Source organism: Corylus avellana, chromosome 1 (assembly GCF_965113065.1).
Source record: "Corylus avellana chromosome 1, dhCorAvel1.hap1.2, whole genome shotgun sequence".
NCBI lineage: Eukaryota > Viridiplantae > Streptophyta > Magnoliopsida > Fagales > Betulaceae > Corylus > Corylus avellana.
Window position 1 is genome coordinate 36,448,022 of NC_142490.1, and position 72,089 is coordinate 36,520,110.

Below are 72,089 nucleotides of genomic sequence, written 5' to 3' on the forward strand. Positions count from 1 at the left end.
ACCCAATACAATTCAAAAACTTCTCAATTCACAAACATAGAACCACAAGTCTTAGTCCCACACACAATGTTTTTGCAAGAAATAGGGGAAACCAAATCCAAAACAAATGAAGAGTTTTCAACCATTTTCAACAAGTTAAAGAAGAGTGATTGTAATTCAAATTAGGCGACAATACCTAAACAATCTCTATTTCGATAAGAACTAAAATCACTATTTCGAGAACCACAACCAACTCAGTCATAAGACACAATTAATCCAAAATCAATCTCATGAAATAAAAGTGAAGTGAGAGGCATACCTTGAGTTGATGAAGAGACTAAAGAGATATGGCCGAAATTGCTTGTAGAGGAGCAAAACTCAGAGAGAAATGGAGAAAGTTAAAAAAATGAAGCACAATGAACTAAAAATCATGCGTGGAGATTTATAGATCTAGTTTCCGTCCTAACGGGAGTACTTCTCGTAAAGACGGGAAGGCAGAATAGAACATGCATTTAAGTTCCTGTCTTAACGCAATACCTTTCCCGTTAAGACAGTAGGAACAACATTTAACATCATGAAGGAGAAGAATTCCGTTAAGACGAAAAGTACACAACAAATCTTGTTAAGAAGTGATATTCTCCATTAAGACGGCATCAACAAAAAATCCTCTGTTTTTTTGTTTTTTTGAAAACAATCAACAAAGAAAATGCAAAAAACAATTCTTCTTCAAGAGATAAAAGAGAGATTCAAGAATCAATTAATCCTCTGATCACACAAGTTAGAACATGACACATTTATTGATTTAATCCTTTCATGTAAGAATTTAAGGAAACAATCCAATCAAGGCATAATTAATGAAGTGAGTGATCATTTCAAAAATAAAGGATACATAATTCAAACTTCAGATGTCAAGAAATCACAAAGGAAAATGCTTATCACTTAAGACAAAAGTCAAACCCTTCTTTTCTGATTCTTGAACAAAAAGTCACACACCCATTCCTCCTCAATTGTCCAAGTCATTTATTAAGATGTGGAATCAATCCCTTGGGTGTTTCACATTTTACTGCAATGCATAGACACTGGCTTTTTTCTACAAGGATCAAAAATAAAGTCACCTTTTTGAAATTCACAATTTAGAAGGTACACATGATCTTTGATCAATTGCTTGTCATTGTAGGAGGTGATGCCATGAACATTTGAGAAAACAGATATTGGGGTTAGTTTGTAAAAGATCAAAAAAAAAGTTTCAAATTAAGAAGTCATGAAATACTTCATAAAAAGAATATCCTTGTTTTGAAACCTGTGTTTTAAGTGAAATGCCTTGACAAATTGACAAAAAAAAAAAAAAAACTTACACACAGGATCATCTCAAATGTAAGAAATCCATTCAATAGTGTTCACATAGACAAAAGAAGCATCTCACTCCATCAATTTTGGACAATCAACACAAAATAAAATATGAAGGAGGGATGCTATCTTGACTCAAATAGCACATCTTCAAAATTTTCACAAGTGAGAACAACAGGAAACAACAAGAAACAGGATAAACACAGGAATGAAGTCACTACAACATACAATACATGAGCTGTAACACATAATGTCCCAATAAGCAAGGACAACTAGCCATGTAACCCCCAACTCAATCTAGATAGACCCTGATTACCTTCAAGTTTGTCCAATGTAAAGGTAATGTCCTTCATAAAGGAAATGATTTGGTTAAGGGAATAATTGTGTGTCTCAATCTCATAATCATTAGACTTCTCCCTAATTGGAGATCAATAAGAGAGATGATTGCAGTGAGGTTGGATATGACCTATTTTGCACAAAAATGACAAGTTGGAACATTCGTCTGAAAATGTGTTCTTCTCACAGGAGCATGAGAAATTTGTCCATTGGACCTCTCATTTCCAGAGAATTTGGAGGCTTATTAGTAATTCTACCTTTTGCCTTTGTCATTTTTCTCAAGACCATTTAACACAACATGTGAAGCATGTGAGGTAGGAACAAAATTTATCAAATTTTTCAAAGCTACCACATTTCTTGAAGTAGAAGCATTTTGATCATATCTAATTCCATGTTTATCACCAAAAGACTTTTGCATGCTTAGAATGGTATTTAGTTTAGATGAAGGGGATTCATTGATAGATTCCTCTTTCTGGGCATCTTCCGATCCCTTGATTCCATCCATTTTGTTCATCAAAAATTGATTTTCATCCTACAAACTCGCACAAACTTTGTTAGCATCAAACAATTTGGCAGTCAAAGAATTATTTTTTACCTTTAGGGATTTTTCAGTCTTGTCGACTGAGTCCAACAGATTTTGAAGAGAAATGTTTTCCTCTTCAACTGCAGTCAGTTGCTTCAAGAACTCCTTACACTTCTTCCTAGCATCTGTGTAATTTCTGACAAGGGTGTCATGAGACACAAGATGACCGTTGTTTTTCACTAATCCTTCATCCAAGTCTTCCTCATATGACTCACTGTCAATACCTGGAGATCCATGATCACTGGAACCTTGAATGGTGGCTGGAAATGCCATGTAAACAACCTTCTTTCCTTTTTGGTCATTGAAGTCATTTGACTTTGATTCATCACTCAATGATGCATTCATGACGTTTTCCCTAGCATTCTTTAGGTTTCCACAGTCAGCCCTGATGTGAACAAATCCCTAACATTCATAGTATTGAGGAAAACAAGTTTTCATGTCTCTGTAGGATTTATCTTGTGAATCCTTCTAAGATTCTCCTTTGGATGGCAACTCACATGATCTTCTTCTAGTCTATTTAGCATGCTTCAGATACTTGTGGAAGTCCCTGGTTAGCATAGCTATTGGTTCAGAATCAGATGACTTGTCATCACTAGATTCTTCATAGACCACTTCCTTTTCCTTCTTGGAAGTTTTCAAAGCAATGCTCTTTACTTTGGGAGAGAATCTACAACTCTCATAGGTAATGAGAGAATTCATTGACATCCAGCAACTCTACATCCTTGCTTTCTTCAACAGCAATTATCTTGGGGTCAAAATGTGGAGGAAGTGATTGAATAATTTTTTCAACCACTCAAACTTCAGGGACTCTCTCACCAAGCCCTCGCATAGAGTTCATAATCTTACTTAGTTTGGTGTAAAAATCATCAAATGTTTCAACCTCCTTCATGTTCACAGTCTCAAACCGAGACTTCAACATTTGAAGTTTGGCCTTCCTCACCCCCTTAGAACCTTTATGAGTTTTCTCGAGAATGTCTCAAGCTTCCTTTGAGGTCTCACAAAGAGTAATTCGTTGAAACTCATCTGGAGACACACAATTGAAGATGCAGCTTAACCCTAGGTTATTCCAGTTGCTTTTCACCATGCCTTCTTTACTCCACTTGTCAAAATCACCATCTGGTTTAAGAAACCATTTTTCAACAGTAATCCATATATTGTCATTAAGCCCCTTCAAGTAGGCTTTCATATGGACCTTCCAGTGAGCATAATCATTTCAATTAAAAATTGGAGGGGCACTAGAAAAAGAAGTATTTGGTTCCATAACAAAGAGGTCAACAAACACGCTCAAGACGTTAGTAAAAAATCGAGCCAACCCGCTCTAATACCAAATGAAAGATTACTAGGATCGTGTTCTACCTCTAATCACCAAATAATCAAAAACATGGAACTAAGTCATTTAACAATATAAATCAAGCACAACGGAATTTAAACAACATCACAAACACAACACAAGACTTGTTTATAAAGTGTAAAACCATTCAAACACATCAAAAGTAAAACCCACTCCAGGGTAGCCAAACCCGAGAAATCACCAAATGAAGATTCAGAGTTATAGACTAGACGATACTCACAACCCTTGAGGATCTCTAAACTTAGTAAGAACAACAAGCTTCCCAGCTTGGCTCCATCCTGACCATCTTCATGGGGTGCATTTCCTTACCGGCCCTTCGGTAGACTTCTTTCTTCAAACAACCAAACCAATAATCTTGTGTAGATAAACGAACAAGGCAACACGCTAAAACAATAGTAAAGCACAACCCGAAGCTTTATCACATCCTCTTTTGAACAAACACTCCCGAGACATAGCGCCCGAAGAGAAACTTTGACACTATACAGAGAAAAATCCTCCCAAAAAGTCTACAGTGAACAGTGACAACAAAATCCTTTTATAGGAGAACCATTCTATTCTTCCCGTACTAACAGGGCTCATTTCTCATTAAGACGGGATGCACAAAATAATAGATTTGAAAAATCTGCGTCTTAACGAGAAAGGAGTTTCGTCATAACGAGAAGGACAAAATCTCATCCATATCATATGTCCCGTTCTAACGCTCTATCTGACTAGAAAACAGGAAGTCCAACATTGGTCACGTTACATGTCCCATCTTGACGAGTAAACAGTGGCTTCAGCTTCAATTCTATTACATCCCCATCCTGACGCAACTCCTGACGAGGAAATAATAACTTCTCGTTGCATATCCCGTCCTAACGGAACTCTTGACGAGGAAATAGTAGGTTCTTAGCTCAGTCCTGTTCTGACGGGGTTCGTGACAAGAAAACATAAAGCTCTTCCAAAACCCTTGAAACCCTAAGTGCTATTTTCCAAAGTTTTAAACAACAAACCGTTACAATAAATATCATTGAATTTGGCCAATCTAAAACCTAACTGTAGTTTTATTTTTAGATTGATTTGGATTCAAAGAGAAAGTCCATTCAAGATTGCGACAATTACTGTGATATGCTCTATTTATTGCCCTACTCCACCTTCGTTAGCATTCCATAAGGTTGCAGTTCTCTCACTACCATCATCTAATTGTAATTTTATCTGGAAATTGGAAAGATTTCATTTCATTTCTTATAATTTTTTTCCCTTTTGAACTTGCAAATGATAGACAAGCCAGTAGTGAGACATCAACGATTTCTAGTGAACTTGAACAAGTTTCCCAAGCTAAAGGGCATCACAAGACAGAGGTGACATTACTAGACCTTTACTCAGGCTGTGGTGCTATCTCAACTGGATTGTGTCTTAGAGCAAATTTGTCCAGTTTAAATCTTGTTACGGTTAGTTCTATTATTCTTTTAAGTCACTTAAAGATATTGAGTTGGCTAGATTTTTCAACTTTTTGCTTTTTTATTTTGGTTATTTTTTCCTTACTTAGTAGGTTGATCGTTATGTTTGTTTTTTGTAGAAATGGGCAGTTGACTTGAATGAGCATGCTTGTAAAAGTCTCAAACAAAACCATCCGGAGACGGAGGTATACTATTACAATCCATTTTCTTATATTGATCTAGGCGCCTTTAATGTTTAGATGCAAAGTTCTTAATTACATTGGTCCGCCCATTGCAAATCAGGTTAGAAATGAACCCGCCGAAAATTTTTTGTTGCTTTCAAAGGAGTGGGAAAAATTATGTGTTTATTTTTCCTTGGGTGGAACTTTCCACTAGAGTATTCGAATCTCTTTGCAAATGAAGATGATGATGTCAATGATGATGATGATGATGATGATGAAGAAGAATAAGAAGTTGGTGGTGAGGTGTTTGAAGTTGATAAGATATTGGCAATATGTTATGGTGATCCCAAAGAGACAAAAAAAACGTGAATTATATCTTAAGGTATATGAATTTCAAATTAAGTTGGAAAGTGATGTGTCCCAAATGTTTATTTTGGTATAGCATTTCATTTTTCAGTAGGGTTGTATGAATTGCATTCTTGGTTAATAATTCTCAGTCTTCATATTGATTAATCAGCTAGACTCCTTTTAGTTGATTATAAACCAGTCTTTTGTGAAGAGAAAATGGAATGATAATGAACTCATTCCATCAATAAACTTAGAGGAATAAATTATGCATTTTTTCTTATATCAAATGGTATAGCTAGTTTGAAGTGGGTAGGCCTGCAAGGATGCCCTCCTCAACTGAGGGTTTTGCAGTGGTCCTCTTTGTCAAGGAATAAATGGCAAGACAATGGGTTAGAAAAGGTGTTACTTGCCTGTCCTTCAAGTTTCATAAGTGGTTTTGGTGAATCATTTGATAATAAAATTGATGATTTACGGTCTGAATCTCTTGTTCTTGTTTAGAATTTCATAAATGCAATTATCTTACTATAAAAAATTTATAAGTAATGTCATTAATTGGTTTCCTCCCCAAATTATAAAGTATAGTTATAGTTGTTTTCGAGAAGATCCAAAAGATCCTGGCTACTAAACTTCCTGCATTGAGCGTACAAACCTGATATGATCACATATATAGGATTCTTTAATTCTTGACTTGTTCGCTAATTTTACACCCATTCTTCAAACTGCTAATGAATTTCTACAACTATTGTGCTGAGTCCTGAACTAGTACATGTTCCTTAATTTATTTTTTCATTAATTGTACTCATTTTTTTTCATTAATATCAGAGCAGGGGAGTCCATTCATTCCTATATTATCATAAACCACATGGGATTGGATGTTGCTTTAGGGACAGCTCTCCTTGAATTGTATTCCAAGTTTTCAATTCAATGGACAATCATCATATCTGGTCTTGCAGATCATGGTCGTGGGGAAGATGGAACCAGACAGCATGGCATTTGCTGGGATCTTGTCAGCTTGTAGCCGCCACTTGGATCTTGTTGATGTGGGTGAAAAAGTATTTTTATCAAATGGAAATTAAGAATTTTATGATATCAAGCCAAAGATGGATGCATATATGGTGGATTTGTTTGGAAGAGCTGGATTGACTGACGAAGCTTATGAGATTATCAACAACATGCCAATGGAGCCAAACACTGTTATAATCAGGTGCTTACTGGGTGCATGTAGAACCCATGGCCAGAGCTTTAATTTTGTTTTGATGATAACCTGATCAGGAAACTCTTGCTTAAATTAGAGCCGGAACTTGGAGCAAACTATATATGTACTTGCTGCTAATTAATGTATCTGCTTTATCTGGTATATAGCTGGAATGATGCAGCTAGCTGACCTGAGAATAGCCATGAAACAGAAGCGATATATTGACGAAGGTTCCTGGGTTCAGTTGTGTAGAAGTAAATGATGACTTTTGATCTGGGGCCAATTAAACTTTTTAGATTATGCTGAAAAAGCAGGAGGTGAAGGAGACAATTTTGTAAGTTAAAGGGGCAAAGTATTGATTGTAAGGACAGATGAAATCATGGTCAAATGTGCAAGAACATCATAGTAATGGATTGGTGTTGCATCTTCTGCTCCATTGCAAAGTAGCTAGAGACTTGTGGAAATAGCTATTCCACGAGAATAATTATTTCATTTCAGGAGTTTATTCCGCATACCAAATGGAGCCTTATTGTTGCTGATATACTAGCTAAAATTAGGTTGACATATTAATTCCACGTAAGAAATTTTTCATTTTTGACACCCATAATCGTAACGCCTGAAACACATCAACACTGACCCGTCAAGAGGATTTTCTGACGTGTCAGACAACCTGACACGTCAGAAATCGTGAGTCAGCAAAAAATTAATTTTTTGTAGTGATACTACTTTATAAACTCATTAATGAGAAACAATACTTGTATGATTTTTTAATTAATAAAACCATCAAATTAAAGACATTGAAAGAAAAAAAAAAAAAACCTATCACGCACACAAAGAAACAAATTTATCCCTTAATTAATTAGTAGATAATAAGTCCATTAAAAGGAAATCATATATATTCAATTATGTTGGTGATATGCCAAAATGACACGAAGTCGGTCACCACGTTCTTCCTGAAACCGGAGGCCCTTTTGAAGAGTCATTGTCAAACTGCAGAAGGCATCAATGAAAATTGTTGATTAATTAATTAATTAATTAATATATCCATAATATTGCAAACTCAAAAACAATTACATTGCATGAAATGGACAATATTTCAAAAGCTTAAGTTCATAAAAAAAAGTAAATTTAATAATTTAATTAATATTCTAACGCTCTCCCTAAATAAGTCATGAGACTCAATACATGAAATATTTAATTGAAATTAGAGGTGAACCGATGAAAACAATATTCGAACTCAAGACCTTTGGTTCTGATACCATGTTAAATTAACGTTTATCATAAAAACTTAAAATGAATCGGACTGTATACATAACATCATCCTTCATGGCACTTCTTAACCTTAGTACTTTGTCAAAATTAAGATTAATTTTCATGTTGTATCACTAATACGGTAATACCTCTAAAGAATGCTCCAATTTTTTTTTGTATATGCTACTTTAAACTAATAGTTTCTATACCCTACAATTCCACCACCAATTCCAATTGTGTGTGTATATATATATATATACTGTTTTTTTATCTTTTACCAGAAAAACAAAGAAAGTAAAAAAGGCAAGAATTTTCAGAAAAACTCAATGAAAATTAATTTTTAAACTAAATTTCATACTACCTAATTCTCAGGGACGATTAGGGTGATGGAGATTCATGAAATCTTGAAGGTTGGGCTGAGCAGGCAGGAGATGGTATGGGTTAAAAACTGAAGGCAACCTGGTCGCCAGCTGAAGAACACCACTGGGTTGCTCTTCCCCAGAGAATGGGAATTGTTCAAGCACATGTCTATGTTCCTCAGTGTTTGGAACCATACCCATTCGATGATGCTCCATTAATGCTGCCTGCTTCTCCTTGATCTACTTGTACAATAAATATACTAACACAATTTAGTTTTTCTTTAAAAGACAAAATGAGGAATTATATATATATATATATATATATATAAGCTCATTTAAGCATTGTACTCACCAGATGGTATATTTGATCATTTTCGTCTTGAAGCATTTTCTCCTAAATTTGGACAATGAGGATTATCAATGATTTAATTAGAATAATATAACTTTGTATATGTGTGTGTGTGTGTGAGAGAGAGAGAGAGAGAGAGAGAGAGAGAGATGTTTAACAGATTTCACAGTTTACCTTCATCTGAAGATTATCCATCTGCTGTTGTAAGAGTTCAAACTGTGTATATATATATGTATATACAAAAGGTTGAGAAACACAAACACTCATATAAGTTAGCCACATTTCTCAAACTCATATTATGCAACTTTTTCATGCATATATAGATTAATATATAACACTAATTAAGATACCAATGCAAGCAATATTATAATACAAATAGAACTTAAGAAATTGTATATGATGAATTTTAAGCAATAACAAGATGAGATTTATGATGAATTTTATCCGCGGCAAACTTCACTTACCGCTCTTGATATTTTGGCACTACTATTGTAATCGTACCCTCTTAAAGTGAAAAATAGAACATTCAGGTGACCCACAGCCATGTAGGACGGACCCACAACCATCGTTTTTTTTTTTTTTTCCCTCTTGTTTTACCTTTTTTTAATTTTTTTAATTAAGAGAGTTCTATATTTTTACTAGTTTTACAGGGGTATTCGAAACATTTCATATGTTTACCATCTGATTTAATCCTAAACTTTAATGGTAGGGCGGTATTGCAAAATTTTAAAACATGAGAACACGACGACATTACAACTTTTAAGGTATAATTCCAAAAGTGCTAAAAATCAAGGTCGGTAAATAAAATAATCTACTGTTTTCTAATTAAGCTTATTAATGAGAACAATATTACAAATCAAATGACTACCTTCTTTGCTCGAACCATATTGACTGAGCATTGGAGCTGCTGCTCAAGTTGATCTAAATCCTCAAATCTTATGGAACTTAAGTCCTCACAAGTGAAACGTTTCAAACTCCATTGAAGATTCAGGATTTCTTTTTGCATCATTCTCAATTCGCCATGCATGGCTTCCTCCTACAAATAGTAATTAAAGACATTAATCTTAATTACCCAGAAATTAACCCTACTTTAAATCTATATATATACTAAATGAGGTGATCAGCTGTACCAGCTGGGGATCATTGTTTTCTGGATTTTGAGTCCCTGTTGAATTCTGATACCTTTCTATGATGTGCTCCATGCTGTAGCAATGTAAAAGAGATTAATAAATATTATTCTCGTAAAATTCCATCATGAATATTATTAATTATAGTTTGGATTGGCTGGAAAATATGTCATTAATGAACATATATAGAAATTAAAGAATCAGAATCTGAAAATTTTGACTTTCTTTGAAAACAAATTCCCACCAGAATTATTCTGAGAGACTAGATGTTTTAATAGAGATGAATGAATATAATTAAAAAGAATACGAATTTAACCCCAAGGGGTTGCTTAAATCTTAGTCCAGTACTCAAGATTATATATATATATATATATATGTGTGTGTAGTCCAGTACTCAAGATTATATATATATATATGTGTGTGTGTGTGTGTGTGTGTATGTATGTATATACTTTAGAAACGTTTGATCAAGACCTTATATATATATATATATATATATATATGTATGATAAATAACAATCATTAAAAATATACGTATAAACAATTTATATGCCCAATATTCATTAAATAAATGAATGAATAAATTAACGATTTTATCCAAATGAAACTAAAATTTCATACAAGAAAAATGAATTTTAGGGCACAATAAACAGAAAGAACATATTTCCAAATACAGTTAATTTATAGAAACCCAAATTATATATGATGTAATTAAACACTTGTAGGCCTGCAACAAGTACGTACTATATACCAAACACTCTCTTAAACTCTGCCATGTTTTACAGAAATTGATTGACATTCTTATCCAAATACAATTGACTCTATTATAATTATAATAGTAAATTAAGTATAAATAAATATAAGGATATTATTGTTTTTCCAATTAACATGGTGCATATTTACCCAGTTGTACTGCATGGTACAACATTAACAGAGTCTACCGTACGTTTTTAAGATTCAATGGAACAACAAGAAATCTTATCGTGTCACAATCATCAGGAAACTGTAATAATATATATATATATATATATAGTGTTCACAAGTCTAGCTGGAGCAGCAGGTCAAGACGTTGATGATCAGTCGTCGGCCAAAATATATTAGAACTGACAAAATAATTATGGCATAATAGTAATACATTACTGTGGAGACAGAGACCCAAAATCAGACCACCTCATTTGTTCATAGAAAAATGTTTGCTTCACAAACAAATTTTATAAAAAAAAAAATAATAAAAAAAAAAATTAGATAAATTTAATTATAGTGTGTCATATCATATCATATAGTATTTTTCTTGTTCATAACATCCCAAGGGAAAAGTAAACCCTAGCCATATATATAAGATCTAGGTAAAACTATATATTAAAACGACCAAAAACCAAAACATAGAAACGGTTTCACACATGCATGATAGAAAATCATCATGGAGAATCTTCAAAGCAAGATCATACAAAATGGAGAATCTTCAAAGCAAGATCATACAAAAAGAACTCATTTTGATCAAGATTAAAAAAATAATAATAATAAAAAACCCTAGACAGAAAAGAAAAGAAAATGGAGAGAAAGTTTGTTATATATACCCGGAAGGCTCACTCTCACTGCAGTAGTGGAACAACTTTCCAGAGGTAGAGAAGATGATGAGGGCGATCTGGGCATCACAAAGCACAGAAAGTTCATGTGTCTTCTTGAACAGCCCTTGTCGGCGTTTCACAAAGGTTGTATGCCTTGCTGCTGGGTTTTCTATCCTTGAGAGTGGCAACTTTCTCCGCCCCATTTTCTCAGAAAAAAAATGGAAACCAAACCCTACCCTTTTGGTGCTGAATATAAGCTTCCTATTTCACAGAAACATAAAAACTGTTGAATAAAATATGCTATACTATATATATAAACAGCAATACTTTTTTCTCTTTTTTCCTTGATGAAAATTAGTGAAGGACTAGAAGAATCAAAGAACGTAGACATATACATATATATCTATATATATAGCATGTTTGTATATAGTCTGTAAGAGAGAGTTGAAGAAATTAAAGGAAGAAATGGAAGAAATATTAGATCGAGTTAGAACCTTTTCTTTCTTCTCTAGCTTGTTTGATTTGAAGTTGGCATGAAGTATATATGTGTCTTAAAGCTGTTGAAGCCTACAATATACATATATAGCCCATCGTTTTCCATAATATTACAGCAAGATCTCCCGGCATGAAGCCAATAATGTTGTAGAGAGAGAGAGAGAGAGAGAGAGAGAGATGGTTGTACTTGAATGTTCACGTGTGATGTTTGTCTTACTGCGTTGAAGGATTACGTGTGTGGAAGAAAATTGATGTGGGCCACAGGAACTCAAATGCCATGCATTGACCAAATACATGTCATATCATGCATTGTTATATATATATATATATATATACATGTCATATCATGCATTGTTATATATATATATATATATCTTGCAATTAGCCAAATCATGGTCCTTTTTTAATAATTAGTAAGAATTTATACAAGAAAAAATCATGGTGTTGCACAATAATTCATTGTAAATGAACTATATATATATATATATAAAAAAAAACATTAATTTGAAAGCCTTTGATCAGAAGGCTGGTAAAATATATATTAGTATATATGTCGACAAACATATATGATGCACGAAGGATATATATCTTCCTCACAGTTGCAAGTATATACGTACTGGAACATCAGAACATTGACAGAGGGGATGAATAAAACAAACATCAATTAACAACAACTTGTCTGCTTCTTAACAACTGGAATCAGTTTTCCGTCCACTTCACCCCCGATCACCGTCAGATTTCACATGCTCGCTTCAGACCTATAAAAAGCATACATGGAACTACATATAATGTTCCCCAATACAGATATATCTGTATATATATATATATATATGGTAATTAAGAAATGGGAAGCCATGAGAGAGAAAGAGATATATGAAACATCTAAACAAATATATATATACCGTCTAATTATATGACATGATCATATCATGATCATACCATGCATGTTAACAATATTTTATGTGGCTAATTCTTTTGTGCTAATATATATAAAAAGTTATGAACTTAATTTGCTAGAATTCTATACATCTGCAGTTCCTAAATGATTAGATATTATTAAATGGAGGGGTGCTCAAAGTGGGCGCACCACCCTTCATGTTTGCCGAAAGCCATAAAATATTACTCGTCTCCGGTCAGGGGCGAACCCATGCAGGGCATGTTTTGGGGGCCACAAAATTTTAACACTCACGCTAATATATATATATATATATATATATATATATATATATATATATATATATATTAAATACACCTTTAAAAATGTTTTTTTTTTTTTTGCCCTCCAATTTTTTATTATTTTTTAATGTTATATATATATATTTGCCCCCCAAACCTAAAAGTCTAGTTTCGCCCTGGCTTCAGGAACTGGTAACTAATCACAAGTTAGGCATAACGCCTAGCAGTTACACAAGTCATGTGAACACGTGGCAAATCCGGCAACATTATAAAAAATCTACCATTAGCGACAACAAAAGTCGTCACTAATGAGCATCATGATCAGCGGCAACTTAGACGTTGCTAAAGTCGTCGAGGATACTCATTAGTGACGACCGACGTTAGAAAACTTCATTTATCACTACTGATCTTTCATCATTTTTGTAATCATACCCTTAATTAAACCTTAAAAAGTCTCAACTTAATGTATTAATCTTTCAATTATTTCAACTTCATCCCTCCATTAAGAGAACTAGGGCATATATAAATAGTATCAGATTCGAATCAATTATGATCGGATTTGAATATAATCAAATATCTGAAATCAAGTCTCTTAAATCTTAATATTTGTTCTTTTGCTGTGCTTTTTTTTAGCTGAATTTTAGCTAATAAGGTGTACAATTGACTATTGCAAAAAACAAAACAAAAAAACACTAATGTATATATAGAATTAAAGCTTTAATTTGTACAATTAAGTTCGAAGACTAGAACAGTATAGTAGAGAAAAAATGCCAACCTCTACAAACACTACTGAATAATATTGTAGCACCAATATTGTACATCTTAAAACATCTTTACACACAAATCTATCCAAGTATTTTAATACAAATCTTAGGTATAATTCATCATCCAAACGGGTTTGCAAAGAGATGGTGCATGCCCGAGAGTTTACATCCACATAATTAAGATTAATTAGATTACTATTTGTTGACAACATTGCTATCTTCTCATCACATTCGTTGTCTCTCCCTCAGAAGTCCCTATTTCCATTCTCTTTCTCTTCCTCAATATAGCTGGAGGCTTCCTTCAATGGCCTCGATCCCACTCTATCTCTTGGGTTGTCCTTCCATTCCAAGAACCACACACTTTCCCTTCATTCTCTCTCTCTCACTCTCTCTCTCTCTCTCTATCTCTTTTGAGCTCTCATTTGTATGGATTGATCCCCTAGAATTCTCTTTAAATTTGAGATTCTCAAATTTATAAATCTCAGCCATTCATTTTATCTAAACGTCTAAAATAAGCCATATTTCAGCATTTAATGAAGAAACATGGCTTATTAAATTTCTTGAGTGTATAAATTTTCTCATTAAATGCTGAAACATCACTTATTTTAGACACTTAGATAAAATGAACGGCTGAGATTTATGAATTTGAGAATCTCAAATTTAAAAGAAATTCTAGGGAATCTCAATCCCCCTAAAGGGTCGGGATCTGGATTCCCTCAAATTCCCTTGCCTCAAATTAGTAATCTGAGCCGTTGGTTTTCATCCAACGGTCTAGCTAGATTACTCAACTAATAAATAATTATTAAAAAAGTTATTTATATTTTAAAAAATAAATCAAAATTAAAATAATAAAAAAATTTAAAAAGATTTTAAATTTTTTTTGTGGTGGCCGGCCACCACTGTTAGAGGCTAGGGGTTGCCGAATGGCAAGCCAACTATTTTTTTATTATTATTTATTTAGGCCCACCGCAAAAAATTTTAAAATCTTTTTAAATTTTTTTGTTATTTTGATTTTGATTTATTTTTTAAATACAAGTAATAGTTTATTATTATTTTTTTAGTGAATTGTTCTGGACTGTTGGATCAACATCCAACGGTCTAAATGCATCATTTGAGGGCGCGGGGATCCCTGTCCCTGAGAAGGTAGCTCGATCTCCTAGCTAGAGTCGAGCTTAAAACCCAACTATTACGTGATTCAATACGTGTCCACCAAGGAGCCAGCAGTTTGACACCCCCTTAGTTGACCCCCATCTATCAACAACACATTTTGTCTCTTCCATCTACGCTTCTTGTCGGTGGTTAATTTGCAGTCTCACTTGCTAGCATGCTTTCTTTGACAAATTCTATATTTTGTAGCTACAATCTCATCATTTTTAAGGAAAAATGTAGCTATAAAAATTCAAGGTATACCTTTAAATAATTAAAAATAGTCGCCCAATTATGTGATTATTAACTCATTTAAATAATTTAATAAATTTCAAGTTCTTTAATTATTTGACATATTGACATTTTAGGCTTGAAAAAATCATAACTCTTTCGATTCAACTTTGAATGACAAGAAGTTTGTCTTGAAATTTTTATCATTCAAAAGCTTATAAAATATCCAAAAATCATTACAATTCAAAACTTTTCGATACCTTAAAAGTCTCACGCAATCTCTATATATGTTTATGTTTGACCAAAATTTATGTTTTGACATTTGCGCCTTATAAAACTCATAACGCCCTTCATTGGTGTCCTAAAATTATGAAACCACTTTAAAAATTTTCGTTTCTCGTCATTTTATTATACCTTAAAATAATTTCATTTATTGTCACCTATTGAGTTATCAGCGTTCAAAACAGTGCAGCTTCTCTTCCTTTGGCTTGCTATATCTTTAACTAATTATTCTCATCACCTTCCAAGTTAAGTCCATCTTACCCAATTTAACTTAAACCTCAAAAAAAAAAAAAAATGCAAATTCTCGTTATCTTTGATATTAAAATCACATTTACTCTAGGGAGTAAATTTTAGAATATTACAGAAATGTCGGTCACTTTGATGCATTTAGAAGTGAGATCTTGCATAGTTAACACCTCAATACATTGGGTGATCGTAAGGCTGGCAATTTCTTACACTACCCTCGAACTCAACGTAAACTTAACACGAAATTACTGGATTATGATTAACTTATGTAGTAACCCAACATACAATATTTAGGGTTAGCAATTTTTTACACAATCCGCGAAACCAACACGAAATTAACAATTTAGGGTTGAGGGATATGACCCGATTAATTAAATGAGTTTGACTATGATTAACCTACATAATTTTATATGTATGCCTTAACACAACCTAAACTTAATATACAAACATGAATGATCGCCCCAGAAAGGGACAGAGCCAGAGCTTAGGATGGATAGAGGCCAAGGGGCAAAACTTTTAGTAGCTAGGGGTCAATAGGCAAAATAAATAAATAAATAAATTACCTTATAAAATTTTTACTTTTACCTTTAAAATTTTTTTTCTTTGGTTTGGGAGCCATGGCCTACGCTGCCCACCCCCGCTCTGTCCCTGCCCCTAGGTGATCACATATACATTGGTTAAACATTACTCTATACATATAATGGAGTCCATAATTTTTTAATAAAAATTGAATAGTTAAGCAATATTCTATTGAAATAGATTTAATAACAATTAATTATTTTGAAGTATTAGGCATGACTGTTTTAAATTAATAATCCTCCCTTATCCCTAGGCTAAACACATGCTATCTAAACTAAAGTCCAAACGAGCATGCGCCTGCAAGAATGCAAACAAAATTAGGAGCTCTATACCATCTCACATGCCCAAATCTTGGCGTGAAAAAAAAAAAAAGGATAAAGTATTTTTAAAAAAAAAAAAAAAAAAAAAATTAATTGGAAAAATTATTTTATTTTAATATGTCAAATTAACGATTTCAATATATATATATATATATATATATATATATATACATTTTATTTCAGAAAAGAAATATTATACGGATTTTTAAGTGTACACTCAAGGTCAAGGTCAATGAACACTATTTAACCCATTCAAAATTTTATAATAATTTTTACCGTTAAGTGAGAAGGTGTGCGGTACATATATCATTTCTCTTCTTAAAATATATTATTCTTACTTATAAATTTTATGTATATTGTCGTGAGTTTTAAAGTTACTTGTAAGTATACGAGTCGTTTGCACTATAAATTTTGCAAGTACGAAGTCGAATCCATAGAGAATTGTGTCGTAAAAATAAACTTCTATATAAACTAATTGTATTTTAACTTAGTTCCAAAAGTGGTGTGATTTTTCTTACAAAAAGACAAACTAAATGAAACCTAATGCTAAATCAAATGATAAAATCACTAAGGTCTTTAGAATTCATCTCACCAAATCAAAGCAATATATTCTCATATTTTGCTCATACAACCGACAAACAAATAAGCCTTATGCAGTATTCTATGTTTCATAAGAAGACATATTGAAACAATCAATGAATCCAACCATTAAACAAATCACAAACAATACCCAATTGAAATCAAATTATCCAATGTATCCGTTTGGTTTACGAATCACAATGGATATCCAATTTCAATCGAATGATTCGATGTATCCGTCGGATAAAACACATCGAATATCCAATTTTTCACAAATAATAATCACAACATTCAATTAAAAGAGATTAATCAAATAACTGAATTGGAATAAAACAACACTTTTATTAAAAGTCGGAATTGTACGAACACAATAACGGGAATGTAATTGCTTATTAATGGCAAGGCTTCATCTTCAACCTTAGTTGAAGGTTTTAGCATCTCATGACTACAAACAATATCATCAATTGAATTGAAAACATTAAAATGAACAAACTTACAAAGAGAAACAAATTCAAAGCTACAAAAGCGAAGAAACTTGAAAATATAGATTGAACGGCGCCCCCTTTGTGCATTTACAATGAAAAATATAATATAAATACTAAATAATTAGGGCTTCGGCGCTGCCAGGTTAGCCTGAGTGCCTTCAGGTCTTCTGTGGCGTAACACTTGGGCGCTACTTGCTAGGGCTTAGGTGAGGGTGCGCTCGAGCGCATCCTTGTTGGGCTCAAGTGCAGTTGCACTCGAGCGTACTAATTGGCACTCGATCCCACTTCCCAAAAATGCACTTCTTCCAATTTCTTTACATCTTGCGTAATAATATCGCAGTTTTTCCTTAACAACTTACAAAATACTAAAACACTAAAACTAGCAAAAACATCATAAAATAATAAAGCTAAAGGCTTAGTAAATACAAATTAAGGGGTCCAAATATACAATATTTGGTACTCATCAAATACCCTCAAACTTACATTTTGTTAGTCTCTTAGCAAAACAAAATGAAAAACAAAATCAAAGCATGAAATATAAGTCCGCTGTCGTGGGAGAGACGATTGCATTTAGCATATACAACAAGCCTTTTAAACCCCTAGGCATCCCTAAAGGACGAGTGAAGTCTCGTGAGGGTTTAACAGCAATAATACCCACAAACATTTTCAGAACTATGTTATTGACATACATCAATTTCCACACAAACACATGGTTCTTACTCTTGAGCATGCTTAACAAAATAAACACCACAATCACATCAGGACATCCAAAATCAATTCACTCATAGATGAAAATTTGAAACAACACATGCTCCATTAAGTGCAAAGTGAGATTAACATAGAATCATGAGGCTTCAATCTACTCAAAGTTTATGTATACCTCAAAATTCATAGGAATTCTATCAGATGAAAACAACCAAGGCTTAGGTCAAGATGTGCATTTTTTTTTTTTTTTTTTTTTTTTTTTTTTGTGTAGGTTGTGCAATGCTCAGCTCCCTTAAGCTTTCTAGTTGACCTATATACCGAGTGTTGGGCCAGGGACTCCCAAATCAGATGGTTTTAGGGCACTAGATGTAAAAACATCCTTAAGGGCTTAATAACTCAAGTCAAAAAGGCTACGAAACAAAATCAGCCATACAATCAACCATATTGAATTTCACATATTTTTACGCGAACACTCAATACTTAATGAGGCAATAGGTCCGATTATTCAATAAGAAATTCAAACTGATTTTTTTTTTTTTTTAATCTATTTTCAAGCCAAGGTTTCATTAACAATTCATTCTACAAATCTCAAAATACACACTATCCAATTCATACCTCACAAATTCTATGCTAATGTACTTGTAATGATCAATTCAAACATGTGATGTCTCTCTAAACCAAAAATGAGTCAAAAGACTCATATTTCTAATGACATGATGTGTTCAGGATGTTAAACAAGTCAATGAAATGCAAACCACAGTCACAGTGTAACTCATGCATAATCAACAACATAACAAATTTTTTTTTACACACAACACAACAAAAAATAACAAGAAATGGACAATGATGTCTTTCCCACCCCCAAACTAAAATGACACAGTGTCCCCAATGTGGCCAGAAATACAATATCGAGTGGGAAGAAAACATCGAGAATAACGTAGAGAACGTCCCCCAAACTTGAATGTAAGAAACTTATTCTAAAAAAACACAACAAAAACAAAACAAACAAACATAATCAAATGACAAGAAATAAAAGAATGATGGTTGTCTCCCACAAGCGCTAAGTTTACAGTCTTCAGCCAGACTCTCCACAGCAGATGACAATCACTCCTGATAACTAGGATTCTCCAGTAGTGTTATCTCAATCTCCGAACTCTTCAATTCTAAGAATGGTTTCAGCCGCTGTTCATTTACTTTGAAAGTATTACCATTCTTTGGATCATCAATTTCAATGGCCTCATGAGTAAAAACTGACCGAATAATGAATGAGCTTTTTTATTGAGATTTAGGCTTGCCTGGGAAAAGATGCAGACATGAATTGTAAATAATGACTTTTTGACCAGGTTCAAAGGATCGTCTCAAGATGTTCTGGTCATGGGCCTTCTTCATTTGTGCCTTGTAAAACCTTACACAATCATATGCATCATTCCTTAGCTCCTCTAACTCATTGAGTTGGAGTTTCCTTTGTGAGCCAGCCTTTATTAGATTGAAATTCAGCTGCTTGATGGCCCAGTATGCTCTATGCTCCAACTCCACCGGAAGGTTACATGCTTTTCTGTAACAAGACAATAAGGAGACATGCCAATCAGAGTCTTGAATTATGTACAGTATGCCCACAGTGCATCATTTAATCGCAGAGACCAATCTTTTCTTGTGGGATTCACAGTCTTCTCCAAAATGTGTTTGATTTCTCGATTTGAAATTTTCACTTGTCCACTTGTTTGTGGGTGATACAGGGTGGCAACCTTGTGTGTGATAAAATACTACTTCATCAATTGCTCAAAAATCCTGTTGCAAAAATGATTGCCTCTATCACTTATGATAGCTCGAGGAGTATCAAAACAAGCAAAGATATTATCCTTCAAAAACTGGACCAGGACTATGTGGTCATTGGTCTTGCACGCAACAGCCTCCACTTATTTGGACACGTAGTCCACAGCAACAAGAATATAGAGGTAGCCAAAGGAGTTTGGGAATGCTCTCATAAAGTCAATGCCTTATACATAAAAAATCTCAACAATCAAAATGGGGTTGAGGGGTATCATATTCCATCTAGAAATACTCTCTAGCTTCTGGCAACGCTCACAAGCGGTGCAATATGTATGAGAGTCTTGAAAAAGGGTATGCCAATAAAATCCACATTACAAAATCTTTCCAACAGTCTTTTCAAGCACTGAAATGGCCTCCACATGCATGATCATGGCAAAAGGAGATGACATTGGATTGGTCATGCTCAGGAATACACCACCTAATGATCTGATCGGGACAATACTTGAACAGATAAGGATCGACCCAAAAAAAGTACTTCACCATGGCCAAGAACTTAGACTTATCTTGTCACCCCAATGCAAAGGCATTTGGCCGGTGACAAGATAGTTCACTATATCAGCAAACCATGGTGCAGAATTGTGAGCAATATGCATCAATTGCTCATCAGAAAGGGTCTCAGAAATGGGAATGGCTTCTTCAGTGAAATTCACAATCAACCTAGACAAATGATCCGCCACCACATTTTCGAAACCCTTCTTATCTCGAATCTCTATGTCGAACTCTTGCAATAGCAAAATCCACCAGATAAGACGAGATTTAGCATATTTTTTGGAGAAAAGATACTTCAATGCCACATGATCCAAGTAGATAATGACTTTAGATCCTAACAAGTAGGATCTAAATTTATCCAAAGTAAAAACGACAGCAAGCAACTCCTTTTCAGTAGTGGAGTAGTTGAGTTGTGCATCGTTTAATGTTCTGCTCGTATAGTAGATGACATGGGGGAGTTTATCAACACGCAGCCTCAAAACAGCTCTGACTGTATAATCAGAAGCATCGCACATGATCTCAAAAGGTACACCCCAGTTAGGTGGTTGAATAATGAGTGTGGACATCAGAATTTTCTTCAAAGCCCCGAATGCTTGCTTACAGCCCTCATCAAATATAAACGGGTTCTCTTTTACTAACAACTTGCACAGGGGCCTGGCGATCTTGCTGAAATCCTGGATGAATCACCTGTAGAATCCTGCATGGCCTAGAACAGAACGGATTTCCTTCACTGTACGTGTAGGTGGAAGGTTAGAAATCGAATCCACCTTTGCTTTGTTAACCTCAATCCCACGATGAGAAATGACGTGCACCAGTACTATCCCCTGCTTTACCATAAAATGGCATTTCTCCCAATTTAGCACTAGGTTCTTTTCCTTGCACCGCACTAAGACAAGAGTGAGATGGTGCAAACTCTCCTCAAAAGATGAACTGAAGATTGAGAAGTCGTCCATAAAGATCTTTAGGAAATGTTCTACCATGTCAGAAAAGATGCTGATCATGCACCGTTGAAAAGTAGCGGGAGCATTGCATAACTCAAACGGCATGCGACAGTAGGCGAACGTCCCAAAAGGATAGGTGAATGTAGAATTCTCCTGATCTTCGGGGTCCAGAGGGACCTGGTTATATCCAGAATAACCATCCAAAAAACAATAGTACTCATGCTCAACTAAGCGCTAGGCCTGGGTATCGGTCAAAATGGTCCAGTTAAGGACCTTATCGGTTATTAACCGATAATTTTCGGTTAAAAGGTTTATTAACCGATACCGAACCAATAAGAATTTTAACCGATAATTTCGGTTAAAACGGTACACGGTTAAACGGTTCGGTTAAACCGGTTAACCGATTTAACCGAAAGCTTTATATTGATTTATTTTGTTAGGCCAAAAATCAAAAATGAGTTTTTTTGACTTTTGAGAGCCCAAATACTTTTTGTTGGGCTAAAATAACTTATTAAAAATGAGTTGTTTTAGGGCCCAAATACTTTTTGTTGGGACCCAAATATTTGTTTTTTGGGCTAAAAATTGAAGCTTTTTTATATTGATCTACTTCAACTTTTTTTTTTTATATATATTATAAAATACATTTTTCCAAAGCAAATGGACTAATTAACATAATGAATGCTAATTAGACTAGCAAAACTAGTTAATGAAAAATGCTTTTACCAAAGGCAAATAAATCCCATCAAATGCCATCACTTAAAAAAAAGACATCAAACCTACCCAAACCCAAATTAAAATAAAATCCATTAATAAATAATAAACAAAGTATTAACTAATTAAAGTCACTTAGCAAAAGGAAAATAAGTCATGGGCAACACCATTACACAAATATAAAAGTGAGAAAACATAAAGATAGTGATCAATATGGATAAACATCAACATCAACACGGTTACACAATAATTTCCTTGAGCCACCTCAAACATAGATCATCTTCAATTCCTTAAATTTGCTTCCTTCAATAATCCAACAAATCAAAACATAAATAAAGTGAATCGCTATTAGTAATTAATATTAAAGAGTAAGAAATAAATATCAAATAAGAAAAAAATAAGATGCAAAAAACTTACCAAATACTTTAAACAAAACATTACCCTGCAAAGTTCATCCATTAAGCCTTAATTCGCGTCAAATGTGAGGGAATTAGACAAAATTTCTACCACAATGAAATTTTTAAAGGATTAGTAAAAATAATTTAATCAAATAATTAGAATAATGAATAAATTTGAAATTAACAAATATTACCCGACTCAAGCTTGTAGCTTTCTTCATCTTCAATATCAGGCAAGAGTGACTCAACATACTGAAAATTGGGAGAAGATCTCAACCAATTTTGACAACAAATAAGAGCTTCCACTGTTTTCAGAGCCAAAGAACTCTGAAAAGGATCTATGATGCGACCTCCAGTGCTAAAGGCCGACTCAGAAGCAACAGAAGTAAGTGGAATTGTCAAGACATCTCGTGCTATCTCGGCGAGAACCGGAAACTTTACCTTATTTACCCTCCACCACATTAAAATATCAAAGTTGTCACTTGGTGTCTCCACCTCTTCCGTATAATATTGCTCTATCTCTGTCCGACACATCATCACATTTTTGGACGCCCGAAATGAATGGTAAATAGCTAAAGCATCTTTCTTACTAGTACCCACACCCACACTTTCGGAACTTGTGCAACTACGCTCTTCATTTCCAAACCTAGCCCCACTTTCATTCTTAGCATATTGCTCATATAACCGGCTCAAGACATCCTTTAATTTGGTAACAATTTCTTTTGCTTTTACTAGACCCACATTCGTCTGGAACCAAAATTTCAAGACATTTATCTTGTAACGTGGATCAAGCACCGAAGCAACAAACAACAAGGGGTTAATAGCCAAAAAATTTCCCCAATACTTATCATATTTCTCTTTCATTTGCATTGCCATGGTACTCAATGAATAATCATTACTTTCACAATACTCATCCAAACAATGATAAACATTTTAAAGAATACCAAAAAACAAGTTAGAAGTTGAGTATAAGGAACCCGACATCTGAATTGTTTCGTCATAAAACACATGCAAGAATTTAACAATGTGTCGAACCTTATTCCAATCATCTTCATTTGGAGCCCCCAACACATCCCTCCCTCCACAATCATCATTCAAATAATGTACAAAATTCGAATCTTCATCTAACATAAGATTAAATGCCCTTTCATACTTTTGTGCCGCCTCCAACATGGTATAAGTAGAGTTCCATCTAGTGGAAACATCAGGAGTCAAGGAAGACCGACACCCAAGATTCTTCATTTCTACACAAGACTTAAAGAGGGCTAATCTTTGGGGGGATCCCTTCACATATTTCACCATATTTCGGACCCTTTCAATTGAATCATGTGCACCATTCATACCCTCCTTCACAATTAAATTTAGAACATAGGCACAACACCTCACATGAACAAACTCATGGCGACAAATAACATCATCATTGGACATATTTCTTTTACTAAACTCACTAATTGCTTTATCATTAACACTTGCATTGTCAAGTGTTATCGCCAACACACGGGTAATCCCCCATTCCACCAAACATTGCTCTATTTCCTTAGTAATCGTTATTGCCTTATGATCCGACACTTGGCGAAATGCCAATATTCTTTTATGATATTTCCAAGTAGAGTCAATGAAATGTCCCGTTACAACCATGTAATTCATATTCTGAATCGAAGTCCAAGTGTCAGTTGTCAAACAAACCCTTTGACCAACCATCAACAACTTCTTTTTGATTATTTCTTTTTTGGTCATAAACAACTTAACACAATCCTTCATCACTGTATAGCGAGAAGGAAGCTCAAAACGAGGCTCAAGAACCTTAAACATTTTCTTAACACCCATCTTCTCCCCAATTGAAAAGGGAAATTCATCAACAATGATCATTTCACAAAGAGTCTCCCTAATAAGTTTTTCAGAATACTTCCCAACAATTAGGTTATTACCAATACTACCATCACTCTGACTCTGCCCAGCCATAAAGGTGAATTTAGATTGAGAGTCATATGTTTTTGCTTTTAAGCTCTTATACTTTTGGCATTTTCTGAAATGGTACAACATGTTAGAGGTGCCATTGTTTGTCCCATGACATTTATACTGCGCCCCACAATAGTTACAACTTGCAATAGGAGCCTCTTCAGAACTATTTGCATCTTTAGTAAAATGGTCCCATACTGAAGATTTTTTTGTTCTTAATCTTTTTTTACAAGGGATTGGGGATCGTCGACCACGAGTACGACCATGAGATGCTCCCCTAGAACCCCTAGAACCACCACATCTAATCCCTTGGGTATCAAACTCATCAGATTCATCAATATCATCAAAGGTTTCTTCATCAAATGTGTCTTCATCAAAGGTTTCATTATCATCTATGCCTATGGGACAAGAAGCACTAGTTGACGTCGAATGTCAAGGTGCAGCCATATGAACTTCTGAAGTAAAAAGTAATATTTGATTTTAATTAGCTAATGTGACAATGTTTGACCTATGGGCTATGACTAAAACTCAAACTAATGGTTGGTTTTAATTAGCAAAATTAATTTGCTGATTTATGGTGTTCATAAAACTGAGTTTTTCACCTAATGGTGCAAAATGCAAATCAAGATGCATGTGTAATGTGTTATCCAGTGAACCTGTGGCCGTGGGTACCATAAAATAAGCAAAGAAAAGTTTTCCCATTCTCAATTGCCAACAAATCAACAATGAAATAATATCAAAACACAACACTGAAATACCCATTCTAAATCTCAACCAACAACCAAAGATTTTCCAAACTATTAAGCATAATTCATAAACGATTTCGTTACCTGAAGCAAGGGCTGAGACTGAGAGCTTGAGATTGAGAATCAGAGCTTGATTTGGTAGGAAGCCGGAAATTGGAAGTGAACTGAAATAATTCACACACGATGCACTGCCTGAGGGTCAGAGACGCCAGATAAGAAAACAACAAAAGAAAAAATAAAAAAATAAAAAAAATTCCAGAGTTTACGGTTTACCTGTAACAGAGAGGCGAGGAATCAAGAGTTTCTGATCGTACTAGGACTTTGGGAGTCTGGGACGAGTGGATTTGGGTGAATAGGCTAGGCAATCGGAGATTCAGAGCAAGTGAGCAACGGCCGTGCACAGTGCACTTACAGAGTTACAATGGGTTCACTGGGTTCAACCGTTCGAGTCTCGCGAGAGACGCGAGAGAGGGGAGGGACCGAGAGACTCAGTCAGCGACTCAGCGGCTTAGAGTCTTGCGAGTTGCGAGAGAGGCGAGAGAGGGGACTGCCGGACTGGACTGGGGACTGGGGAGAGAGCGGCGCAGCAGTGGGTGACGGTCAGTGGGTAGGGAGACAGGGGAGACTGGGAGTTAGGGTTCGAGTCATTCAACACTTCGACTTTAAGTCTTTAACAAAAGGAAAAACCGAGTGAACCCACTGTAAGTCTGATCGTACTGGGACTTTAAGTCTTTAACAAAAACGGCGTCGTTTTCTACTTAGTGAGGTGAACAGTATACTGGTTCTTATCGGTTAAACCGGTTAACCAATAAGAACCACTTAACCGGACCAGACCAGACCGTTAAGGATTCCGGTATAAATTTTCTAACCGATAAGGATATCGGCATATCGGTTATAGTTAATATCGGTTCGGTCGAAACCGGTAGACGCCCGGTAATCGGTAACCGATTAATCTGCCCACCCCTACTAAGCGCTCCAACATTTGATCAATGAATGGGAGTAGAAAATGGTCCTTCCCCGTGGTGGCATTTAGCTTGTGGTAGTCTATGCTTACTCTCCATCCTGACTAAATACGAGTTTGGATGAACTCGTTATCCTTGTTCTTAATTACTGTCAATCCAACCCGCTTAGGCACAACATGAATCGGGCTCACCCACTTATTGTCGAAAATCGGGTATATAATGCCTGCATCCAGTAGCTTGATCACTTCAGCTCTCACAACTTCCTGCATAACTGGGTTCAACCTCCTTTGTGGCTCCCTCGATGGCTTGGCATTCTCTTCCAAATGTATCTTATGCATAACTACCGAGGGGCTGATTCCTTTAATGTCTTCAATGGTCCAGCAGATAACTTCCTTGTCCTCTTTCAAAACATCCAATAACTTCTCTTCTTGAGCATCAACCAAATCGGAAGCTATAATTACAGGTAGAGAGCCTACTAGACTGAGGAACTTATTCTTAAGAGTGTCCGGAAAAGGATTAAGTTCCTTCTTGGGGTCTCTATACTGTTGTCTCCCCATTCTCACTGCACATCACTGGAGCAGACTCCAAAAGTGCATCTGCTTGTTCAAGTAACTTGTCCAAGTCCAAATAATTGCCAAATTGAGCAAAGCATGCTTCCAAGGGATCCTTTATGCTTGATTCACTAATTGTCTCCTCAATAATCTCCTCAATCAAGCATACATGTCTGACCTCATCATATTCCAGTGGCTGGTTGCTGATGTCAAAGATATTCAGCTCCACTATCATGTTTCCAAAAGAGATCTTCATCACCCCCGTCCTACAATTTATCAAGGCATTAGCTGTAGCTAAGAAAGGTCACCCTAAAATCATCGGTATTTGAATCCCAACATTTTGAACCGATTTTGTGTCTAGCACAATAAAGTCCACATGGAAATAGAACTTGTCCACCTTGATCAATACATCCTCAACTATTCCCCTTGGAATATTCACCGATCTGTCAGCCAATTGGAGTGTCATGGATGTGGGCTTCAATTCCCCTAAACCCAATTATAAGTAGACTGAATAGGGTAGGAGATTCACACTTGCTCCAAGATCCAATAGAGCCTTTTCAATCCGGCTGACTCCTATCATGCAAGAAATGATAGGACACTCAGGGTCCTTATACTTGATGGGCAGCTTGCATTGAATGATTGAGCTGACTTGCTCGGTCAAAAACGCCTTCTTCGGGACATTTGTCCTTCTCTTGACGATAATCAAGTCCTTTAAGAACTTGGCATATGATGGCACTTGTTGGATGGCATCCAAAAAGGGATGTTGATTTGGATTTGCTTGAACACCTCCAAAATGTCCTCAAATTTCTCTCCTTTCTTAGGAGCTTGCAGTCTTTCTAGGTAGGGAGCTTTAGGAACAAACGTCCTTGGGGGATCCTCAACAATGGGTATGGCTCTAGAATGCTCAGTATCTCTCTCCTCATTGTTGCTAATATCTTGCCCTTGTGGGCACAATAGGGTTCTCTTCTTGTTAAACCACTTGATTGTCCACTTGTCTCCCTGATCAAAGTGTGACAATTGTTTACACATGTTCCTGCCCATGCGCAGGATTTGAAGAATTTCCAATCGCAAATTGTCCCTTAGGATTGGGCACGGGCTGACTTGGGAACTTTCCCTTCTCTCTTTCACCCAAGTGGTTTTGCTATCTGTCCAATCTGACTCTCTAGTTTAGCAATTGCTTGGGTGTTTACCATGGTCGCATTCTTCACTTCACTTATGCATTGGCCTGTGAGCTGCATGAATTCCTTAAGAGTCTGTGGAGTATGAGATTTGAATTCCTTAAGAGTGTCTTCCAAAGACGACTATGAAGCAGACACTGGCACTTGATTTGGAGCTTGGAATGCAGGAGGTGGCACTGAATGAGCCGAGCGACCTTGATTCTGAACCGGTGGAAGAAATCCGGGAGGTTATTGATTCTACGCATGATGAGGGGCTACTCCTTGATTCATCGATTGGTTCTGCTTCTATGAGAAATTGGGGTAGTTCCTCCACCTTGGATTATAGGTCTCCAAGTATGGTCCACTTGATTGCTTCCTATAATCATTGAATGCATTCACTTGTTTCATCGGGCACTTGGCAAAAGCCGATGAGGATGGACAATTCTATGCTAAGTGCAAAGGACTAGCACAGATGAAACAACTATCAACATTGAATGCATTGACATCATTAATGGACTGGCTCACTATGAGAGCATCAACCTTTCGGGTGAGAGCATCTATCGTCAACCTCAAATTTGTGTCTTCTTTCACTTCATAGATGCCTCCTTTTTTGGGAATACAAGCAGATTTGTCCCGATAACTTGAAAAATTCTACTGCTGCGAATTGTCGGACAACTTATCCAAAGATTTGTAGGCTTCATCTCTCGTCAAACTTAAAAATGCTCCCCCATTCATAGACTCGATCATACTACGGTTGGATTGAGTCAATCCTTGATAGAAGAACTGAACAAGCCTCCATCTCTCATATCCATGTGGAGGGCATTTTATCAGTAACTCTTTGAACCACTCCCAACTCTCGAAAAATTCCTCATCCTCCTTCTGAGTAAAAGAACTAATTTCCTTTCGGCACTCATTGACTCTAGACATCGGGAAAAACTTGTTGTAGAACTTGTTCAACAAGATTTCCCATGATGTGATGGATCCAGGCATGTTAGAATCCAACCATGCTTTGGCTCTATCGTGAAGAGAGAAGGGGAAAAGTTTCAAATGAACAGACTCCTCAGAAAAGTTCTGAAACTTGAATGTGACACATATGTCACAGAATTTCTTCACATGACTATATGGATTTTCAAGCTCTAAACCATGGAATGACGGTAAGACTTGGATGACATGAGGTTTAAGATCAAAATGCGTAGCATTGGTTGGAGGCAATGCTATGGACGAAGAAGAGTTTGTCGCAACAGGTGCAAATAAATCCCTAAGAGATCTAGTATGGTCCACATTTTCGGGTATATTACCAGGTTGGTCTTCCATCTCAACAGTCTCTAACTTAGTAAGGGTTCTAAGATTTCTCCTAGCAGTTCTTTCTATTTCAGGATCTAAAGGTGGAATCTCTAGGTTCAAAGATCTCCGACTAAGCATGCACTACACAAGAAGCACTAAAAGAAACTAACAAACACAAAAATAAAAGAAGTAAAACATAAAAATAAATGCAAAATCAGAAAATAAAATACTAACAAAAAGGACAAACAAAAAAAATTGGCAAAATTTTTTTTACTCAACTGCTGCCAGTCTGCTGATGCTGTCTGCGGAGATGCGCTCAAGCGCAGGTTAAGTGTGATCGAGCACAAGCGCACGATGGTCCTTAGATGTGCTGCTGCTGGTGCGCTCGAGCGTAAATGTGCAGTGCACTTGGATGCAAGTGGGTCAAGCGCAGATGTGGTTCGCCTTGCTGCCTTGTGCTCGAGTGCGCTCAAGCGTGCTGAAGTGTGCTCGAGCGTACTACCCCTGGTGAGTTCGTTCGAGATTGCAACAGAAACTAAAAAACAACTTTTTTTCTTTTTATTAGATAATAAAACATAAACAAACTAACTAAAAATAAAATTGCAAAAAAAATAAAATAAAACAAAATTCTAACTAAACTAGTAGAAAAATAAAATCAATTGAGACAAAAATTAATTTTCACAAACAAAAACAACTCCCTAGCAACGACACGAAAAACTTGTTGTGAGTTTTAAAGTTACTCGTAAGTACACGAGTCGTTTGCAATATAGATTTTGCAAGCACGAGGTCGAATCCACAAGAAATTGTACCGTGAAAGTAAACTTCTATCTAAATTAATTGTATTTTAACCTAGTTCCAAAAGTGATGTGATTTTTCTTGCAAAAAGATAAACTAAATGAAACCTGATATTAAATCAAATGATAAAAGTACTAAGGTTTTCATAATTCACATCACCAAATCAAAGCAATACATTCTCATATTTTGCTCATACAACTGACAAACAAATAAGCCCTATGCGTTGTTCTATGTTTCATAAAAAGACATATTAAAACATTCAATGAATCCAACCATTAAACAAATCACAAAGAATACCCAATTGAAATCAAATCATCCAATGTATCTGTTTGATTTACGAATCACAATGGATATTTAATTTCAATTGAATGATTCGATGTATCCGTCGGATGAAACACATCGAATATCCAATTTTTCAGAAATAATAATCACAAGATTCAGTTAAAAGAGGTTAATCAAATAACTGAATTGGAATAAAACAACATTTTTATTAAAAGTCGGAATTGTACGAACACAATAACGAGAATATAATTGCTAATCAAATGGCGAAGCTTCATCTTCAACCTTAGTTGAAGATTTTAGCCTCTCATGACTACAAACAACATCATAAATTGAATTGAAAACATTAAAATAATCAAACTTACAAAGAGAAACGAATTCAAAGCAACAAAAGCGAAGAAACCCGAAAATATAGATTGAACGACGCCCCCTTTGTGCGTTTACAATGACAAATATGATATAAATACTAAACAATTAGGGCTTCGGCGCTGCCAGGTCAACTTGAGTGCGTTCGATCGCACACTAGGTGCGCTCGAGCATACTTGGGCGTGCTTCAGGTCTTCTGTAGCGCTGCGTGCTTGGGCTTAGGCGAGGGTGCGCTTGAGCGCATCCTTGCTAGGCTCAAGCGTACTAATTGGCACTCGATCCCACTTCCCAAAAATGAACTTTTTAAAATTTCTTTGCATCTTTCACAATAATACTGCAGTTTCAAAAGCGAAGAAACCCGAAAATATAGATTGAACGACGCCCCCTTTGTGCGTTTACAATGACAAATATGATATAAATACTAAACAATTAGGGCTTCGGCGCTGCCAGGTCAACTTGAGTGCGTTCGATCGCACACTAGGTGCGCTCGAGCATACTTGGGGGTGCTTCAGGTCTTTTGTAGCGCTGCGTGCTTGGGCTTAGGCGAGGGTGCGCTTGAGCGCATCCTTGCTAGGCTCAAGCGTACTAATTGGCACTCGATCCCACTTCCCAAAAATGAACTTTTTAAAATTTCTTTGCATCTTTCACAATAATACTGCAGTTTTCTCCTAACAATTTGCAAAACACTAAAACACCAAAACTAGCAAAAAATCAGAAAATAATAAAGTTAAAGGCTTAGCAAATACAAATTAAAGAGTCGAAATATGTAATATTTGGTATTCATCATGTATATTTTAAGATAAAAAATGTTACAAGCAGCTTTATTTCTTTTTAATATTGCTTTAAAAATTATTATTAAATTTTGAATGAATTGTTATTAAATTTTAGAGTTTAATAATAATTTTTATTGGCAGGTGAAAAAGTGTACACTTAAACAATGTAGAGGTAGATGTATGTAACGATCATATTGTCTGACATTGGGTTTAATTAATATTTTTTGATGTGATTTTTATACATTTTTAATAGTAGAGTGTTGTAATTCTGACCTTCAAAGTGGATGCGAAAATCTTTGTCAGTAGTTTTAACAGGGAGGGTGGGATTAGTGGAAAACCTCTTCCATGCAAAAAAGGTGCTCCAAATATCACAAATGCCATTACTGCACATCATCATCTCTCGCCATCAACAACCTTTCTCCTCCCTCATCTTCTCCATATCCCCTTTCTCTCTGAACTTTCTACAAACACTTGATCTCCCTCTCTTCCTTACCAATTTGTACGGTCGATTCTCAGATCTGTAGCCTGAAATCCACAAGCCCATGGATCTAGCCCCGGAAGAGCTCCAATTCCTGACGATCCCAGACCTCCTGAGAGAAGCAACCTCCATCCCAAAGCTGTCGCCGAAGACCTTCTACCTCATCACCCTGACCCTCATCTTCCCTCTCTCCTTCGCCATCCTAGCCCACTCCCTCTTCACCCACCCGATCTTATCCCAGCTCCAGACATACCCACAAGCTGACCCTACCCAGGTCAGTCACGAATGGACCGTCCTCCTCCTCTTCCAGTTCTTCTACCTCATCTTCCTCTTCGCCTTCTCCCTTCTCTCCACCGCTGCCACCGTCTTCACCGTCGCCTCCATCTACACCTCCAAGCCCGTCTCTTTCTCCTCCACCATGTCCGCCATTCCCAAGGTCTTCAAGCGCTTGTTCGTAACGTTTTTGTGGGTCTCTCTCTTGATGATGATCTACAACTTCGTGTTCCTTGCTTTCTTGGTTTTATTGATCATAGCCATTGACACCCAGAACGTCTTTTTGCTGTTCTTTTCCGTCGTGGTCATATTCTTGCTCTTCCTTGTTGTTCATGTCTATATAACCGCGCTGTGGCACTTGGCCAGCGTGGTTTCGGTGCTGGAACCGGTATACGGGTTCGCCGCCATGAAAAAGAGCTACGAGTTGCTCAAGGGAAAGATCCGTTACGCAGGGGTGCTTGTTTTCATGTATTTGGCGATTTGTGTGATCATTGGGGGCGTGTTTAGCTCGGTGGTGGTGCACGGAGGGGGCAAGTACGGGGTTTTTGTGAGGATTGTAGTGGGTGGGTTCTTGGTGGGGGTGTTGGTGATCGTTAATTTGGTGGGGTTGTTGGCGCAGAGCGTGTTTTACTATGTTTGCAAGAGCTATCATCATGAGGGGATTGATAAGTCTGCTTTGCATGATCATCTGGGTGGGTATCTTGGAGAGTACGTGCCGCTGAAGAGCAGCATTCAGATGGAGAATTTGGAAATCTGAGATGGGAGAGCTAAGCTGACATAGATGATAATTTATGTGTAAGTTTATGGAATATATGAAATTATGTGTAATTTTTTTTTCTCTTCTTTTTTTTTTTCTTGTATGGAGCGTGTAAAAAAAAAAAAAAAAAAATCCTTTTGAGATGGGCATGTGGAAATTTACAATTTAGATAGTACCTTTATTTTTTTCCAACAATTATTTGAGCAAGTCCTAGCATTTAATTCTTGTGGATTGCTTGGATTTTTACTATGTTGTGATGGATCTTGGAAATATTTTCTGATGTGATAGATCTTGGAAATATGTTCTGATGGATTTAGTACGTGAGTACTACTTTTGCATCTGTTGTCATAGGCAGGAAAACTCTAATTAGATGCTTATTTTCTGTTCTATATGTTATCTAAATAAAGTTTGCTCTAGTGATGAAGAGAGAAGGATTTGGTTATTGCATTACTGTGACCGCCTCTGGCATTGCTCAAAACAAAGTGGATGGTTATAACTGTGGTTTTGTCCATTTTTTTCTGTTCCTCTGGTTAATAAATTGTTTTTGATGTTTATTACTTCCTTCTGCTGTTCTTTTCATGTAGTTAACTTTATTGTGGTTGTCATGTTCTGTTGCATATTTAAAGTTTCTATGAGCTGGTTTTCTGATAGGTTTTATTCTTATCAGATCATACATTGATAGCTGGGATCTTTCAAATTCTGTTTATCGCATTTCTCTTGGTCTACCAAATTCTGTTGCAGGAAGTGCCTTTATTTTTTTTATGGTGATATCTTGACTTAGCTGATGCTTATCTAGTTATATGCAGTCGGATGCATTTTCAGCCTTTGTGTTTACTTTGTTGCTGTTGGCATCTCGTCAAAGGATGATCCTTTCTACTATTGTTAATTTTTATTTTTCTTTCTACTGTTCAGGTGTACCAATGGAAGTAAACGATTTGTTGATTTTATGGAAACAGTTAGTCACAAGTGTATATTATATTAATTTTGTGTTGTGCTTGCGGAATATATTATTGTGTTAAGGTATGTGTCTCCTTTGATGATTAGTTTTAGTGATTTTCTTGTTTGTTTTGCACCTGCTAGTTAGGTAGTTCCTTTTGTATACTTCCAGTGTACATAGGGGCGCCTTATGCTTTTAATGAGATTGGTTTATTATTTATCAAAAAAATAAAAAATTATGCTAAATGATCTACTGATTTTATGGATACAGTTATTCACAGGTGTATATTATGTTAATTTTGTGTTGTGCTTGCAGAATATGTTTATGCTTTTCATTTGGGTTAGTTAATCTGGATATGGAGAAAGTCAATTTTGAAAACCATTAAGAGCATCTCCAGCAGTGTTTCTAAACTAGCTTTTTAGTTAAATTTAGCTATTTTGTTAACTTTTCTTGCTCCAACTGATACTGTAAAATAGAAGGTTTTCCTATTACTGCTATAGTAAACTTTCATATTTACAAGTCACTGTAACAACTTGTAAGTAATATTTTATTATATTTTCTCTTTTTTTTAATCTTTTCTCTTTCCTCTCTTTTTCTCTTTTTATGGGGAAGACAAGGAAATTATAAAAAACTAATAAAATAATACTAAAAAACAATATTTAATTAGAGTAAATAGTTAAAATAGATGTTCTTGTTGGAGTGTGTAGTGAAAAAGTAGTAGCTAAAATGAAAAAAGTTGTATTTTGAGTAGTAAAATGAAAACTCTTGCTGAAAATGCTCTAAGATTCAGGTCATTCACTAAGTGATAATATCCAAGACTGAGGTCAATCCAAGTGAAAACGTCATTGTGCCAAATAAACCCTTGTGAAGGTTTCATATCATCTCTTTCACTTCTGTTTTCCCCTTTTTCATAGATACATACTAGTGACTGGTGTTAGTTCCTATTAATGCTGATCGACTTGTGTACAGATTGAAGAGGCTATTTTTTCTGAAGTGGCTAGATTCACACATTTGAAAGCAATATATCTGGTGTTTGTGGAGTTGTTATTTTTATTTGATATTTTAAGACACCAGATGGATAAGCTTTCCTCTATTTATTGGTTTTTTCTGCTATGTTGTGTGTCGATCGGGCAGTGAAACTTTTGGGTTTGTGAAAATTTTCTGTGTATGAATTGTTGGTTGTGTTAGAGCCTAATTATGTTATTTTCCTTTTGGGAATATTTAAAGAGATGGCAAGTTTGGGTCTATGCATGTGGTGGTGCTCTTTCTGTATCAGTATCACTACTAAGTCGCTCCAATTTTCTTGTGGCTTGTTTATTATTAAAGTTTGTTAGGTTCATTTGGTTGTCCGTAAATCAAAATTTGTTTTGAATAATATTCAGTTTTTATTCAAGACTTGAATATTTCAAGTTGCCGGAATTTCCGACTGACTACCTGACCCCGAGCCCGCCCAAGAATTCTGATACCAACTGCTAATGACAGTCCGGTTCGGGCTCTGTAATGGTATTTCCGTTTCTGACCCCTTTGGGGTTTGGAAAAGTTTTCCCATGGTCCTATCTTTAGGATTTGGTTTTCCATTGTCCTAGGCTGCCATAAGACAACGTGATGTTTTTGTTTCTCATTGATTTATGGGTTGGATGAGCAGAAGGATTGTGAGAGGTTATAGCAGAAAAGCCCTGGGAGTTGGATCAATGGGTCTTACTAGGAATGACTTTTACACACAAACATATGAGGTTGTTGGCTTAGATTTGGTTAATTTTTTTTTTCATAAGTTAGATTTGGTTAATTGACATAAAAAAGCAGAATGATTATGTTGTTTTATGACCACAACTGTATAATGTTTCTTTTCTATGTTACAGAGGTTTCCTATCTGTGATTGTTATCTGTTCTATTTGTTAAATGTTATTTTTCTCATGCTTAGAAAAGAAATGACATTTTTCACATAGTGTGAATTAGGTCAAATTGGAGAGGCCTGGGTATGTGTCAATGTTGAGGGAATCTTCAAGAAGCTAAAGTCCTTTGTGCATGTGTTGATGAGTCAGAAAATCACTTGATTCTATAAAAGTCATCCTGCTTACATGTTTATTGTGAAAGTCAGAATCTCCTTTCAGTCCACATGCTGACTAGTAAAATATGAGGTGAAACATGATTAGTGGGCTGGCACATGGGGTTATGGTCCTTCCATTAAATATCTTTACCACTATTCTTGCTGCCTTGAACCATCCCTTTAGTAGAGGATTTTATGCCCTCAGGAGAGTTTCATACTCCCTGTTAAATCTTAAGATCAAGCCAGCATTTTAACCAAAAGAGTTGCCACAACTTTAGATTTGAGAGTCTTATGGTTGGTGTAAGGTCTCCATAACTGTTGTCTTTGTCTCTGCTTTGCATGTTATATATTTTCCTCTTTAAGCTGCTCCTATGGCAAAGAATTCTGACCCCTTATATTTGGTTTATTTATTTGATTTATTATATATAGCCTAGTCCTGGAATGGAAAAATGAAATTTTGCACTGGTTATCTTGGTTTTTGATTGTTGAAACTGTGTGGATGGAGAACACAATAAATAGTCTTCCATGTTTGATAGGTTGAGTTAGTTTGTCCTGCATATAGGCTTGTATGGGATGATGAGCAACTATGCCCCTTTATTGGAGTTCCAATGAATAAGCATCACGTCATTTTGGTGGCCATCTTTTGATAAAAGATTTGATTTTGATCGCTATCTTTTGATAAAAGATTTCATTTTGATCGCTATCTTTTGATAAAAGATTTGGTATCCATAGCATTTATTACTTAAGGGTATCATTGGTCTTAAAGGAAGTTTGATTTCCAATCTGGCTGATGATGATGTGCGAAGGAATTAGTGTTGGGAGACTTTTCTAGAGGGTCGAGGAAAAGGTATCAAATTAGAATTTGGAGTCCTTTACTTGGTGGGATTGGTTACTTCCAAATTCTCTACTTTTGCGTATTTTGTTCTGAGCTTCCAAATTCTCACTAGAGAGATTTTCTTGGCATATGAACTCTTAAAGCAACCAAAGTTTGATGTAATACCCGGAAAAATAAAAACTAAAAGCAAAATAGAATTTGGAGATATCGAAATAAATAACTTAAAATAAGGTTTTTAGAGGAAAAATTGGTAAATTTTGTGCTCAAAAACAACTTACCGTAGTCGGGCAGCCACGATGTGCATGGGAAGAGAGCGTGTAATTTTGATACTTGTAGCAAAAGTTATATCCAATTTGCTGTTATATGTGCAAATTGTAGCAGTTTGTACTCATAATTTGAGTCCTTTTTCCTTTCTAGGATTTGGGATTTTTTTTTTAAAAAAAAAAAAAAAAAAAAGATGAACAAGAACATAATACAACATCACATATTAAACATAGAAAATTACAAAATCCAAATACAAAGACCAAGAAGAAATTTTAATTTTGATAATAATCCAACTACGACTCCATAATAGATTCTCAAAGCCAGAGGAGGTAATCGAAAAAGTTGTCAATGAAACTTGTTGTAGCGGCTTATAGTGGGTATCAACAAAGGAAACTTATTTTAACTTGGCTCAGTTTTGGAGATTAAAAGGTATATGTATAATAACGGAGGAAACACCATCTAAGGCTGTGAGAGAGAGAACTACCAAGATTGAATATTTTTTAGACTCATAATCGGATCTATAATTTCTGGTTGACCAAAAATACTTTACAAAGGAAAACTAGATGTGATGTGACAAAGGAAATATGCTACACGAGATCAAAGCAAGAGATTGTGGGTTTTCAGTAGATCGATCATCTAATAACCCAAACAAAAGACTAAAAACATTAAGTGCTTGAGAGTGATGGGAGAGGGTTCTTGGGAGAAAAGTGTAGGGTATTTTGGAAAGGGTAATTAAGAATCTTTTTAGGATTCACTTGCTTATGGTTTAAGTGTTCTGTAAATGATAGGGGTTAATATATATATATATATATATATATATATATATATATATATATAATATTTGGTTTATCTCATCTTATAAATTAACCATTAAATTTGTGGAGTTTACTATTGACTTCTGTAGGGTTTACAAATCTAATAATTAATTTATAAGACGAGATATACCAAATATGAAGAAAAAAATATTAACCCTAACATTTCTCTTATTTTAACTTGATAATGAATTTCATTGAGTAATGTCAAATCTCAACCACATATTTATACATAAATGACTATATTTAGCATGGAAAGTAGGGTAGCTGTGATTGTTGTGCTTTCTTGTTTCTTATTACCGACTCAAATGGATGGAGATCTACATGTCCACGTGGACAGAGCTCTCTCTCAATCCTCAAGTGGGTGGAGAGGTAGCTGCCCTAGTGGGGTGTTGTGTTTGGCAATAATACAAAACAGTTTATTTATTATTTACTTCAACTTGAATTGGGACATCCAATGCACCCTTGGGAAATTGATGTTTTTGTCTCAATCTCACAATCAAACAAAAGAATGAATCGGAGAATATTCAGTTAGTAATATATGAAGGGTATTTTTGTCTTCTCAAACGGTGAAATTTATTTTCATATAATATGAGCAATTGCGAAAAAGAAATGACAAAAAAGAGTTATGGAAAAAGACAGTGCGACAATAAAAAGACCTCAGAAGTAGGATTGAAATCCAATATAATTATCTATCCATATTACTTGCGATTTGGGTAAGCAAATGTGTGAGGACCGTTGTGTGGCTCACTTGCCGGGACATGTGTTTGGGTAGGCAGGCCCCATAAAGGGTCCTCCTCACAATTGCCTACCCGAGAGTTTGTGAGAGCAACAAAATATTGTTTATGTAGATGAGAAGCCTAAACTATTTTACACCCTGTAAATATTATTTTATTTGGTCATCATAAAATATTTTCAACTGACCGAAACTTAACATCGTATCGTGTCAAACACTCATAAAATAAAAAATAAAAAATATTTTACACCAAAAGAAACAAAAGTTTATCAGTTTGATTGGTGTAATGACTCCAACTTCTTGAATGGCAGTTAAACAGTAGAAAGTATATTATTTTACTTGGACACAAAAGCTTCTAATTTTCATATCATACCCCAAGTGATCAAAGGACCTTTTGGAAAGCATATATATAGTCAAATGTGGGAAACAAAAGAGATTATAATGGATTTTTACCATCATTCATCTAAGAAACAGAGAAGGGAAGAGAAGTGTTTCTCGTAATAGTGATTCTAACCTCTAACGCGAAGTGATAGCATTCGCTTTCAGCCATTCTCCTCCATCAACCACCAATGTTGTTCCGTTGATGTATTTTCCTTACAGCATAAGACATGCACAGAAGATTCTCAGTCTATGGCACAACATGGGAAAAAAGGGAAAGAAAAAGAAAAGGAGAATGTATTTTCCTTTAAAGGTTTGTCCAAAATTTCAAGATTTTCCAATGTTGAAATATCAATTGATTTTATGGAATGGAGTCATTACAACACATTTATAAGGTTATATATAAGCAACAAATGAAAAGTTATATTAGCATGGTATCTACAAACAGATATTAAAATTCTTTTTCCCACTGAAATTGCAGAATTCAAATGATGAACATCTAGAACTCCTTGCCTCACATAATTTAATCCTTGATGTCTTTAACACTTGAGCTTAAAAATGATCTAAAGCATCTATAAGTACCGGAAAATCGTTTTCAGGCAAACAGGCAGTTTTAAATTCATGAACGCAGAAATTACTGGAGTGGAAGCACATATTGTTGCAGATTGACAAAATATTATGGCATGTGTAAATTCATTACAAAAAGATTATGAACGATACTGACGTATGTATCATCGACATCACTAGTTTTTATTGATTGTTCCCAGGTTATGCTCAGACAAATTAAATTTTTTTAACCACTTCATTACCAACTCATTGGAATTGAACCTTTTAAATACTTCCACAGAATGCATGAAGCCTGATGTAAATCCTTTATCATAAGGTGGCAAAAAAAAAATGACAATTTAGGTCTTAATTTAACAAATGGCCAAAGCATAAGGTGATCTTTTGACTTTTTCCAAAAAACAAAATTAGAAACATGTGGAAACTTGCTAAACTAGCTTGATGAACAATCTTTCACGACCTATACATAATTTTTATCAAATACCACAATGAAGAAGAGTTTGTGGATTGAATAAACATGCAAGGAGAAACAACGATAAGTTAATGAGAAGATACATATCTATATAATTACACCTTTGGTACAGGAAATTAAAGAAAATTAAGACAAAGACATGCATGAGTTTAGCAAATTAGATTACTGACCGGCATCAGATGCAAGATATAGAGCAGCCATAGCAATATCCAATTTCTCCCCCAGTTTAAATAAAGGCATGTGCTGTCTAGTGCTCATCATTTCCTCACGTCCCAGTTTACTAGTGCCAGCAGTGTCTTCAATGGGTCCTGGTGCAATCCCATTGACTCTGATGTTGTAATCTGCCCCCCACTCCAATGCCAAGCTTCTCGTAATGCTATCAACTGCTGCCTGGTAGAAAGGAAAAGAATGTAAAGATATTGAATAGGGACCATAAGTAAAATTATTATGAAAGTCGAAAACTCAATTTACAAACCTTGGCCGCAGATACATGAATTTGATACCAAGTAGCTGTATAATGCAAAGTTGCACTTATATTTATGATTGTTCCACCATTAGAGATGTCTTTTCCTGGTCCCCCTTTCCTGAGGTACTTGAGTGCTTCATGGCACATTGTAAAAGTGCCAACAGAATCTATCTCTATTACTGCAGAAACCAATCAAAAAAAAAAAACATTGAATTATAACCTCTAAGAACCTTCTATGTGCTGAAAACCCTGTAAGACTCCTTTACATTGCATCATAGGGACTGATTTCACGTGATATAAAAATATGAGATTCTCGACTCAAATTACAGGGAGAACCATTAGTTGATACAAGCCACGAAAATTATATGCTAAAAAGTCAGTTTCACTGATGCAATAAATCTATTTTAGGATTTTATCAAATGACATTGTTTACGAGTTCGTTACTGTGACTTGGCCCCAATTTCTTCAAAGACTTGATTCTGCAGGATTGTACCCTATCATATAGGAATGAAACAGGAACCTTTCTATCTTTCTGAACCATCCAAGAAAGACCTCATGAGCATGTTGATCTAGAAAATAGAACAAGTATAAATTTTTTGTCATACTTGTAAAATTCCCAATGGAAAAAAAGAAGTCTTATTGATTGTTGTCCTTCTTTTGAATGACTGAATGGTTCATTTAAGTTACTTTTCAGTTTTCTTTCTCAGATACCAAGTTCACAACCTGATATATACCAACTTAGCTTGACTTCTAAGAAACAGCCAAGGACATAAATATAAAGAGATCTAAAAATTCAATCGAATTCAACAGAATAAATCTTCCAGTACTCTTTTATTGAATCAAATGTGAATATTTTGATCCACACTCCTGAGGGTACAACCTGTTCGGAAGCCATTAGGAGATAGATCCTCTGCTGCTACAAGGAAATTTCCAGCTGCAGAATTCACAAGAATGTCAAGCCTGCCAAAATGCTTAATTGTTGATTCCAGAACTCTAACTGCGTCTTCTCTTTTGCGTACATCTCCCTCTAGTCCAATAGCCTGCAACAAAAATGATAGACATTTTTCAGTGGTGAAGTAATAAAACCAGACATCATCATCATCCAGCTAAATGGAAAGCATAGTAGTAACACTGCAATTCCTTTCAAACGGCAATCACATGTAAGAATTCTAAAACCTATAGAACACAAAAAGATTTCTGCAGCAAAATACTGAGCTATCAAGTGGAGACGAGCAACTATAGTATAGAAACAGATCACGCTCCACACCCAATTGAAGTGGGATTTCTCTAACCTCGTATCTCCAGGCCAAACAAAAACAGACATAGGACCCACCAACCTGCAGATGAAAGTCCAAGGAACACAGAAACCAGGTAGTGGTACCATAATGAGCATCCGAACCAAAATCTTAAAACTATTAGATTGAGAGCCAAGCTGTTCACCCCTCTCATGTCCAAGACCAACAATGTATGACAAGCTTCACTAGCACTTACAACACCTATAGAATTTTCAAGTTATAGATTTTTACAAAAAAATCTCCATTCAACTAGGAAACCCCGAGTGCTTTCAGTTATATTTTTTTAAACTATAAAATCAAAGCATCGGTTAGACACTTAGACTAGAATTTCATCAAATCATAAGAGCAGTAATAGAACAAGAAACAACAGTACTAAGAGGTTACAATTTCCTCCATTTTCCTACCCTTTCTCAACAACCAAACAGGATCCAACTTTCATCTCAGACGGAAAAAGAGAGAGAGACAGAGACAGAGAAAAACAGGGAAATGAGACAAACCCAGTAGAGAAAAATGCTAAAACAGACAAATGAAATTGGAAAAGAGGATGGGGAAGTGAAAGAAAAGATAATATTACAGGAATTCCATGAGATTGAAGGGAGTCAACGGCAGCTTGAAGGACTTGGCTACGGCGGCCCATGATGGCAATAGAGGCTCCTTGTCTCCCTAATTGATACGATATCTCATACCGGATTCCTGACCCTCCTCCGGTCAACAGCGCCACCTTCCCCTTCAGTATGTCAACCTTGAAGGGAGACTCCATTGCCATGTGTCTGTCTCTGTATCTTTCTTCACTCTACTCCACAACGAACAACGTACAATGCCATTGGGTGTCTGAGTCAATGTCCCAAGACAAAGGAAACCGCGGGATACGAATTGGAATATTATGCCATTTCTGTTGTCCTTGCGTTCTGAACGTCTCTTGCGGTCTCTTACTGGCTTGTTTGGGCAAACATTGACAGAGTTTGGACAGAGTTTCCGCCAACCGGGTTGAAAATTCCTCAATTTAGTATATAAAAGTAACATGTAACATACATAAAGTTTTTAATAAAATATATTCTAATTTTATCCATATTATTAAAAAAAATATATGCATTTTATGTGTTTAAAAGATACATGTCACTTTTATAAACTAGATTAAAAGAAATTTCTCCAACCCAATATGAAAGAAAACTTTGTCTAATAGAAACTATATATGTTTATCTTATAATTATTTCAATTAATTTTTAATTATTAGTGGATAGAGCATACCAACTCTGCAAAAATGTACGCAAGAGAGACGTCAAAATGCAAAAAAATATTTTTCTTTCTTTCATACTGGATTGAGTTGATGGAAACAACAAATAAGAATATTATCAAGTATATTTCCTTGAATTTAAAGTCTCAATTATTCAAGTTTTTTTTTTTTCTTTGATAAAATAAAATACTAAAGATAGCTATAACTATGACTTTGACCTTTGTGATTATGCATTTAATCATGGTGTTTTCATTAGTCTATACTAGATTTTTTGGACTTTCCTTTTTTTTAGGCTTCGGGGACACATAAGGATATAAATCCTTCACATATTTTTTGTTCTAACTGGATATTATTTTTTAAAATTTAGATAAAAAAAATAATAAATAATTTTTTTTTAATTTTCTTTTAAGAAAATAATATTCCCTTAAAATAAGAAGAATACTGGCTTCAAGGTGTTAGGGTTGTCGTGATTGACTTAAATTCCTCAAGTCAACACGTGGGCACATGTTGGGCCATCACTGATTTGGAATTCGTAGCTGATGATGACCTCCACTCCTATTGATTATAAGTTTTTGAGAAATGCTAAGGCTATGTTTGCCAAAGACTTGAGAAATGAATTGGACTAGAACCTTAGCAGATTTGATTGATGTAAGAAAAAAAAAATTGTAGTGATTTTTGTATTTGAACAGTAATAAAAAATGATTGATGCAGTGTAAAAGGTAAGAATGTTGGAGTTGATTTTGATAAGAATAGTAAAATCCTTTTTTTTAGTCCTTTCCCAAACACAGCCTAAAGATTCCAAGACTTTTTTTAAAAAAATTCTCTTTCCAAATGATCTAGTCCATTCAAGAAATAACTGGGTTTAGATTTTTTTTCTTAAATGAACATGGGTACAGATCATTTGAAAAGTGGAATTTGGGAAAAAAAATTTGGAGAAGTTTTTTGCTTTTTATAAAAGTAGAGTTATATATATATATATATATATATATATATATATATATTGAATAAGAAAATGGTTACAGGGAAGGATCATTTCCACTCCTAATCCGAAAGGAAAAAAGAGGGAACGATCCTAAAAATGAAAAAGGGGTGGGCTCCCCAACAATAGACCCAAAACAAACTAAAGACGAAAACGACAGATAAATTCTAGTAACAGTTGGGAATGAGTCAAATAAATGACTCGGCCCATCAATCGAACCGAAACAGCCAAAAAAGGCTGTAATAAACGGCAAAATTCCGTAAACAGAACACCCCAAAGGGTAGCCGACACGACCATCAGTGGTTGGAAAAGAACAACACAGCCGACCATCAGTAGTCGGAAAGGAGAAGATCTCTATCAAAAATACAAACAAAGGCCAGATCAAGGATCTAGTCCAGAAAATGAACACAGTGAGCAGAAAAACACAAGAAAATACTAAGAGACAACAAATACAAGCAAATAAAAGCATAATAAAATCTCCTAAACCAAAAATCAGCAACCCCAGCGGTGGAGATGGTTGAGACGCGGCGGAGGAAGGAGATGAAGCCGGAGACGATGGTGGATGGGCGCGATAGGTGGCAGGGCTGCCATGGGAAACGAGATCGGACTGCAAAGAATCCAAATCGTAGACCCACGACAAAACTAAACGAAAAGGCTGAAGCCGCGGCTCAGAGGAGGCTGAGGAGCGTCGGAGGAGGGGCTGGTGTTGGGATTCTTGGCGGAGATGGGATAAATCGCACAAGGCGATGGATAAAACCGGAGAAAACCAATCACCGGTGAGAGGCATAATAGAGAGAAAGAGGAAGAGAGATAGAGAGAGAGGGAAGGAGAGGGAAGGAGGGGTGGGAAGAAACAGGTCAGCCGATTCTTCCCACCCCAAGTCTTTCTTTTCTCTGGCTGGAGGCGCTAGAGAGAAAAGAAAAAAACCCTAGTATACTCTATAAAAGTAGAGTTATAAAGCGTGAATATAATGGATTGAGATCTACAGTAATTACTTACTCAAAAATTACAAGTAATAATTTAAATAATTGTAAGAGTAATCTTATATGAAATTCAACTGTTCGAGTAGGTAGAATTTAGTGTTAATCAACTTTACCATTTAATGCACTCCCCTACCTTGCTCATTTGATAGTAGCCAAATGAGAGTCTGAGATACCTCAAAGGGTCACTAGATCATGGTTTATACTATACCAAAAGATCTATTCAATTAAAAGCCTTCTGTGACTCATATTGAGCGGGTGAAAGTGATGGTCGAAGGTTCATAGGCAAATTTGGCATTTTTCTAGGCCCTTGTTGAATTTCATTATCATTTTCTCTTATGCTTTGGCAATAATACTGGTGGTTTAACCCTAGCCTCAACACCAATTTTAATGCTTTTACAAAACATATAGAAGTTGATTATCATTTTATAAAAGCGAAAGTGGTCATCAAAGATATTACAAATAAATATTTTTCAACCAATGATCAAATTGCAGATATCTTTGCAACATGTCTTGGCTACAAACTTATGGCTTATTCTTTTCCCATGCGCTTGCGGGGGATTGTCGATGTTAGCAAGCCTAGTAAAATATTATCAAGAGATGAGATATTTGGCCAAGATGCATTCTGCAGCTTTATCATTGAACTTAAATAGAAAAGAGTTACACTTATATTTGATCACATCAAGCTAACAAGATAAGCTTTGATGTGATAAGAAGATTTAAACAAAGAATAGAAGATAAAGAGATAATATAAAAGATTACAAACAATCAAAAGAGAAGTGATACAAATAAATAACTCTTACAAGAGATAAGTAAGAGTCCTAAAGTGATACAAATAAATAACTCTTACAAGAGATAAGTAAGAGTCCTAGCGCACTTCTCCTGAGTAGCAGCAGACTCCTTAACAGGCCCCCTCAAACTCATGGGAGGAGGAAGAATCATGAGTTTGTCACGCAATTCCAGAAACCGAGAAGAAGTTAATCCCTTAGTAAAGATGTCAGCACATTGATCAATGGTGGAGATAAACAGAATCACAATATCCTGGTGCATAACCTTTTCTCTAATAAAATGATAGTCTATAGCTATATACTTTGTCCGAGCATGATAGATAGGATTAGATGCCAATGCAATGGCTCCAAGATTGTCACACCAGAGCTTTAGTGGAGAGAAAAGGGAGATCCTCAACTCCTTAGAAGCATGCGTAACCAATATAGCTCAGCAGTGGCAATGGTCATAGATCTATACTCCGCCTCTATGCTTGAACAAGATACAGTTGGTTTCTTTTTGGATTGCCAAGAGATTAAGCAATTGCCAAGAAAGACACCATAACCACTTGTGGATCTTCGGTCAATTGGATCATCAGCCCAATCAGAGTCACAAAATGCTTCTAGATGAAGAGGTCCCTTAGTGAAAGACAAGCCAAAATCTCGAGTTCCCTTGAGATACCTTAATACTCTCTTAGCTGCAGTAAAATGAGCTATAGTAGGACAGTGTAAAAACTGACAAAGATGATTCACTGAGAATGATATATCTGGTCTTGTGAGAGTGCAATATTGAAGTGCACCAACAATATGCCTATACAGGGACTGATCTTCCAATGGTTAACCATCAAATTTAGTCAATCTTTTGCCCAAAGTGCATGGAGCAGAATATGGTTTAGCTCCTATCATGTGAACTCGATGTAGAAGATCAATAATATATTTGGATTGATTAAGATACAAACCAGCAGAAGTACGATGTACATGTATGCCCAAGAAATATGACAAATTACCCAAATCCTTCAACTTGAATTCAATTTGTAGTTTTGAGATGAGATCATTAATGCTGGATAGATTATTTCCAATTATGATGATATCGTCTACATATATAAGCACAAAGATGGTAAGAGAATCTCTATGAAGCAAAAATAAGGAAGTATCCATCAATGATCCTGTGAAACCGAGTTCAAGTATAGCTTGAGTAAGTTTATGGAACCAGGCTCTTGGTGCCTGTTTTAAGCCATACAAGGCTTTGTGAAGCTTACAAACTGAATCAGGATATTGAGGATCAACAAATCCTCTTGGTTGTTCCATAAAAACTTCTTCATCAAGTTGTCCATGGAGAAAAGCATTTGATATATCAATTTGTTTCAAAGACCAATTATAATGAATAGCTAATGCTAGAATCAATCTCACAGTTGCAGGTTTTATCACAGGACTAAATGTTTCTGTGTAATCTATACCATCTATTTGTTCAAACCCTTTGGCCACTAGCCGTGCTTTATACCTCTCATGGTTCTATCTGGTTTTTGTTTGAGTTTATACACCCATTTGTTTTTGATGACATTTCTATTGTGTGGTCTTGGACAAAGAGACCAAGTGTGATTTTCCTGCAAAGCTTGGAACTCACTTTCCATGGCAGCCAGCCAATGGGGATTTGAGGCTGCTTGAGTAAAGGTGCTTGGCTCACTAAAGGTAGAGATAGACGTATGCATGGCTTTTAAAGGATGTTTGGTAGAATAGTATAGCTTGAAATCAGTAAATGTTTTAGGTTTTAGGCTGTCTGTTTGGGATCTAGTAACAATATGAGGTGAGCTTGGTGGATTAATCAAGGTAGGTAGTGAAGAGATGGAAGGAATATGATCTTCTAAGATTGGAAGAGATATGTCACAGGTAGGTGTTGATTCTGCAGGAGAATCAATGGTTGTAGATGAGGTTGGTGTGGTTGTAGGTGAAATAGGTGGAAAAGGTGTAACAGAATCTGTTATCACAATTGGATTGGATTCTGTAGGTAAAGAGCTTGAAGTTGGTATTATTGCAATGGGAACAATTGGAGGGGATAATGGTTCAACAGAAATTGGTTCATTTGTGATCAAATCAGGTGAAATATTGTTAACTTCAATGAACTGAGAGACTAATGGAACAATACCTTGATTCAAAGCAGAGTCACTTGTTGAAGCCATGTGGGAGGCAGTACCTTGTGCCGGAAACAACTTCTCATCAAAAATCACATGCCTTGAGATAAAGACTCATTTGGTGGAGGTATCTAGGCACCTATATCCCTTTTGATTTAAACAATATCCTAGAAAGATGCATTGTCTACTTCTGAATTCAAGTTTGTGTCTATTATAAGGACGAAAAAGAGGATAACAAGCACAACCAAATACCTTTAAATTACTATAATCTGGTTCCTTATTGTGAAGTTTAAAATAAGGAGTAGACCATTTTATAGTTTGAGTAGGCAATCGGTTAATCAAATAGACAGCAGTATGGCAAGCCTCAATCCAGAATTTAGAAGATAAATGAGATTGAGCAAGAAGTGTAAGGCCAGTTTCTATGATATGTCTGTGTTTTCTTTCTGCTATCCCATTTTGTTGGAAAGTGTGAGGACATGTTATTCTATGAAAAATACCATGAGAAGAAAGAAAGTTTTTGAATTGATGAGATGTATATTCACCCCCACCATCAATTTGGAGCTGTTTGATCTTTGTTGAGAGAAGATTTTCAAGTAAACTCTTAAATTTGACAAAAAAATCAAATACTTCAGACTTTAATTTTAAAGGAAAAATCCATGTATATCTTGAAAAATCATCTACAAATATAACATAGAATTTATAACCACTAACAGACACAACTGGAGATGTCCAGACATCACTATGAACTAATTCTAATGGAGAATTGGTAACATGAGTTAAATCCTGAAAAGGTAGTTGTTTGCTTTTGGCTAATTGACATGGCTCACATAAAGAAAAACTAGACTCTAAATGACTAACAGGTAGATGTTGAGACTTGAGAAGACGCTTAAGAACTTGAGAATTGGGATGTCCAAGTCTATCGTGCCAAGTGACTTCACCAGTTTTGACTCCAAGAAAGGTAGCATGATTGCTATGTTTATTGACTACAAGAAAGATAGCAGGCTTGTTGTGTTTATTGATGAGAAATTGTTTCAGCTGAATTGGGTATAGACCATCCTCACTTGGCCTCTGCAATATTATCTCCCCCGAGAGGTTGTCCTTTACAAGAAAATAAGAAATATGTGAGTTTGAAGTGGCAATTATTATCATGACAGAAACGATTTATTGAAAGGAGATTAGCTGAAACATCAGGACAATGTAAGATATGTTTTAAATGAACAATAGTGTTTTGGAGTTTGAAAGAAGAAGAACCCGTATGAGTGATGGGAAGAGAGCTACCAGTGCCTACAGCAACTTGTTCTTCCCCATTGTATGGTTGTTAGATTGTGAGATTTTACAAGTCAGCAGTGATATGGTTATTAGCCCCACTGTCAGCTAACCAATCATCATCTTCATGGAGAGCATTAGATTGAGCAGTCATGGCTGCAAGCTCACTTGGAGGGTGTCTTCCTTGGTAGGCATAGTCCATGCGATGATAGCAGTCAAGTGCTTGATGGCTTGTCTTACCATAAATTTGACAAGGAACCCGATTAGTGCTATTAGAAAAGGTAGAATTTGTTCTACCTGAAATTGAAGCACGATTTGTTTGCTGGGGAGAATAGCGCTGACTAGCACTATTTGTTTGCTGAGAAGAATAGCGCTGACCACCAGGAGGCTTATGTGGTTGATTGGGTGCATTGTTCTTGCTGAATTTGGGCCTGTGAGTATTTGGCTTTTGAGAATAAAGCGCAAATTAGGTGGTCTCATACTGTTTATTCTACTGCAGTAGAAGACGTTCATGGTTGAGCAGGGCAAACTGAAACTGATCTAGAGGCATAGCATTGTTATTTGTAACAAGAGAGAAGGTAGTGATAAAGGCATTAAATTGAGGATTCAGGCCTTCAACAAGGTAAGAGAAAAGGTCTTCCTCTTCAACTTTCTTTCCAACAAGAGCTAGTTCATTGACAAGGGACTTCGCTTCTTATATATACTCAGAGCAAGTCTTAGTTCCTTGATGAAGAGTTTGTAATTGGTGCCGTAATTGACTTATGCGTGTTCTAGAAGGGCATGCAAAACGGGTAGCCAATGCAGTCCACACCTCATGAGAGGTATTCAAGCCGTAGACTGTTAGAACCACTTTCTTAGAGAGACAAGTGATAAACCAACTAAGAACATACTGGTCTTTTCTTTCCCATATAGCAGCTTCAGGATTGATAACATCATCCTCTCCAACAGTTTTGGGAAGGAATTTAGGTGGGCATGGTTCTGAGCCATCAACGATGTTCATAAGACCATGAATACGAAGGATGGGACGAATCTGAAGGCTCTAGGCCAGGTAATTATGTTCACCCAATTTGCTAGGTGTAAAGCTAGTAAGATTGGGTATGGAGATTGTGTTTGCAGAAGAAGCCATTAGGTTGGAGGTGTTAACCTACAAATGGCTCTGATACCAAGTAAAATATTATCAAGAGATGAGATATTTGGCCAAGATGCATTCTGCAGCTTTATCATTGAACTTAAATAGAAAAGAGTTACACTTATATTTGATCACATCAAGCTAACAAGATAAGCTTTGATGTGATAAGAAGATTTAAACAAAGAATAAAAGATAAAGAGATAATATAAAAGATTACAAACAATCAAAAGAGAAGTGATACAAATAAATAACTCTTACAAGAGATAAGTAAGAGTCCTAAAGTGATACAAATAAATAACTCTTACAAGAGATAAGTAAGAGTCCTAGCGCACTTCTCCTGAGTAGCAGCAGACTCCTTAACAAGCCTTACACCCATTTACCAAATCCATCTCATGTGGAAGAGGAAAATAAACGGAGTCCATATGTATTCAACACAATTTCCCCAATTTTCTAGTTTCCTTTAGTTTATAGTTTTCTTGGACACCAAAGATAGAATATCTTGACATAGCATGTCAACACAAGAATCGACATAATTATGGATAATTAGGGCAATATTGTACATTATGCAGTAAAACATGCATAACTTTATGACGGGTATCACAATCGTGCATAAGACCCCAATTTGGAAAGCTTTTTTAGGGTGAACGTAGTGGCCACCAAGCTAACTTGGGTGAGCGTCTACCTCAAAATTCTTTTTCTTTTTCTTTTTTCTTTTTTTTCCTTCCAATAAGTGTTTTCAGTTTTTTTTTTTTTTCCACTTTAGGAAATATTCCTATTAATGAGTTAGGAAGGTTGTTGTTTTAGATTTGTTTTATGTAATAATTAGAGTTTTGCCTTTTCCAATCAAAAACAATTTCACTTTAGCGATTTAAGCTCGATTTGTGGGCTTAGTTAGGTATTCTGATTTTGATTAATATCTTAGTATTCTCAGAGTTATTCTCCATTTTCCTTTGGTCTAGTTGGTATCATAGCTCAGCTCTTTCCTACCATGGTACGTAGAGGAACAAGTAGAGGAAGACTTGCAACTATTGGCGATGTGTATGAATGTGATGAGGCCATAAGTAATGTGCAACTGGAGCGTGCAATTTCAATAGTGGGGGCAAGACTTGATGTGCTAGACCAATTGGTTGCTGCCTCAACCGTTGTTACCAAGCCTCAAACGCTGTTAGCAAGCCTCAAACTCATCTACCAAATCCATCTTGTGTGGAATATGAAGATTAATTAGTTGAAGGAGATTCTTTAGTAGATTGGGACTCTCCACCGATCTACAACATCTATCTTGAAGATGACTTATTGGAGGAGATAAGTTTTTTGGTTGATACTGTATAAATTTTTGAAGAGAATGGTGTCCACAATGTGCTTGAGGAAAGTCCAAAAAGTGGAGTATCTCAATGGGGATGTTGAGAAAATTAATTATTACTATTATTTTTTTATCAACTTTTCTTAATGTTGACTTCGGCATGGTAGAGGAAAATTTAATTTTTCTGTTGGCCAAAAATAGAAGAGAATAAATAAAAGACATGTAGATGCAAAATAAATAAATAAATAAATAAAAGACATGGGAAAATTAATTTATCTCTAGTTAGTGTGAAGAATTTTAGATCCATTATTCATACTCATATTGTAGTTAATTGCAAGTTATTTATCTTCTAGCATCTAGTTGATTTGCTATTTTTTTTTTAACGAATTATCTCTTCATTAATATAACAATCAAATTACTCACAAAATATATATATATAGCAATCAAATTGGGGCAAAATGCTCCGTACAATGCCAAATATATAATTTAAAATATTCACAACTCAAACATTATCTATGACATACATAATAGCATCTCAAACTATTATAAGACAATATCTATAAAAAGTCACCGTCCCAATCAATTTCAAATTTACAGCAAATTCTGACGAATCACGTCTCTATCAACTGCAATGTCATTCATTCTATAGCTTTTTTATCTCCGCTGCAAGTTTTTTATCAATCACAATCATCTTCGCTACCTCTACCATAGTGACAGTTCTTCTTTGTGCCTGATAACTCCTCCGTCATCGGTCTATGGCTTGCTCCTAGAAAATGGACCATAAGAAAACAAAAGACCGACCGGAAACTAATTCTGTTATTCTTAAGGATTCGTAAAAACAAAACTTAAGAAAACGAATAAAACTTCATCACATATATTGTTACTAAAAGCAGATCTAGAGATAATACATTCTTATTTAAAATCAACGGAAATACAATAACAAAAACTCAACACACCCTCACGTGTTCTACACGTTACCACTGGCCAACCACCCACAACTAGAAAGCACCCCAAGGACCATTGACACACGCACCTCCGTCGATCTACGATGGATGCAAGAAAAAAGAGGGAGAAGGGGGGGGACTAGGGAGGACCCACTCTGAGTTGATTTGCTATTAAGAAGTGTTGTGATGTTACAAACAATCTTTGTTATTCAGTTATGGTTTATCATTACTTAATATTTGTTATTACCGTTTGATATTAAAACTTTTCATGAGTTTTAATGAAGGAAAACAAATTCTATTTTAATGGGTTTTTGCGGTTTTGACCGTTGGGTCTTTTACAAATCTTAGATTTGTTTTAACCGCTTGGAATGATGTTTTCATTGATTTTTGTTTGACCGCTTGATCCTTGCATATTAATTTTATAACATTTTGATTGTTGCTTTAAAGAGAGAATTGCAAAACGTTTTGACCATTGGTCATAAAGATTTTCTTAGAAAAATAACTTAAGGCAATAATGGCAGTCTCACGTTAAAAAGAAGGAAATGAAGTTCACTTATATATAGAACTTGATATATATATATATATATATATATATATATATATATATATATATATATATATAAGCCAACTTTCCAGTTTTATGTGAGACTCAAAAAGAGTACTTGAGATATATATATATATTTTATATATATGTTATTTTTCCATGTTTTTCGATTATGGAATTGTTGTTCTACAAGAAAAGATTTGGGTTGTTCTATTAGTCTTCGTTCTTGGAAGTGCGTCCTTAACGAAGGTAGACGCTATAGTCTAATCCTGGGAGGTTGCGTGTCAAAGGATCCGATCGCACCGAGTTATACACTCCAGGAGGCACGAATCAACCTTTAAGGACAACGCTTTTGCGTGATTCTATAGCATTGTGAGATCTTTCCATATTCTACATTCATCTCTTGTATTTTATTTATTTTATTGTTAATTTTTAGATTGTAATAATTTTATATCAATGAGAATTTGTGCACCATTCAAAATTATTTCCAACAATCCTAAAGGTTGAGCCGATGGTTGCACAAATATTATGATTAATTTGCGGTATGCAATTCGCATACAAGAAAGATGAAATCAATTCTTGAATGGAAAGATTTTTTCTGATAATTGATTCATTTATCAAAAGAAGAGCTTAATTTCATGCGTAGGTATTGAAAGTGAAAATATTTTGATTGAAAGAGTTTTTATTTGACCCAAAATTTGTGTTATTTAATTTGTTCGTAAAATAATATTTTATTGTTGGGTTATGAATCTTGCAACAAAAAGAGTTAAACCTTTTATGATTTTGGAACTTAGCATTTTATGTTGTGTTGTGCTAAGCTTATTGGAGAACATCCATGTAGATTAATAATAATAACAATGAGTAGCACTTTATGTTATGTTGTGCTAAATGTGTGCAAAAAATACAACTTTGCTAAAGATTTTTGCAGGTAAGCACATTGTAAGAGGAAAAGATTTGGTGCGCGTATTGAGTCGATCGGTTCTCACAACACCTAGTTGGTGTGTGGTGGCGACAATCTATTTTGGAAGATCTTGGAGTAAAGCTATTGGCTCCGCTGTGAGTTTTAAACTCTGATTCATAGGTCTTTTTTTTTATGACATAATATACAATTTCATTTATTAAAAGAAAAATCAAGTGATGAAGGTGCTGCTTGATTGAGTTGAAATTTACATTACATGAATATTGTAATTTGATAAGTGATGATCCTTTGTTGATTATTCTATTTCAAAGAAAAAAAATAGTATCTAGCATTTATGTTAGCTATGACATGCTAGATTAGCATGGATACTTTAAAAGTGTTTGCAAATTTTCCATCTATATCATTTAGCTTTCCAGTTTTCATGACATGTTGATTATGAATAAAATATATGTAATTATTGATGTTCTTATTGAGGCTCAATTAATATTTAAGAAATTTATTGTATCATAAGATTGATACCAAAGACATATTTATGACAATGAGTCAATAATTAATAGTTGATTATTATTTGGTTGAGCCTAATACTTTGCATATTTATTGGACTTTAGGTGGAAAAATTGTTTTTTTTTTTAAATCTTGATAGAACTTGAAATATGCAACCCCTATATATTTAATATATAAGGATCATGTTGAAAAATCACAAGTGGTGATTAGTATTTTTAAAACATCTTTAGAACTGTCAATTGACAGAAAAGAAAGAAGAGTAAATGATAGATCATACTTATAGAAAAATAGGCTCATAGAAGTTATTTCTTAAAGTTCTTGTGAGCTATTAATGGAATTTTATTTTCTTGTAATTACTTGATTTATTTCATTCAGTATGATAGATTTATACATGTAAATCTTGGCAACACCAAGAAAATGAAAAGAACTGATGAATGCTATGATTGTCAATTTTTGGGCTATCTACCAAAGTGTGGGGGGAAGCCTTTATTTTGTTTGTCATATTCATAAGCATTGTTTAAAATACCTCGAAGTGTGGGGGTATTTAACAAATGTTATGTTACCCAAAACCAAAAATGAGGAAACTTGGTTTTAAAACCTATGATTGTGATTTTATTGGTTTTACATGTAATAGTTCATGCTATAGATTCCCTACTATTAAGAGTGATATTTTAGATTACAATAATATTATTGAATCTAAAAAAGGTTATTATCTTTGAGCATGTGTTCCTTTGAAAAATAAGGAAAAAATTATTTCATGATTTTTTGGTGCTTCTAAATAAAATTGCTGATGTTGTGTAAGAATTGAGAAGAAGCAAGCGAGCTAAAACGAAAGGAATCTCGGTATGGATTTTATTGCTTTATTGTTGATGATGATCCAACATGTTATGGTGAAGCAATTAAATCTATTTTTGATGCATTTTATTTATTTTTAATTTAATTGGTTAGAAGCTATAAATAATTGAAATCAATTATGTCTAACCATGCTTGGGAACTCATTGAGTTACCTCCTAAGACCAAATCAATTGGTTATAAATAGGTGGTTAAGAATAAGCTTAAATCGGATTATACAATAGATAAGCACATGGTAGACTGGATAGCTAAAAGCTACAAGTAAATGCATATGTTGATTATTTGATACTTATTTTTCGGTTACTAAAATTGCATCTATTGGAATGTTATTTGCCATTGCTTATATTTATAAACTTATTGTACATCAAATGGATGTCAAAGTTATTTTTCTAAATGATGAAGAGATTTATATAGAGCAGCCCGAGGGAATAGTAATCTCCGGTTAAGAACATAAAGTATGCAAACTAGTGAAATTCTTGATGGATACCACCTATATGAGTGTGGAGGTACTATCTCCTATGAGACTTGGGTAGGTCGCTAGAGCGCTCATGAAAGCCATTTTATAGTGTAATAACAAAAGATGCAGAGTGAGTAAGGATGAGTTTAAAACTCTTAATGGGTCCATAGTCCCTACTTGTTGGGATGGAATGTTCTCTGCACACATTCTTGATGGACGTCACCTATGTGAGTGTGGAGGTGGTGCCGCTTCCTATGAGACTTTGGCAAGTCTCTAGAGCACTATGAAGCCCAGAGGTGCATGGCCTGTATAAGGCGCCAACCCGCTATAGAACAATCCAATTTTCTTTATTTGATTTGATTTGACTTTTTGTTTATTTGATTTGATTTAATTTTTTGTTTTTGGAGAAAGTTATGTGGATGATAAGTTTGTTTAACTTGTGAATTTGGTTTAAAGAGTTTAACTCTACCACGATTCATTAAGTTCGTACTTATTTATCCTAAGTGCGGTTAAAACTTTCGGGTAACACATTGATGCATACTTTCAATCTCCTTCTATTTTAATGTTTGTAACATGTGGGGGATTGTTGTGATGTTACAAACAATCTTTGTTATTCAGTTATGGTTTATCATTACTTAATATTTGTTATTACCGTTTGATATTAAAACTTTTCATGAGTTTTAATGAAGGAAAACAAATTCTATTTTAATGGGTTTTTGCGGTTTTGACCGTTGGGTCTTTTACAAATCTTAGATTTGTTTTAACCGCTTGGAATGATGTTTTCATTGATTTTTGTTTGACCGTTTGATCCTTGCATATTAATTTTCTAACATTTTGATTGTTGCTTTAAAGAGAGAATTGCAAAACGTTTTGACCATTGGTCATAAAGATTTTCTTAGAAAAATAACTTACGGCAATAATGGCAGTCTCACGTTAAAAAGAAGGAAATGAAGTTCACTTATATATAGAACTTGATATATATATATATAAAGCCAACTTTCCAGTTTTATGTGAGACTCAAAAAGAGTACTTGAGATATATATATATATATATATATATATATATATATATATATATATATATATTTTATATATATGTTATTTTTCCATGTTTTTCGATTATGGAATTGTTGTTCTACAAGAAAAGATTTGGGTTGTTCTATTAGTCTTCGTTCTTGGAAGTGCGTCCTTAACGAAGGTAGACGCTATAGTCTAATCCTGGGAGGTTGCGTGTGAAAGGATCCGATCGCACCGAGTTATACACTCCGGGAGGCACGAATCAACCTTTAAGGACAACGTTTTTGCGTGATTCTATAGCATTGTGAGATCTTTCTATATTCTACATTCATCTCTTGTATTTTATTTATTTTATTGTTAATTTTTAGATTGTAATGATTTTATATCAATGAGAATTTGTGCACCATCCAAAATTATTTCCAACAAGAAGGAAATGATAGAAAGTATTAATTGGACATCCAACAAATTTAGGCAAAGACAGTTCAAATTTAAGAATAAATTCTTTTCAACTTGGAGAGAATGATGTAAGCTAGTTTACGATTGACTAGTTATAGTGCAAGAGTAAAAAAAATAAAAAAATAATAAAAACTTATTACATTATTGGTGGGAGATAGATAGAGCCCATGTTATATACATGATCCTATAAGGGCGCTGCCTAGGCCCTAGTCCATTGAAAACCAATGGGCTTATAGGCCTACAACCCAGGTGGTGTTAGATCTGGCTAAGCCCAGGTTGGCCGCACCATGAAGAGTTAATAAATGGGGATCAATTTGATAAATCTTTTGTCAACCAATCACGATCATGGGAATAAAGTACAAATATCAATATACCCTTTCATCCTTGAAATTAAGGCCCAAATAAATTTATTGAAAAAAAAAAAAAAAAAAAGAGCTAGGGCCTAAGAGGGACATAAGTCCAAATTGTTGCAAAGTATGCTTAAAAAATTCTCGTACAAGTCGTGTTAATGCACAGGTCAGACCCTTCAATCATAACTTATTAATTTTGTGTTAGGTTTGCGAATCACGTCAAAAATTACTAACCCTTATGTCGCTTGTTTGGGTTCAGGTCATGTCAAAGTATGTATATAAGTCAACCATAACTTAACTCATTTAATTAAATGGGATAAACCCTTTAAAATTGACTCGCTAAGTATTACTATTTATTCTATTACTTTCCGCTATTTTTTGTTAGGTTCGTATCGAGTTTGAGAATCGTGTTAACAATTGCTAACCTTCATATGAGTAATGCTATACATATAATTCTTTTCCAATATGCTAACACATGTCAGCATGTGACTAGAGCCACACTAACTACTAAAACAAAATTTAGTCCTTCCAATCACATATTAACACATGTTAAAAACTTGTAAAAGAATTGTAATTTAGACGAGTCTCATTAGAATCTCAAATTTTAAGTATATTCAATCCAAACACATTGTTAATTATAAGTATGTGATCTATATTAGATCTTAAATCCACATGCCATGATTACCCAGATTGGATCCTGAAGAGTATTTGCCGAAAAAGAAAGAAAAGATCCTATGCACATAATTCTAAAATGTTGCATCATGTTTGAGATGGATGTGACATCATGAGCCCCACATGCATGATAGCAAGTCTATATGCTTATGGCATATTCGAACAAGCTTCTTTGGTCAGCCTCTATTGACAATAGAAGATGGTATATGGTGTGTTTGGTTGTCTCTATTTAATACTGATTAATCTTTGAAAAATGCTCAAACTTTTTCAACTAATGAATCTTATAATATTGATTTGCAAACCTAACCAAAAAGTTAATAATTTTCTTAGTGATTACTAGGTGTGTTTATGATCAGCCGGCATGTGTGCAGCAAAGGTGATAAGCACCCACACGCAAAAATAGACTGATTTTGCATTTTTTTTTTTTCTTTCTCAAAGAGCTAATCGGGGTTAAATTACGTGGATTATATATAATCCAACTAATATGAATGGATGAATTGGCCCGACCAAATGATCCGACATTGAAAAGGGGTATTGGGTATTGGAAGGGACATGTTTATCTAATCAAATGACAACATTTTCCATATCAAAAGAGAATCAATTAAAATTTTGAGTTACATCACTTTTATTGAGCCGTAATTTCTTGAAAGAAAGTGATGTGCTTTTACTTGGACAACAATGATAATATGAACATGATAGAGCTTACTTACTCTTCAATGAAAGTAAAAATATATCACTTTCCACTGTATCATTCACTTACCTTTTTTCAAGGGCAGAATCTCATAATATTTTTTTTTCTTTTTACAAGTCCACACAATGGGAGGAAAAGAGGGAATTTGAATTAATGACCTCTGCTTTATTAAGCATAGCCCCCAGTCGATTGAGGTACAACAAAATCTCTTTTGGGGACGGCAGATTCTCATAATTAGTTAAAGTTGTAATCGAGCAGAGTGGAGTATTGAATGTTTAAATTTGGTTTAAATTTTTTTTTTTTTAACACGAGTCGAACTTGAACTTATTACGTACTAAGTTAGATAATAAGTTTAAGTTTTGTTCATTTATTTTTTGGACGAGCTAACAAGCTACCTGATTAATTTATTCATTTGATATATAAAGTAAATTTTGTGATTTTTTTTTTTTTTGGTAAAAAGTTAAAACATTTTGTTTGTTGGAGAGAAACATGTTAAACATGTAGATGCATCTAGATTTGTCTGTCTTAGTTAATAAAAATGTAGGCTAGGCTTCACTTGGACATGTTGTTTTCAAAGTTAGTTATGACCTAACAACATTTGACCTTTTTCTTAATCACCTAATTAATTACGACAATTATTTATTAGGCATGCCTCAGGGGGTACATTAGTAAATTCAGAGTGTAAATAATATTGACAAAATTATATATTTATATATACATAAACGTGATGCACATACGACGTCGGAGTAGCTACTAGCTGGTCAAAAAATACAGGTGAAATTGGGACCCCAAAAATTAAAAAGAAGATTAAAGTAAATTGGTCCCAACAGGAAGTTGCCAGAGTCTTCATCTATTTTATATATATATATATATATATATATATATATATATATATATATCATTTGTCGATGCGGTACTCTCAATTATTTGAATGGAGTTTCTAGAATTTAGATAGAAGAAGTCCTTGATATTGTTCATGATGTCGTGTTCTCAGAACATTCTGCTCTTGTTGTTTAGAGTTTCGTGCTCTTGGTGTTTAGAGCTTTGGCTCTAGAAGTTTTTGTATTATCTTAGATTATTTGAATAAGATCGGTATTGATTCAAAAACAAATAAAATAAAATAAAAAAGTTAGCTTTTAAATCAACATTTGTTTATTTTTTTTTCTAAAAAAATAATTCAACGACTGGTTAGCAATATTACATCAACAAAATGATATAAAAATAAGATTAAAAGCGTGTGTATAAAATTACTCTTTATTTATTGGAGGGTGGGGTGAGAAAGAAATCCTAGTAAACTCATCCTTACTTCCTGCAATGGAACTCTTGAACTTAGCAACCAAAAAAATCAAATATTTATGTGGAGATTGATAAATTATTACTTGCATGTGTGACAATTTTAAGTCCTTTTAGGGTATTTTAGTTGACCATTAGATTTTAATAAGGGTTGGCTTAAGTTAACAATGAGAATGGACCACCAATATATATATATATATATAATAAATTTCAAGTCTCTTTTAGGAAATTAATGATATATGGGGAAACTTCAAAAAACCCCCTTGAAGTTCCAGCCGATTTGAAAAGACCCCCCTGAATTTCCAAAACTCTCACTTAGACCCCCTGAACTTTGGTTTTCTCTCACTTTGGACCCCTTTAACATTAAACTACGTCGTTTTGGATGTTTTATACCCATTTTACCCTTCCTCAAAACTATGTCGTTTTGTGTCCTAAAATCACAACACATATCCAGCCCAAAACGACGTCGTTTTAAGCATAATTTTTTTTTTTTAATTAAAAAAAGTAAAATATATATAAAAAAAAAAAAAAAAAAAAAAACGGGGGTGGCTCCTTGGCCAAAATGGGGTGGCCGGACCACCCCATTTTTGGCCAAGGGGGTGGCTACAGCCACCCCCTGGCCGATCTGGGGGTGGTCGAACCACCCCCATGGCCGGCCACCCCCTTGGCCAAAAAAAAAAAAAAAAAAAAAAAGGGATGGGGTGTTTTTGGGGGTGGCCGGACCACCCCCAAGGGGCTGGGGTGGTTTCGGCCACCCCATACCGGCCGTATGGGGTGGCCGAAACCACCCCCAGCCCCCTGGGGGTGGTCCGGCCACCCCATATGCACCCCTCCCCCCCCCCCCCCCCGCCCCCCCGTTTTTTTTTTTTCTTTTTTTTTTCTTTTTTTTTTTTTTTCCCTTTTGGGGGTGGCCGGACCACCCCCATGGCCAAGGGGGTGGTCCGGCCACCCCCAGACCATCCAGGGGGTGGCTGAAGCCACCCTAGTTTTTTTCTTCTTTTTTTTTTTTAAAAAAAAAAAAATTTTAATTTTTTCTTTTTTAAAAAAAATAAAAATTAATGCCTAAAACGACGTCGTTTTAGGCTGGGTAATTTTAGGACACAAAACGACGTAGTTTTGGGGAAGGGTAAAATGGGTATAAAACATTCAAAACGACGTAGTTTAATGTTAAAGGGGTCCAAAGTGAGAGAAAATGGAAGTTCAGAGGGCTTAAATGAGAGTTTTGGAAATTCAGGGGGGTCTTTTCAAATCGGCTGGAACTTCAGGGGGGTTTTCTGAAGTTTCCCCTATAAATATTAAAATCTAATGGTCAACTAAAATACCCTAAAGTGACTTAGGATTGTCACAACTTATTTTAGAATTTTCTAATTAGTATAAAATAGTAAATTTAATTACTTAATTATTATATATGTATGTGTTAGAATATTAATTGAAGAGTAATGTAGGAAACAACATTTTTATTCTACAATTATTCCACAATATTGACATAGTAGTTTCAACTAACCCTTGGATTAAGACTAGTACTGTCAAGGGTTGGTTGATACTACTGTCATGTCAACAAACTTTATGATAAAAATGTGGTATATAATATTTCTCTTAATTAAAGAAATAATTTCACCATTTTTTATCTATTTAAATTCTTAGGATAATTGATTATTTAACATAATATTAAAGTAATAATCTTTAGTTCAAACCCCACATTATACCATTTAATTTTAATTAAATATTATACATATTAAAATAATCAAGATGATTGCAAGACCTTTTTGGCATTATGAAATAGGAAATGGGGAAAACAGTTTTCTATGACATGATTGGTGACATCCCCTACAAGTATTCTATGAAAAAATTAGTGTCAATACATGATGAATTGATAAAAATTAGTGTCAAGCATTCGGTTAGCCAAAATAACTTCTGAATTGCTAAAATGAGAGCAAAATGAGTTGTATCCGGCTCAACAATTTAGCGAGCGCTATTCACTCACTAAGGCTCCGTTTAATTCGACCTAAAATGGTTTCCGTCGAAAAATATTTTCAGGGAAGTTATTTTTCCTGAAAATGTTTTCCACCAAAAACATTTTACATTGTTTACAACGCGCACGGAAAATCAATTTTTTTTTAAAATATTTTCAAAAACAATTTTTAATTTTTTTAATTTAAAAAAAAAAACTACTAATTTTAATATTAGCTATTCAACTGTATTGAAAATCAATTTTTTAATTTTTTTTAAAATATTTTATATTTACCTATAAAATATAATTTTTATTCAAAATATAAAAATATTAATATAAAATAATTTATGATTGTTTTGATTGTTCCATCTATTGCTCCAACACAATCCTAATGAAGACCAATACAAGTTACATTAATTTGACAAATTACTTGAATTTTTTTTTTTTAAAAAAAAAAAAAATCAAATTTTAAAACTTACCTTAAAGTATGGGTAAAACCTTCGGCTATTCCTTATTTCCAGAGGAGTAGAGTTATCAAGTTGTTTAATTAAATGTTTATATAGCGTAAAGACTCTTCCAAGTACAACCTTAAAATATCGATGAATAGACCTAGTCGATCTATAAAACCTTCCACCAACCACTCGAAACCTCACATTATGCCCAATAATATGTAAAAATATCAACACTTGTTCCTTAATAGACATGTGAATGGTCTCACGTACAAGGTTGTTCTCAGCAAAAATTTTAAATAATTCAAAGAAAGATATAGGACTCATTCTTATTTGGTCAATACAATCTTGTCTGCTTCCATAAAGAATACTATCCATATAAATCCCTCTTTCATACTCTCGATTAACATGAGGTTCCCTACATAATACTCTCCTAGATCTAATATCTTTTAAGATTACAAGCCCAACAGTAAGAACAAATGCAATTGTGGTCGTAATTGTCGAAAGAATTGTTTCATCCATCTACAAACAACATAAAAATAAGTAATAAGCAATAATTCATATATGCATTGTTTCTCTGTGACAAATGATTAATAAATTCCAAAAAATTTAAGTCCCACATGGTGCAATAAGCAATGCAATAATATGATATGTGGAAAAATGATAGAGCCCTTGCGCTTATGTCTTTCAAGCCCCAGGACATCAATGGTAACCTTGAAGGTCTAGATGCATCGGAGTTTGATATTTTACAGGACTGAGAAGATAAATTCATGGACAAATATGTGAAAGTAGGCCACCTAGCTAGAGTATTTGCCGAAAAAGAAAGAAAAGATCCTATGCACATAATTCTAAAATGTTGCATCATGTTTGAGATGGATGTGACATCATGAGCCCCATATGCATGCCCCACATACATTCTTATGGCCCTGGTTGTGGGACTAGCTAGCTAGGTGGCCTACTTTCACTAAAGTATTCTTAATCATCCTAATAAATTCCTCAATTGGTACCCACTTGGAACTAACTTCTAGTTCCAACTGTCTACTTTTTAGTTCAAACTGAGAATATAAAATTAATATTTATACTAAAGTATTCTTAATCATCATAATAAATTCCTCGAGTAGTAGGTAAACATGCAAAATGTTGGTACCACTAGAAAAGCAATCTGGAAAAGTATTATACTGTTCAGCATGGGAACCAAATTACATCTGTGTAATTCTATAATGTTCATCGTGAGCTACTACCTCATTGAGTAAGTATTGCAACAACTAATTATAAAATAAAAATAAAAAATAAAAACAAAGTATTGCAACAATTTTTTGCTGAAAGAAATGACAATGCTGGATTCTACAGAAAAATTAATATTGAACCTTATCATCAAATTGAAGTGTTATAGCTTGCTCTTAGGAACCCCAACTAGTGCAGCTCTGGACCTCCTTTCCACTGCTCGAGACAGCTGCTTCACCGCCTCTTTGGGCAGATGTCGGGGTTTGCTCAGCCATTCTCCTCCATCAACCACCAATGTTGTTCCGTTGATGTATTTTCCTTACAGCATAAGACATGCACATAAGATTCTCAGTCTATGGCAACATGGGAAAAAAGGGAAAGAAAAAACAAAGGAGAATGTATTTTCCTTCAAAGATTTGTCCAAAACTTCAAGATTTTCCAATGTTGAAGCATCAATTGATTTTATGGAATGGAGTCATTACAACACATTTATAAGGTTATATATAAGCAACAAATGACAAGTTATATTAGCATGGTATCTACAAAAAGATATTAAAATTCTTTTTCCCACTAAAATTGTAGAATTCAAATGAAGAACATCTAGAACTCCTTGCATCACACAATTTAATCCTTCGTGTCTTAACACTTGAGCTTAAAAATGATCTAAAGCATCTATAAGTACCGGAAAATCTTTTGCCGGAAAACAGTGAGTTTTAAATTCATGAACGCAGAATTTAGTGGAGTGGAAGCACATATTGTTGCAGATTGAAAAAGATTATGGCATGTGTAAATTCATTACAAAAATATTACGAACAATACTGACACATGCATCATTGATATCACTAGTTTTTATCAATCATTCCTAGCTTATGCTCAGACCAAATAAAATTTTTTAACCACTTCATTACCAACTCATTGGAATTGAACCTTTTAAATACTTTCACAGAATGCATGAAGCCTGATGTAAATCCTTAATCAAAAGGTGGCAAATTTTTTATTTTTTATTTTTTTTAAATGACAATTTAGGTCTTAATTTTAAAAATGGTCAAAGCATAAGGTGATATTTTGACTTTTTCCAAAAAGCAAAATTAGAAACATGTGGAAACTTGCTAAACTAGCTTGATGAACAATCTTTCACAACCTATACATAATTTTTATCAAATAACACTCAATGAAGAAGAGTTTGTGGAGTGAATAAACAAGCAAGGAGAAATAACGATAATTTAATGAGAAGATACATATCTATATAATTACTCCTTTGAGAGAGGAGATTAAAGAAAAATAAGACAAAGACATGCATGAGATTAGCAAATTAGATTACTGACCGGCATCAGATGCAAGGTATAGAGCAGCCATAGCAATATCCCATTTCTCCCCCAGTTTAAATAAAGGCATGTGCTGTCTAGTGCTCATCATTTCCTCAGGTCCTAGTTTACTAGTACCAGCAGTGTCTTCAATGGGTCCTGGTGCAATCCCATTGACTCTGATGTTGTAATCTGTCCCCCACTCCAATGCCAAGCTTCTCGTAATGCTATCAACTGCTGCCTGGTAAAAAGGAAAAGAATGTAAAGATATTGAATAGGGACCATAAGTAAAATTATTATGAAAGTCGAAAACTCAATTTACAAACCTTGGCCGCAGATACATGAATTTGATACCAAGTAGCTGTATAATGCAAAGTTGCACTTATATTTATGATTGTTCCACCATTAGAGATGTCTTTTCCTGGTCCCCCTTTCTTGAGGTACTTGAGTGCTTCACGGCACATTGTAAAAGTGCCAACAGAATCTATGTCTATTACTGCAAAAATCAATCCAAAAAAAAAAAAAAACATTGAATTATAACCTCTAAGAACCTTCTATGTGCTGAAAACCCTGTAAGACTCCTTTAACATTGCATCATAGGGACTGATTTCATGTGATATAAAAATATGAGATTCTCGACTCAAATTACAGGAAGAACCATTAGTTGATACAAGCCACGAAAATTATATGTTAAAAAGTCAGTTTCACTGATGCAATCAAATGACATTGTTTATGAGTTCGTTACTGTGACTTGGCCCCAATTTCTTCAAAGATTTGATTCTGCAGGATTGTACCCTATCATATAGGAATGAAACAGGAACCTTTCTATCTTTCTGAACCATCCAAGAAAGACCTCATGAGCATGTTGATCTAGAAAATAGAACAAGTATAAATTTTTTTGTCATACTTGTAAAATTCCCAATGGAAAAAAAGAAGTCCTATCAATCGTTGTCCTTCTTTTGAATGACTGAATGGTTCATTTAAGTTACTTTTCAGTTTTCTTTCTCAGATACCAAGTTCACAACCTGATATATACCAACTTAGCCTGACTTCTAAGAAACAGCCAAGGACATAAATATAAAAAGATCTAAAAATCCAATCAAATTCAACAGAATAAATCTTCCAGTACTCTTTTATTGAATCAAATGTGAATATTTTGATCCACACTCCTGAGGGTACAACCTGTCCGGAAGCCATTAGGAGATAGATCCTCTGCTGCTACAAGGAAATTGCCAGCTGCAGAATTCACAAGAATGTCAAGCCTGCCAAAATGCTTAATTGTTGATTCCAGAACTCTAACTGCATCTTCTCTTTTGCGTACATCTCCCTCTAGTCCAATAGCCTGCAACAAAAATGATAGACATTTTTCAGTGGTGAAGTAATGAAACCAGACATCATCATCATCCAGCTAAATGGAAAGCATAGTAGTAACACTGCAATTCCTTTCAAATGGCAATCACATGTAAGAATTCTACAACCTATAGAACACAAAAAGATTGTTCTGCAGCAAAATACTGAGCTATCAAGTGGAGAGGAGCAACTATAGTATAGAAACAGATCACTCTCCACACCCAATTGAAGTGGGATTTCTCTAACATCGTATCTGCAGGCCAAACAAAAACAGACATAGGACCCACCAACCTGCAAATGAAAGTCCAAGGAATACAAAAACCAGGTAGTGGTACCATAATGAGCATCCGAACCAAAATCTTAAAACTATTAGATTGAGAGCCAAGCTGTTAACCCCTCTCATGTCCAAGACCAACAATGTATGACAAGCTTCACTAGCACTTACAAAACCTATAGAATTTTCAAGTTATAGATTTTTACAAAAATAAAAAATAAAAGAAATCTCCATTCAACTAGGAAACCCTGAGTGCTTTCAGTTATATTTTTTAAAACTATAAAATCAAAGCATCGGTTAGACACTTAGACTAGAATTTCATCAAATTATAAGAGCAGTAATAGAACAAGAAACAACGAGCAATTCTAGAAGGCCTACTTGCGTCTTGCCTGTGTCCTACTATAAATGTTGTGATAAAAATTCAATAATGATTAATCACAAGCCTAAGGGTGATTAATCACAAGTAAGCCACCTAGAATTACTCAGAAACAACAGTACTGAGAGCTTACAATTTCCTCCATTTTCCTACCCTTTCTCAACAACCAAACAGGACCCAACTTTCATCCCAGACGTAAAAGAGAGAGACAGAGACAGAGACAGAGAAAAACAGGGAAATGAGACAAACCCAGTAGAGAAAAATGCTAAAATAGACAAATGAAATTGCAAAAGTGGATGGGGAAGTGAAAGAAAAGATAATATTACAGGAATTCCATGAGATCGAAGGGAGTCAACGGCAGCTTGAAGGACTTGGCTACGGCGGCCCATGATGGCAATAGAGGCTCCATGTCTCCCCAATTGATACGATATCTCATACCCGATTCCTGACCCTCCTCCTGTCAACAGCGCCACCTTCCCCTTCAGTATGCCAGCCTTGAAGGGAGACTCCATTGCCATGTGTCTGTCTCTGTATCTTTCTTCACTCTACTCCACAACGTACAACGTACAATGCCATTGTGATGTCAAAATGCAAAAAAAGTATTCTTCTTTCTTTTAACAATGACTGATCTGGGGTGAATTAATAATACCACATCAGCATAGTAAAATAACCATAGAATTATGGTGCGGCATATAGCATTCTTTAATTAAAGCCTTATGTTTATAAATTTTATTTTTTTTTGGTCCATCTCATTCGGTTCACTTCGTGCTAATCTGGATGTTACATTGGATTGAGTTGATGGAAACAACAAATAAGAATATTATCAAAGTATATTTCCTTGAATTTAAAGTCTCAATTATTCAAGTTATTTTTTTTTTCTTTGATAAAATAAAATACGTAAGATATCTATTTGATGATGGGAGCTATAACTATGACTTTGACCTTTGTAATTATGCATTTAATCATGGTGTTTTCATTAGTCTATACTAGATTTTTTGGACCTACTTTTCTTCTTTTTTTAAGCTTCGGAGACATAAGTATATTTTATTTTAGAAAAATATTAGATATTTTTTTTGTGTTCTTTGTTAAGGATATAAATCCTTAACATTTTCCTGATAGTAAGTGAATTTTTTTTTCTAAAATTCAGGAGAAAAAAATAATGACCAATTTCTTTTTTATTTTTTATTTTTAAGAAAATAATATCTACTTAGGACTAAGAGAATAATACTAGAAGATCACCCGAAAAACACATAACTTTCCCATTTTTATATTATTTTTTTCATTAAACTCTTCTTAGTGTTTAATGGAATTTTTTTTTTTTTTTTTTATAATAAAAAATTCTTCATGGTGTTAGGGTTGTCGTGAGTGACTCGAATTCCTCAAGTCAACACACGTGGGAACATGTTGGCCCATCACTATCTAATTTAATTTTTTGAGTTTTCAACGGCCCACTATTCTTTTATTATTAGGATTTGGAATTCGAGCTGATGAAGACCTCAACTCCTACTGGATTAAAAGTTTTTTAGAAATGCTAAAAAGATTCCAAGTATTTTTTTCAAATTTCTTTTTCCAAATGATTTGGTCAGATCAAGAAAAAATTGGTTTTAGATTTTTTTTTTTTTTTTTTCTTAAATGAACGTAAGTTCAGATCACTTGGGAACGAGAATTTAGGAAAAAAATCTTGAGGTATTTAGCTTTTCTTTAAGTTTTTTGCTTTTAGAAAAGTAGAGTTATAAAGCGTGAATATAATGGATTGAGATCTACAGTAATTACTTACTCAAAAATTACAAGTAATAATTTGAATAATTGTAAGAGTAATCTTATATGAAATTCAACTATTCGAGTAGGTAGAATTTAGTGTTAATCAACTTTACCATTTAATGCACTCCCCTACCTTGCTCATTTGATAGTAGCCAAAAGGGAGTTTGAGATACCTCAAAGGGTCACTAGATCATGGTTTATACTATACCAAAAGATCTCAGTTAAAAGCCTTCTGTGACTCATATTGGGCTGGTGAAAGTGATGATCGAAGGTTCATAGGCAGATTTGGCATTTTTCCCTTGTTTAATTTCATTATCATTTTCTCTTATGCTTTGGCAATAATATTGGTGCTTTAACCCTAGCCTCAACACCAATTTTAATGCTTTTACAAAACATATAGAAGTTGATTATCATTTATAAAAGCAAAAGTGGTCATCAAAGATATTACAAATAAATATATTTCAACCAATGATCAAATTGCAGATATCTTTGCAACAAGTCTTGGCTACAAACTTATGGTTTATTCTTTTCCCATGCGCTTGCGGGGGATTGTCGATGTTAGCAAGACTTACACCCATTTACCAAATCCATCTCATGTGAAAGAGGAAAATAAACAGAGTCCATATGTATTCAACACAATTTTCCCAATTTTCTAGTTTCCTTTAGTTTATAGTTTTCTTGGACACCAAAGATAGAATATCTTGACATAGCATGTCAACACAATAATCGACATTATTATGGATAATTAGGGCAATATCGCACATTATGCAATAAAACAGGCATAACTTTTATAATGGGTATCATAATCGTGCATAAGACCCCAATTTGGAAAGCTTTTTTAGGGTGAACGTAGTGGCCACCAAGCTAACTGTTAAAAGTAATTGTTAAGTAATTAAATTTACTTCTTCCTATTAGCTTAAACTTTTGGGATAACTAGTAATTTAACATTGTATCAGAGCCAAAGGTCTCAGGATTGAACCTTGACTCCGTCAATTTACCCCCTATTTAATTAAATATTTCACGTGTTGGGCCTCACTTATTAAAAGGGAGTTTGAGCCCACATGCGAGGGAGAGTGTCAAAAGTAATGGTTAAGTGATTAAATTTACATCTTCCTATCAGCTTAAGCTTTTGAGATAACTAGTGATTTAACACTAACTTGGGTGAGCGTCTACCTCAAAATTCTTTTTTTTTTTTTCCACTTTAGGAAATATTCCTATTAATGAGTTAGGAATGTTGTTATTTTAGATTTGTTTTATGTAATAATTAGAGTTTTGCCTTTCCAGTAAAAGACAATTTCACTTTAGCGATTTAAGCTCGATTTGTCAGCTTAGTTGGGTATTCTAATTTTGAATAATATCTTAGTATTTTCAGAGTTATTCTCCATTTTCCTTTTATCTAGTTGGTATCAGAGCTCGGCTCTTTCCTACCACGGCACGTAGAGGAACAAGTAGAGGAAGACTTGCAACTATTGGCGATGTGTATGAATGTGATAAGACCGTAAGTAATGTGCAACTGGAGCGTGTGATTTCAACAGTGGGGGTGAGACTTGATGTGCTAGACCAGTTGGTTGCGGCCTTGACCATTGTTAGCAAGCATCAAATGTTGTTAGTAAGCCTCAAACCCATCTACCAAATCCATCTCATGTGGAATAGGAAGATGAATTTGTTGAAGGAGATTCTTTATTGGAGGAGGTAAGTTTTTTGGTTGATACCGTATAAATTTTTGAAGAGAATGATGTCCACAATGTGTTTGAGGAAAGTCCAAAAAGTGGAGTATCTAAATGGGGATGTTGAGAAAATTAATTATTATTATTTTTTTAATCAACTTTCATAATCAAAATCTTATTGTTGACTTCGGCATGGTAGAGGAAAATTTAATTTTTCTGTTGGCAAAAAATAATTGATTATTTTTGAAAAATTTTAGTAGAGTTACTGTTGAAGAGAATAAATAAAAGACATGTAGATGCAAAAAAATAAATAAATAAAAGACGTGGGAAAATTAATTTATCTCTAGTTGGTGTGAAGAATTTTAGATCCATTATTCATACTCATATTGTAGTTACTTGCAAGTTATTTATCTTCTGGTATCAAGTTGATTTGCTATTTGATTTTTTTTTTTTTTTTAACAAATTATCTCTTCATTAATATAACAATCAAGTTTAGATAAAATACTCACTACAATGCCAAAAATACAATTTGAAATATTCACAACTCAAACATTATCTATGACATACACAATAGCTTCTCAAGCTATTATAAGATAATATTTATGAAAAGTCACCGTCCCAATTAATTTCAGATCTACAGTAAATTTTAACGAATCACGTCTCTATCCGCGACCAGATCATTGATTCTCTAGCTTTTTTATCTCCGCTACCAATTTTTTTATCAATTGCAATCATCTTCGCTACATCTACCATAGTGACAGTTCTTCTTTATGTCGGATAACTCCTCCGTTATCAGTCTATAGTTTGCTCCTAGAAAATGAACCATAAGAAAACAAAAGACTGACCGGAAACTAATTCCGTTATTCTTAAGGATTCGTGAAAACAAAACCTAAGAAAATGAATAAAACTCTATCCCGTAGATCGCTACCAAAAGCAGATATAGAGAGGATGTATTCTTATTTAAAATCAATGGAAATAAAGTAACAAAAACCCAACACACCCTCACGTGTTCTACACGCCACCGCTGGCCAACCACCCGCAACTAGAATGCACCCCGAGTACTATTGACACACGTACCTTGGTCGATCTACGGTGGATGCAAGAAAAAGGAGGGGAAAGGAGAAAGGGGGCAGGAACTCGAGGAGGACCCAACTCTGAGTTGATTTGCAATTAAGAAGGAAATGGTAGAAAGTTTTAATTGGACATCCAACAAATTTAGGCAAAGACAGTTCAAATTTAAGAATAAATTCTTTCCAACTCGGAGAGAATGATATAAGCTAGTTTACAAGTGACTAGTT

The 72,089-nt window shown here is 34.8% G+C and overlaps 4 protein-coding genes, 1 non-coding gene and 1 pseudogene across 9 annotated transcripts; 3 read left to right on the plus strand and 3 right to left on the minus strand.

The window, feature by feature from the left end:
- Positions 1-3,216: 3,216 nt before the first annotated feature.
- Positions 3,217-7,001, plus strand: LOC132168834 (DNA (cytosine-5)-methyltransferase CMT3-like; annotated as a pseudogene).
- A 645-nt stretch (positions 7,002-7,646) lies between these two features.
- LOC132172903 (MADS-box protein defh21) lies at positions 7,647-11,932 on the minus strand. The gene is made up of 8 exons (XM_059584465.2): positions 11,888-11,932; positions 11,403-11,654; positions 9,829-9,901; positions 9,567-9,734; positions 8,873-8,914; positions 8,702-8,743; positions 8,352-8,589; positions 7,647-7,729 (listed from the first exon to the last, which is right to left on the minus strand). The coding sequence occupies exons 2-7, from the start codon at positions 11,594-11,596 to the stop codon at positions 8,359-8,361; spliced, it is 750 nt and encodes a 249-aa protein (XP_059440448.2). The 5' UTR covers positions 11,597-11,654; positions 11,888-11,932; the 3' UTR covers positions 7,647-7,729; positions 8,352-8,358.
- Positions 11,933-28,950: 17,018 nt separating this feature from the next.
- Positions 28,951-29,054, plus strand: LOC148589780 (small nucleolar RNA R71). Its single transcript, XR_015909847.1, has one exon. It is a non-coding gene; the product is annotated as a small nucleolar RNA R71 (small nucleolar RNA).
- A 670-nt stretch (positions 29,055-29,724) lies between these two features.
- On the minus strand, positions 29,725-42,880 carry LOC132171552 (peroxisomal 2,4-dienoyl-CoA reductase [(3E)-enoyl-CoA-producing]-like). 3 transcript variants are annotated; one of them, XM_059582902.2, is made up of 6 exons: positions 42,531-42,880; positions 41,542-41,701; positions 40,671-40,840; positions 40,366-40,585; positions 39,296-39,374; positions 29,725-29,964 (listed from the first exon to the last, which is right to left on the minus strand). In XM_059582902.2, exons 1-5 carry the CDS (start codon positions 42,720-42,722, stop codon positions 39,298-39,300), a joined length of 819 nt encoding a protein of 272 aa, XP_059438885.2. In that variant the 5' UTR covers positions 42,723-42,880; the 3' UTR covers positions 29,725-29,964; positions 39,296-39,297. The 3 variants fall into 3 exon arrangements, with proteins under 3 accessions (XP_059438885.2, XP_059438886.2, XP_059438884.2); XM_059582903.2 differs by having other exon boundaries at positions 29,952-29,975; XM_059582901.2 differs by lacking the exon at positions 29,725-29,964 and adding an exon at positions 31,446-31,555.
- On the plus strand, positions 31,918-34,199 carry LOC132171551 (polyadenylate-binding protein 1-B-binding protein). 2 transcript variants are annotated; one of them, XM_059582899.2, is made up of 2 exons: positions 31,918-33,188; positions 34,063-34,199. In XM_059582899.2, the coding sequence occupies exon 1, from the start codon at positions 32,185-32,187 to the stop codon at positions 33,148-33,150; it is 966 nt and encodes a 321-aa protein (XP_059438882.2). In that variant the 5' UTR covers positions 31,918-32,184; the 3' UTR covers positions 33,151-33,188; positions 34,063-34,199. The 2 variants fall into 2 exon arrangements, with proteins under 2 accessions (XP_059438882.2, XP_059438883.2); XM_059582900.2 differs by having other exon boundaries at positions 33,818-34,155.
- Positions 42,881-63,267: 20,387 nt separating the features above from the next.
- Positions 63,268-67,935, minus strand: LOC132170819 (peroxisomal 2,4-dienoyl-CoA reductase [(3E)-enoyl-CoA-producing]). Of its 2 annotated transcripts, XM_059581935.2 has the most exons (6): positions 67,690-67,935; positions 66,546-66,705; positions 65,690-65,859; positions 65,385-65,604; positions 64,203-64,377; positions 63,268-63,357 (listed from the first exon to the last, which is right to left on the minus strand). In XM_059581935.2, exons 1-5 carry the CDS (start codon positions 67,879-67,881, stop codon positions 64,223-64,225), a joined length of 897 nt encoding a protein of 298 aa, XP_059437918.1. In that variant the 5' UTR covers positions 67,882-67,935; the 3' UTR covers positions 63,268-63,357; positions 64,203-64,222. The 2 variants fall into 2 exon arrangements, with proteins under 2 accessions (XP_059437918.1, XP_059437919.1); XM_059581936.2 differs by lacking the exon at positions 63,268-63,357 and having other exon boundaries at positions 63,999-64,377.
- Between the last annotated feature and the right edge of the window lie 4,154 nt (positions 67,936-72,089).

Excerpts from the sequence above, each read along its gene's own strand:
- LOC132172903 (XM_059584465.2), bottom strand. The coding sequence starts at position 11,596 with ATGGGGCGGAGAAAGTTGCCACTCTCAAGGATAGAAAACCCAGCAGCA. Across the intron at positions 8,915-9,566 it reads ATATGGTTCGAGCAAAGAAG|TTTGAACTCTTACAACAGCA; the intron begins GTAGTCATTTGA and ends ATATATACACAG. Across the intron at positions 8,744-8,872 it reads TGGATAATCTTCAGATGAAG|GAGAAAATGCTTCAAGACGA; the intron begins GTAAACTGTGAA and ends GTCCAAATTTAG.
- LOC132171551 (XM_059582899.2), top strand. The coding sequence starts at position 32,185 with ATGGATCTAGCCCCGGAAGAGCTCCAATTCCTGACGATCCCAGACCTC.
- LOC132171552 (XM_059582902.2), bottom strand. The coding sequence starts at position 42,722 with ATGGCAATGGAGTCTCCCTTCAAGGTTGACATACTGAAGGGGAAGGTG. Across the intron at positions 41,702-42,530 it reads TTCAATCTCATGGAATTCCT|GCTATTGGACTAGAGGGAGA; the intron begins GTAATATTATCT and ends TTTTTGTTGCAG. Across the intron at positions 40,841-41,541 it reads TCCTAATGGCTTCCGAACAG|TAATAGAGATAGATTCTGTT; the intron begins GTTGTACCCTCA and ends TGGTTTCTGCAG.
- LOC132170819 (XM_059581935.2), bottom strand. The coding sequence starts at position 67,881 with ATGGCAATGGAGTCTCCCTTCAAGGCTGGCATACTGAAGGGGAAGGTG. Across the intron at positions 65,605-65,689 it reads TTCATGTATCTGCGGCCAAG|GCAGCAGTTGATAGCATTAC; the intron begins GTTTGTAAATTG and ends CCTTTTTACCAG. Across the intron at positions 64,378-65,384 it reads ATACCTTGCATCTGATGCCG|GAAAATACATCAACGGAACA; the intron begins GTCAGTAATCTA and ends TTATGCTGTAAG.